Raw genomic sequence first — 72,089 nt, forward strand, 5'->3', positions numbered from 1 at the left:
TTCTCAGTTGTCCATGTTTGTGGCAGGTTTCCTTTGAGTCGGATTGACATGAGGATCTTCTCCTTGCATTCAACTCTGGAATTTTAATTCTCCTATTCAGAGACTGGATCTATGAGGCCAGTCAAGGCAGGTAAAGATAAAAGCAATCTTGGCCTAAGTGTAAGGAGCTTTGCGCATTGCACGGAAACAACAGATGAGAATGGAGTGATTGAACAGCTGTTTTCAATTCAGTGCGGCGTAGAATATTGGAATTGATAGGCTCTTCTAACCTGGCAGCAAAAAAAAAAAGTGCAAAATTTTTTAAGCAATGAAATCTGTACTTAATCATGCCATATAGTTACCCCGTGTTAATGTATGTTACAGCACATGTTTTTCTAGCCATGGTTGCCAAGCTTTACAAAGAACATGAAGGGGCAGATGGTTTGCACATCAGTGGTAATGAGCAGAGGCCACAATCCCTTGCTGACTTCAAGTGCCTTATACTCTTCAACTAACGACACGTTATATAGCGGTACATATCCTCCATTGTTTTACAGGGCCAACATCATAATGACTTCTGATACTTTCAGTAAAGACGTAAAGCTTACATGTGGACTTATGTGAAGAAGCCATTTTTTTTCTTCTTTGAATAATTTTTCTAGCAGGCATCTGGTATGTTTTATTATGGAACACCTGTTACTAGGGCTAGGTTAGGCAATGGAGGCAGCTGCTTGGAGGACAGCAATCTCTCAAACAATTAAATTCAGCCTGCGAGAAAACTTGAAATTCAATTGCTGGAAAATTCTTCACTGCCAATCCTAAATGCACAGGTCAGCAGTGAGAGGTCGTCATCATTCTGCACTGGGCTGGCAATCTCTGCATCACCCCTGGTGGAAAGTACTCTATTCATGTCAAACATACAGTAGTGCTTGAGACAAGAGCCTCCTGGCTGACTGCACTGTAGACATGACATCACCATCAGGAAGAGCTGCCATGTGACAATGTTGGAATGATTTTGTGGTCAACTGCAATTGATCACAAAATGATCATCAGCAGAGAATGCTATTCCAACAACATTTAGAATCCTCTTGACATATATATTTCTATTGTTTCACAACAATCGTATTCGTTACCAGAATATTGCAATAACTGATAAGGGAACAGCAAAAAATTCTGATGCAGCAGAGTGGAGGGTGAAACACATTCTGTCCTGGGGATATTACCAGCCCATTCAGTGCATAGTGAATGCCAAGGTGCCAATCTGGCGAGAATTCATTTTCTAATAAAGATAAACCCTAAGTAAGATAAGATAAAATAAGACAACTGTCATTGCAACTAGTCAGAATGAAATTTCTTCATATAAAACACTCATATTATATAAAAATAAATAAAAACATGCAACAGTAACAACGCACACAAACCTAATCCTTCAGTCTCTCTCTCTCTCTCTGCACAACCAGCCCCCCTTCCTCCCCCTTTCCCTCCACAGCTCTCTCACGTGCATTGGTATTACAGCCATGCAGCAGACTTCCGTTCTGTCAGATCAGGCTTTTTTTCCCTCAGCATACTGTGCAGTCTCTCGGACCCTCTGATTGACTAACTCTGAATCCCATGAGCTCCTCCAGGCTTTTGCGGTGGTATCGCCCTAAAGCATCACCCACGCTTCCCTGCTGGGTCCCTAGCTTGGCAATTCAGATACCTTCAAGCTTCACCCCTGCTGACCGGCTCGGTCCCTAGCTGGGCACACAAGGCTGCTCTGCTGGTTGAGTCCCTGACTTGATCACTGCCTGAAGTTTCCCAATTCTCCACTGTGCCATTCAGTGAGAATACTGCTCTGGTACTTGCTTCAGTTACTGTGGTCCCTGGTAAGGTTGGTTGGTCCCTTAATGGCAATAGCTTCCATTCTACCTCCGACCACAACAGGTTCTCTGGCTGGCAGAACCGTCACTTTTGGTTGGACTGCAAGCTGCAAGCCCAACCCTGCGCTGCCCTCTTACTTCTGGATAGGCCGTCAGCCTGGCAGCCAGATGCCACCGGTATAAGCCCAATCTCCGGCTTATCAGCCCAGGGTAGACGACACATGTCCACCTAGTGCCATCTGGGTGGCACAGAACACAGATCACCTGACCTCTCCCGAATATATAGGTTCTCCAAGCAGGCCAAGGGATTCAAGAAAACCCCTGCCCATTGGCTGAGATACCCCATATACCCATAACCTGACCTTGGGTTGCCCTCCTCGTATCTAGTACCACCAAGTTTCCAGCCACTTAGTTGTAGAAGAGAAAAGTCCAACAAGGCCAAACTTAGGGAGAAATCAATAGACCTCTATCAATCGACCACGATGACTACTCTTGGCAAGTACATTTGTAAGGCGCTCCCTGACTAAACTCCAGGGTGCTACATCTGCGTTTATTAAAAAGTCAGCAGCTACAAAAAAGTGTAGATGCTGACTTTTAATAAAAACACACTCACCTGTACCAGGATCCAGCGATGCAGCCGCCCAAACCCTTGATTCTCTCCCTCTCCTCTCCTCTCCTCTCCCCGGCATTACAACTGTGGGCAGCTGGCTAAGATAGGTTGCGGCTTCACAGCCAGGTGCACACTGAGCATACGCAAGTTATGCTGTGCCACCTGAATGGCCGGGCAATCTTCTGGGACCTGTGACATGTCCCAGAAGATTGCAGATAGGGAGAGGTAGAGGAGAACTTCCGCTCGAGCCGCCTAGTGGGAGCTGGGTACCTGTCAAAATGATGTATCTGCTCCCCCCCCCCCCCCAAAAAAAATAATGACATGCCAAATGTGGCATAGGAAGAGGGGAGGAGTGCTTAAAGCAGAAGGAATATCCCCTTTTGGGTGGAACTGCACTTTAATTGTTATACCTTCTGGGTACTTTGACACTGAAAGCGTCCGGCGGTAGCTGTAAAGCGCCACTAGTTTTAGCGGTGCTTTACAGTAGTTTTAACTGCGCTTTATGAACACTAGTGGGGAGCTTTTTTCAGGTGCTTCAGCATCGCTGCCCATTTATTTCAATGGGCAAGGCATTCTGGGAGCTGTGTATATACCGCTCCTGCACTGCCCCAAAGATGCTGCTTGCAGGACTTTTCAGACCGTCCTGCAAGCGCACCGCCCCAGTGTGAGAGCACTCGGGCTTTCACACTGGGGAGAAATGAGAGGGGCTTTACAAGTGCTATTTTTAGCACTAAAACGCATGAAATGCACCTCAGTGTGAGAGGGGTCTAATTGCTAAAGGAAAAAAGGATTGGCTCCGATCTGATTGGAGCTCTCCCCTCTGTATCACTCTATTTGAGTTTGCTGACCATGCATCTGGCCATACACTTATAGATTTGTTTTGTTCAGCCTGTGAGCTGAATGACGTAAATCTAGCAGAAGCCTTCATCCATGCTAAACAGTGGAATGGACGCACCTCCAATTATTGTAGTCTCACAGCCACTGCTCCCGCAGCTGTCTGGATACCCAAACAGTGTCTGCACCGACTTGGCTGTAATCACTGTTCAGTCAACCATTTTCCACCCAGCAACTCTGACAAAAGTTGATTGACCACACAACTTTTATTGGGCTGGGATGTACAGACATCCATGGATTGAGTTTCATCCGAGTTTCAGAACTGGCCAAAATTAGAGCTATGTATGGTAACCTTAACGTGGTTGTAAACCCTTACATATAACCAGTGAAGTGACTGGCCTCAGGTGATACACAGAACTGAAACAAATCAACCTACATAAGTTGTACCTCTTTATCTGCGGTCTCATCTTCTCTATGTCCAGTCAAAGTCCAGAATTTATAAAGCTTGTCTGAGCTGACACTTAACGGCTAGCCACCGTTGTTATATGTCAGTACTTTGACGTGGAATACCATTGTTATGGCAGAAGATAGCTGCCCTAACCCTGCTAACCTCTTAAACGGCGGGTGGCCGTCTTTCGGCTAAAAGAGGTTTCTGCAGCGGATCCACTGCAAGATCACTTTTATGGGCGGCAGGACACGTGCCCCTCCCCCACTCCGGTTGTCTCCGCCGCTTACCGGTGCTGTTGGTAGCGGCGGAGACAATCGGGTCCTCTTCCCTGTGAGACTGGATGCCGAGTGAGGAAAAGATGGCCCCCACTCAGCTCCATAACATTGGATGATGGAAGCTACATCAAAAATCACTTCCGCCCAATGCTCTTAAAGGGAAAAAAAAATCTGTTTATTTTGGTTTATTTGTATATTTTTATTTGCTTATTTATTTGCTTATTGCATTTAAGCCTAAATGTGAGATCTGAGGTCTTTTTGACCCCAGATTTCACATTAATGAGGTCCTGTCATGCTTTTTTTTTATTACAAGGGATGTTTACATTCCTTGCAATAGGAATAAAAGTGACTCCATTTTTTTTTTTAAAGGACAGTGCAAAAATAGAAAGTTAAATAAATAAGAATTTTTTTTTTTAAAGCGCCCCATCCCGCCGAGCTCACGAGCAGAAGCAAACGCATACATATGTTGTGCCCGCATATGAAAACGGTGTTCAAACCACACAGGTATTGTCACAATCATTAAAGCGAGAGCAATAATTCTAGCACTAGACCTCCTCTGTAACTCAAAACTGGTACCCTGTAGACATTTTTAAACTTCACCAATAGGGATGTTTAGGTGCCAAAGATTGTCGCTATTCCACGAGCAGGCGCAATTTTGAAGCATGACATGCTGGGTATCAATTTACTCGGCGTAACATTATCTTTCACAATATATAAATAAATTGGGCTAACTTTACTGTTGTGCCACTTAGCAAATACGGTGTGACATCAAGTATTGCAATGACCGCCATTTCTTTCTCTAGGTAGGATGTCTTAAAAAAAAAAAATAGTGTTTGTGGGTTCTAAGTAATTTTCTAGCAATAAAAAAGATTTTAACTTGTAAACAACAAACCTCAAAAAGAGGCTTGGTCCAAAAGAGGTTAAAAAAAGGTGTGCAGAGCTGAAATCACATTCTGCAGAGCTGATTGAGGATGGGACACACCCCCTTCTCACAGCACGCAGGAACTGAACTGAAGCTGTCAATCACCTGGCGATCCCTCCCCATCACCTTTTTTTTCTCTTATTGTAAGCAAAGCTTGTCAGAATGGACTAGTAGAGGATCGAATCAGCAAACAGAAAGAACATTTAGTGATCTTGTTTGAGACAAGTACACACTATAGAAGCATATGCTTTGTTCATATTTAATGTCTGAGGGTTAGAACCACTTAAAGGGGTTGTAAACCCTTGTATTTTTTCACCTTAATGCATCCTATGCATTAAGGTGAAAAAGCACCAGGCAGGAACCAGTTGCCCAGCCCCCCAGTTTAACTTACCTGAGCCCTGGGACTTCACCTGGCGGGGACGCGCCGTCCCTCTGCCCGGGGTTCTCGGCTCTTGATTAGATAGATTGATAGCAGCACAGCCATTGGCTCTCACTGCTGTCAATCAAATCCAATGACGTGGGTGCCAGGGGGGGGTGGGGATGAGTCACACATTAGCTGCTATAGCCGCCGAATGATGGACTCGGGGTCACGCCCGCAAGGTAACCCCCCCGGGAGAGCGCTTCTCCTAGGAGGTAATCTGATGCGGGGAGGAGCCTAGAGAGCCTCAGAAGACGGTGCTTGGGGCCACTCTGTACAAAACGAGCTGCATTATGGAGGTAAGTATGACATGTTTGTTATTTTTTTTAATTTATTTTTTAATAATCAAAGCTTTACAATCACTTTAAAGTGATCTTTTTATATATTTCTATAAAAATTCCACTAGTAGGCTCAGAACACTTTGTTTAGTTAGGTATCTTCTAGAGATGGCAGTGACTGGGTTAAAGGAAGGTAGTGCTGATTAAAGTGTATGTAAACCTTAACAATCAACTTCCCTTTTCTGCTCAATTTTGTTCTATATACTATTCATAATATACCATTAAAGGCATTTTGAAAGTGTTCTGTTACATCGGTTTTGATAAGTGAAAGTAATACCTGTTGATCCTACCAGAAATTCAGTAAACGTATAACTTCCAGTAGTGAGTGGTCCACGTTGCATTACCATCTCAAACACAGTTATCAGCCCTGCCTGAATTTTTATCTATACGCTACATAACATGTTCCACTATATTATATAGATGAGGAAAGAGGAGGTTTTCAATATAGTTCTGAATTACCTCCTGTCCTAGAGTGACAACACTGCTCCTCCATTGAGTAAGTACAGTAAGTGAGCGTTCTCAGCCTAGGACAAGAACTGTCACTGGCAGGATCACCAAGTTAAAGAGGTTGTAAACCTCCATTTTCGAGTTTTACCTATAGGTAAGTCTATTATAAGGCTTACCTATAGGTACAGTAAATATCTCCTAAACGTGCGCCGTTCAGGAGATATTTATTTTGTAGTGCGCCAATGATGTAATCGGCGCATGAGCTGTGAAGAAACAGCCCTGCCTGCCATTTCTTCACTAACAAGTGCTGCTACTGGCGGCTTCCACGCACATGCATGGGAGTGACGTCACGCGACTTCGGACAGTCACAGAAGGAAGAAGGGAGAACATGGATACGGCCTCCATCGGGGACGTAGAGTATGTGCTAGTATACGATGCATACTAGCACATTATGTTTTTACTTTGCAGGGAATATCAGGGTTTACTTCCTCTTTAAAGTGGTTGTAAAGGCTCAAGGTTTTTTACCTTCATGCATTGTATGCATGAAGGTAAAAAACCTTCTGTGTGCAGCAGCTGTCCCTAATACTTATCTTGATCCAGCGATGTGCATGAGAGCTTCGGTTGCCTAGGGACTCTCCTTCCTCACTGGCTGTCAATCACAGCCAGAGAGCCAATGAGTAGAGAGAAGGGGTGGGACCAAGCCACGGCTGTGTGTGAATGGACATGCAAAGCAGTGGCGTGGGAGCGAGCCTGCTTTGGTGCCCTATAGCAAGCTGCTTGCTTTGGGAGCACTCGGCAGGAGGAGGGAGCCAGGAGTGCCAGTGGGGGAATCGAGAAGAAGAGGACCGGGGATGCTCTTTGCAAAACCATTGCACGAAGCAAGTAGGTATAACGTATGTTATGTAAAAAAATATATATATATATTACCTTTCATATCACTTTAAAATATGAATAGAAAAGGAATGCAGCTACCACATCTAAAGAAATGTAAGCTGCAATATATGACATTTCTGTTCCTAGGCCTGAAAAGGTTAATAGATGCTAGGCTCCAAGTCGTCATCACTTTTATTCGTCTGCTTCCATCCAGCATCTTATTGTCAGACTTGCACATTTTTGTGGTTTGGATAGAAGCTCGGAGAATATTCTAGCAGCGCTGAGTCTCTTGTTGGCATTAATGTTCAGCGCAGACCCAGCCCTGCTATTTTCCTACTTCTGCCCTCACATGTGGGTGAAGAAATGAGGTTTAAAGAGACTTGGGAAAAAAAAAAGTTATTTCCAAAAAGTCTTGCAGTATATGTCGGCCACAACACATCGATTATATCCTCGATAAGATGCCATTACTGGAAAGGGCAGCTGCAGCCGAAACAACTAATTACACAATTAAAACACACATAGGAAACTGTTTTGGCTGCTATAAGATGTATACATCCTAGGCCAGCCTCTGCTCTGCTATATGGATTTCAAGTCTAGGTAAGGTGACAACACTCTATAGAGTCTGCATGCTATAACAATCAATGTCACTACCCTGCCTTCTGCCTGCCTTTTGGATGACTTGTCTGTTGGTGGTCACATTAACCTCTTTGCCATTAACCTACTCAAGTACCACCCTTTCCTACATCAGCTTACATCATAGCTCACTAAAGCCCAGCTACAGAGTCTTCCTGAGTCTATAACACAACTTAGACGGGCCAAGACAGAGAAACATCTGACCACAGCCTGAGTGGGGACAAGCCTGTCACTCTATATTTGTGGACAAGCCCATCTCTACCACAAATGTTATATTTTGTTCAGGATAAAGCAGGGAAGGTTAGTTAGTATTGCAAAAATAAATAATAATAAGTAAATAAAATCAAACATAATAATTAGAAAAACAGAAGGGCCTTTGCCAAGTTTTAGGCCCCTTTCAAACTGTTGGACCGGTCAGGTCCACCTGTCAGTTTTGACAGCGGACCTGAACAGGCGCTCCATGCTGGTCTATGGAGCGACAGATGTCAGCGGTGGCATGTCCGCTGACATCCGACCCGGTCGTCCGATCTCTCCATTGAGACCAGCGGCGCTCGACGGGCCCCTCCCCATTCAGTGAGCAGAGAGGGACCTGTCATCCACCGGCTCAGCGGAGATCAATGGAGAGATCTCCCGCTGAGCTGGCGAACAGAGGCGGACTCCAAGGCAGCGGATCCGCTATGTGGGAATGAAGCTTAATATATATACAAGATTTACAACATACGATCCGTCTTGTATGGACAGCATAGGAAATCTCTTCAATCAGGACACAGACAAAAACTAAAACACATTTTTAATGAGGAGGTGGTGGTAGATCTTATAACAATGTTTATCTTGCTGTCTGCACCCCACCTTTTAGATATTACAGGGACAGAAAGTGAAGGAACACCCTTCCATTGGTGTCACAGACAGAAATATAAGGCCCAATGTACATGGGATGCTGAGGCAACCTCTTCTGAATGATTTGACAGCTTGAAGCCGGTGTTTAAAAACCGCATGTCACGTTTAGTCGCATTTAGCGGCATTTTGCCTTGTTCGTGTCTAGGAGCGTTTATTTAAGATAACATCATAAGACCCTCCCAAAGCACAAAAAGGTCTAGCTAGGCATTGGTTTGATTGGGATGCTATATACCCTAATATATATATATATATATATATATATATATATATATATATATATATATATATATATATATATATACACACACACACACATAAATACATACATACATATATATATATATATATACACACACACACACACACACACACACACACACACACACACACACACACACACTCTAATACATTTTAGATATGTTTATGCACACACACAGTTCAACATCCACGAAACCACTCAGGCGACACTGGCATGGCCTGCTTTGACATGGAATGTTGTTTGTCTCCGCCATTTGCTGCTCGGGTGTCAGTATCAAAATACATGGGTAAGCAATGAATACTATTACGATACATGTAATAAATGAAAATATATACTTTTTGGAATTAATGTTAAATGTCTTTTTCTTGCAACTCTATATAGATGCTTAGGATATAGCCCTGAGGAAGCAGTGACTACAACTGTGATTATCCCCTAGCATCATTTGTTCTGTTTTTATCAGTTTGGGTCATTTGATGTATGACAAATGTTGTTTTTAATCTATGAAGTTTTTTGTAATAAAACAAATGTCTTTCTAAACTACATATGTTGATATGCTTACCTCTTGACAGACTAACGCATCTTACAAAGTCCCAATCAGCCTTTAGGGACAGGTCTCTGATCTGTCCTTTCTTTGTTTTTTTTCCTAAAGCATTGCAAACAATTACAAGTTTTTTTAAAAAAAATGTAGTGGTTTTTCATCATTTGCTATAATTTTTAAGTTTTTCTAAAAAAAAAAATAGGGCACCTTTAAAAACGCTTCTAAATGAAAACGCGGCTAAATGCCGATACCGCATTTAGTCGGGTTTAGATGCATTTGGCATCTGAAATGTCAAGCTTCGGCGTCTGAACTCATTTTTTTGCCTTCAAAGAAAAGCCTCTAAACGCAACTGCCTAAAAAAGACATTAAACGACCCTGTGTATATGTACACATAAGATAACATTGGATAAGTTCAGGGGCAGCTGGAAAAAGGATCCAACTGTCTCTGAACATCCGTTTACCAGCAGCAGTGTACATGAGGCCTAAACCTGACAGAATTGTTAATTTGGTCATCGAAAGCATTTTTGTCGACTAAATTAATACTATTTTAGTCTGCTAAAATATGACTACTGCCGCGTACACACGATCAGAATTTTGGTTGGAAAAAGCTCTAATGGTTTTCCCAACAGAATTCCGAAGGGATTTCGCTCAAGCCGTCTTGTATACACACGGTCACACCAAATTCCGACCATCAAGAACACGGTGACGTACAACACGTACGACGGGACTAGAAAAAGGAAGTTCAATAGCCAGTAGCCAATAGCTTCCATCTCGTAGTTGAATCTGAGCATACGTGAGTTTTTGCGCGTCGGAATTGCATACACACAAACGCATTTTCAGACAGCAACTTTCTCCAACCAAAAAATTGAGAACATGCTCTCGATCTTTTGCTGGCTGAAATACGGCCAACAAAAGTCCGATAGAGCATAAACGCGGTCGCATTTTCCGACCAAAAGCTCTCATTGTTTTTTTTTGATCATGTGTACAGGGCTTAAAACTAGTACAGTTGAGATGACAAAAATATGACTAAAACTATAATGGCATTTTAGTCAAAAGAGTATGACTAAAACTAAATTGAAATTTTACGTCAAAATTGACACTGGTCTGTAGTGCATGTTCAAACCTAAATACCATAAATAACTTTTGAGATTGTTCACTCCAGCAGTATATAATGAGTTTGGAAATTGTAGAGAAATTCTTAAACAATGCATTACAATTTAACTACCCCATTTAGATTTTAGACGACTAAAGTTATTTTAGTTGACTAAAATGTAGTGGAGATTTAGTTAAATAAAGTGACTGTATAGCCCACTTGGACATTTTTACCTACAGGTAAGCCTATAATAAGGCTTACCTGCAGGTAAAATTAATATCTTCTAAACCTACACAGCTTAGGAGATATTCACGCTGCATGCAGCCGCTGACGCCAGTGGCGCATGCGTAGTGAAGGTTTAGTTAACTAAATACGGCTAAAACTAAAACAACTGCAGAAGACTAAAAGGGGTCTAAAACTAAAATGTCATTTTAGTCGAAAGACTAAAATGAAATCGAAATTTGCTTCCAAAATTAACACTGATTGTAACCCTTTCACACGCTCTAAAAAAGCAAATAAAAAAAAATGGAATTAGGATTTAGACAGAAGCTAAGGCTTAGTTCGCACCTATGCGTTTTTAACGCTTTTTGTAGAAACGCACTACAGTCCATTTACCTTTGGTTTCCTATGGGACACGTACACATCTATGCTTTTTACAGCCGCTGTGTTTTTGAAAAGGGCCAGGGACTTTTTTTAAACACAAAACTGTGCTTTTTTTTTGCTTTATTGGTTCAATAGACTTCAATGGAGAACCATAAAAGCATGTAGTGCGTTTTTGCTGCAATTTTACAGTGACTTCGACAGGATTTGCGTTTTTTAATGTGCCCAACAAAAAACAGCATAAAAAATGGAAACGGCAAAGCGCAACGCACACACACATTATTTTAAAAATTTCTGTGCTTGTTCCGCCTACCCCACAAAAAATGAAAAGTCAGCAGCTACAAATACTGCAGCTGCTGACTTTTAATATATGGACAATTACCTGTCCAGAGAGCCCACAATGTCAGCACACCAGCCGATCTTCGGATTGGTTGTTGGGTGCTGCCGTCACCATTGCTGGTAAAGGAACCCGGCAGTGAAGCCTTTCAGCTTCACAGCCGGTTCCCTACTGTGCGCTGCGCTAATTGGCCCAGCATCGGAGGAAGGGGGGGGGGCGATCTTCGACGTGGCTCCGTCTCCGGAAGTGGGAAAGGTGACCTGTCAAAAACAGGTCCCTGTTCCCTCCTCCACCCTGAAAGGTGCCAAATGTGAAAGTAGATGAATAAACAGAAGTTCCACTTTTGGGTGGAACTCCGCTTTAAGATGTTTTTGTTTGTAACAGTGTGGTAGTAGGTGGCTTGTGTCATTATAATAATAGGAAACTTATTTTAATCACATTTCATTTTTCTTATTTGTTTTTCTCTCTCTATACATATTATATATACACATACACATATACTGTATAAACATACACACAACCTTTACAAATAAACATTTAATAAATCTTATAAATCAAAGTGAAATGCTAAATATTGATGTACATACAAATCCTAACATAACTTGGTGTGCAAGTGGGAGGGGACAGGGCAGTGCAGGCAGAAGCAGCATTGTTAGGATAACCTGCTGTAATTAACTACTTAAAGCGGCTGTATACCCCGCTTAGACATTTTTACTTACAGGTAAGCCTATAAGGCTTACCTGTAGGTAAAATTAATATCTTCTAAACCTACACAGTTTAGGAGATATTCACGCTGCATGCAGCCGCTGACGTCAGTGGCGCATGTGTAGTGAAGGTTCGGCGTATCGTGCCGGAACGTAGGACTCCCGTGCGCATGCGCAGGAGTGACGTCAACGCGGCTCCAGCCACTCACAGAGCTGGAGCCATGACCTAGGAAGAAACAGAGAGGCAACATGTCAGACCCCTCAGCGTTGACCGGTAACTTCGTTCTAAGGTAAGCATTTCATAATGTGTTAGTATGTGATGCATACTAGCACATTATGCCATTTTCTTGCAGTTTTTTTTTTCTTCAGCAGTTTACTACTGCTTTAAGGAACAAGCCTATTTTTCAAACTTGATATCTAAAACTGACAGTCATCAAGTTCAACCCACCCACATTTGAAGTTCCACCACTGCGCATCAGAACAAAATGTCTCAAATTGGTAGAGCTGCCACTTTAAACAATATGAAATGTGAACCGTATTTTAACCCTCATCAAATGTGAAAAGTTAGACAAAATAGTGGCGCTTAAATCACAATGTTAAAATTATACATAAATACTCAGTACAACAAAAATAAATGTGAAAAAAAAAAAAAATGTGAAAAGAAGTCAAATTTTTTTTTCACATTTGTTTCACTTTTTTCACATTAATTTTTGTTGTACTTAGTGAAAAATAAATAGTGAAAAAATAATAGAGCGCATACAATTGCAATACGAGTCATATTGTAATTGAATGTTATTAAAAATTACCTTTCCTTTTCAATCTGCAGCCACTGTATTTTCTATAAATGCAATGCAATAGGGCTACATGGAGTTGTTCTGTATGCAGAGTGTGTACTGACCACTCCCTAGAAACATAATTTCCTGCTTTTGGGATTGGCTCACCAATTTTCCCAGAAGTCTGCACTAAGATACAAATCAGATTCCTGCCATCCCCTGCAAAAAAATTTAATTTTTGGTGAGATATATCTAATAGGGACATGTCTAAAGGGATGCAGGCCCAGCAGATTTCCTCATTAGTGCCCTGCAGGTGCCACAACTGACTGATAATTATGAAACTCCCATTAGACCCACTTGGCACAGAGGCACAGACAAACACACATGTATTTCTTCAGAATAACAAAAAGGTAGGAATCTGCAGCAAAGGGGGATGTTGTTTCTAAACAAAAGTGGAGTTACGCTTTAATAAATGACAAAAGATTCCCAGAGCACGATGGATACAGTATTTGGAAAACAACACGTTCCCCTTTCAGGCAGACAAGCTCTTACTGAAACTTCAGATGGAAGCATTCAGAGGCATTGAGGAGAGAGGGATGTATCACTGCTTTGACTTTTTCACATTTATTTAACCACTTCAATACTGGACACTTTTACCCCCTTCCTGCCCAGGCCAAGTTTCAGATTTCAGCACTTGAATGACAATTGCATGGTCATGCAATACTGTACCCAAACTAAAATGTTTTAATTTTGTTCACACAACTACAGCTTTCTTTTGGTCATATTTAATCACCACTGGGTTTTTTTTATTTTTTGCTAAATAAATGAAAAAAGACCAAAAATTTTGAAAACATAACAAAACACATTTTTTTTGCAAATAAAAAATTGTTCTTCGTACATTTTGGCCAAAATGTATTCTACTACATTTTTTGGTGAAAATAGCTCAAATTAGTGTATATTATTTAGTCTGTAAGAAAGTTTAAGAGTCCACAAACTATGGTATATATAGTATCTCATAAAAAACTGAGTACACCCCTTACAATTTTGTAAATATTTTATTATATCTTTTCATGTGACAACACTGAAGAAATAACACTTTGCTACAATGTAAAGTAGTGAGTGTACAGCTTCTATAACAGTGTGAATTTGCTGTCCCCTCAAAATAACTCAACACACAGCCAATAATGTCTAAACCGCTGGCACCAGAAGTGAGTACACTTCTAAGTGAAAATTTCCAAATTGTGCCAGATTAGCCATTTTCCCTCCCCGGTGTCATGTGACTCATTAGTGTTACAAGGTCTCAGGTGTGAATGGTAAGCAGGTGTGTTAAATTTGGTGTTATCGCTCTCACTCTCTCATACTGGTCACTGGAAGTACAACATGGCACCTCATGACAAAGAACTTTCTGAGGATCTAAAAATAAAGAATTGTTGATCTACATAAAAGATGTCCTAGGCTATAAGAAAATTGCCAAGACCCTGAAACTGAGCTGCAGCACGGTATCCAAGTCCATACAGTGGTTTACCAGGACAGGTTCACTTGGAACAGGCCTCACCATGTTCGACCAAAGAAGCTGAGTGCTTGTGCTCAGTGTCATATCCAGAGGTTGTCTTTGGGAAATAGAGGTATGAGTGCTGCCAACACTGGGGAGCTACAGTTCACTGAGGGAACAACGAATGCCAACATGTACTGTGAAGTAGAGCATGATCCCCATCCTTCAGAGACTGGGCCGCAGGGCAGTATTCCAACATGATAACGACCCCAAACACACCTGCAAGATGACTACTGCCTTGCTAAAGAAGCTGAGGATAAAGGTGATGGACTGGTCAAGCGTGTCTCCAGACCTAAACCCTATTGAGCATCTGTGGGGCATGCTCAAACAGAAGGTGGAGGAGTGCAAGGTCTCTAACATCCACCAGCTCCGTGATGTCGTCATGGAGGAGTGGTAGAGAACTCCAGTGGCAACCTGTGAAGGTCTGGTGAACTCCATGCACAAAAGGGTTACAGTGGATGTAAACCCACTCTCATCAATTATAAAGTACTACCATAGTGCTGAACTATAAGAATATACATGCCTCCTGAATGTATCCTTACCTTTAAATATGTCCCCTTTCTCTATTTGGAGCCCCCAAAAACTGCGGATTCAGTGGGCAGTTCTGTTATCTGGCACTCGGTGGGCGGAGTCGTGATGCCAGCAGACTCCCTGCCCACCTCTACACTCCCCTTGGCAAGAGAGCGCACAGGAGAGGCAGAGCGGGTTCATGCTAAAAGCAGAGCACGCTCACGGCCCCCCGTTACTCTTGCACACATGGACGTCCAGTGACAGTTGGGAATGATTTGTGTGCTGAGGACAGCTGTGAGCACCGATTCCCCTGCATGTTTTTTCAGCTGAAAGCCGCAGGAGGGAGGGAAGGAGAAGCGGCTGATGAAAAACCATGCAGGGAGATCAATGCTCACAGCTGTCTCCCGCTGCACCTATCATCCCGGACTGTCCTCTGTGTCTTCCTCATCCAGCGCCCATATTCTCCTCTTCTTCCTTTGTCCCCATCCTCATCCGCCCGCTGTGTCTTCCTCCTTTGCCCCCCCCTCATCCCCCGCAGCCCGCAGGAGAGGAGGGGAGTCGGCTGCACAGGGAGATCTGTCAAGATGGAGAGGGGAGAAAGGGGCCAGCCCCTTTATTTTCTAAATGGGACATAGTGAGTGAAAAGTAACAATCTCTCCTGTGTCCTGTGATAACTGAGCAGAGTAACCTGTCTCCTCTCCATTCATCTTCAGTGCAGAGAAAGGGACTGGAGAATCTGTGACCTCAATCCCTTTCTCTGTCTCAAAGGGCAGATGTCAGGGGTCTGATATCTCACCAAAGCCCCCAACAGGGCCGATAAAAAAAAACAAAAAAAAAAACATTAATATTACAAAAATTTGTGGAAAAAAAAAATTGATTGTGAAAAAAAATAACAAAAAATTAAAAATTGTAAAAAAAAAAATACATAAAAAAATAAAAATAAAACTATTGACACCATCCACTGCCCCAATGACACCATCCATTGTAAAAAAATAAATAAAAATAAAAATAAAAAAGGTCTGACACCATCCACTGGTCTCAAAAAAGCATTTTGAAAAAAAATTAGATTGTAAAATAAAAAAATAAAGAACTACAGACACTGTCCTACTGACACCATCCTGCAAATACTACCCACCACAGTACACTCCGCATTCCTCACCTATACATTCCACCCACCACAGTACACTCCGCATTCCTCACCTACACATACCACCCACCTCCATATACTCTGCACTGCTCTCCTGCACATACTACCCACCTACATACACGCCGCACTCCCCTCCTGCACATACTACTCGCCTCCATACACTTCACACTCCTCTCCCGCACATACTACTCATTACCATACACTCTATACTCCTCTCCTGCATATACTACCCACTGCCACCCACTCTGCACTGTACATTCCCTATTTAACATTACCACATTCTGCACTATGCAAGTCATCTCATATTGTATTGTATTAAACCACACCCCTTTAAGTCAGCGCTAACTATTTTAGGAAAATTGTAGCACCCTCTAGTAATGTAGTTGCTAGAGTGAGAGTTGTTAGTGTAGGTAAATTTAGGCCTGCCTGGCTGACAGCCAGGCCTGTTTGTTTTTGTTTGATCTGGGCTGGGAGTGGCTCAGGGTAGAAGCTGTGTGACTCACAGGCAGCATCAAAGACCTCCCTCTTTCTAGAGCTCTCTAGAAGGTTCTGGAAAGAGAGGAGGAGAGGGGATGTGGAGCTGCCTGGGGTATTCTGAGGAGCCCTCACCAATCCCAAACTTGAAATTGGCAGGCCTCCTCAAATACCCATGGTCAGGCCAGTTTGGGAGAAGTTGGTGGGTGGAGGAGTTGGAGATGGAGTACTGAGGCTGTCGGGGCCTTGTAGGGAGCTCTCCAGTCTGGGGGAGGGTGACCTTGGGCCTGGGCTCGGGTGCGGACAGGGCTCTCCAAGAAAACATGGAGGTATCCTGGACAGGAGGCACAGGGGGAGCAAGAGTACTGCCGGGCAAGTCTCCAGGGAGACTAACCATCGGTTGAAGCCAAGAAGGCTGGTGGGTGGCATGCACAGTTAGGAGGACTGGGGAGGCACACCTGAAAGGACTGGGAGAGTGCAGTCGGAGATGGGTGTAGAACCAGAGGAGAGGACTGTGGTGTTGTGGGCAGGTGCAGCCCGAAGGGCTGACTGAGATCAGTAGCCGGATGTTGGACCACTAATACCAGAACTTACTATTTTTTGCTACATCATAGGGGCCTGTGTTTCCTGCCTGTGAAGGTCATTTTTTCAGCCTGGCTGAGTCAGTGTCAGGCCTACAGTGCTAGCTAGTCTGGAGAATGAAAGAGAGGAAGCAATGTACAGGCGTATGGAGCGATACTCAGAAGAAAGGAAGTGATGTGCAAGAGGAGAAATGGAGTGATGTTGATACAGGATGTACAGTACCTTGCAAAAGTATTCACCCCCCACCCCTTGGCATGTTTTGTTGCGTCTCAACCTGGAATTAACATGGTTGTTTGAGTATTTGCATCATTTATTTACAGAACTTGCTCACAACTTTGAAGATGTTTTTTTTTTTTTTTTATTGTGAAGCAAACAACAAATAGGACAAAATAACAGAAAAAGTCAATGTGCATAACTATTGACCCCCCTAAAGTCAATACTTTGTAGAGCCAGCTTTTGCGGCTATCACAGCTCCAAGTCGCTTTGCATAAGTCTCTATGAGCTTGCCACATCTTACCACTGGGATTTCTGCCCATTCGTCCTTGCAAAACTGCTCCAGCTCCTTCAAGTTGGATGGTTTGCGCTTGTGAACAGCAATCTTTAAGTCTGACCACAGATTTTCTATTGTATTGAGGTCTGGGCTTTGACTAGGCCATTCCAACGCATTTACATGTTTCCCCTTAAACCACTCAAATGTTGCTTTAGCAGTGTGTTTGGGGTCATTTTCCTGCTGGAAGGTGAACCTCCGTCCTAGCCTCAAATCACACACAGAGTGGTACAAGTTTTGCTCAAGAATATCCCTGTATTTAGCACCATCTATCTTTCCCTCAACTCTGACCGGTTTCCCAGTCCCGACTGCTGAAAAACATCCCCACAGCATGATGTTGCCACTACCATGTTTCACTGTGGAGATGGTGTTCTTTGGATGATGCGTTGGGTTTGCACCAGACGGCGTTTTCTTTGATGGCCAAAAAGTGGCTGCTTAGGTGTTGCAGCTTCTGGGGCCTTTCAATAAGGTGTGTATATGTAATGACAGATCATGTGACACTTAGATTGCACACAGGTTGACATAGTTTCACTAATTATGTGACTTCTGAAGGTAATTGGTTGCACCAGAGCTTGTTATGGGCTTCAAAACAAAGGGCGTGAATACATACGCACATGCCAATTATCATTTTTTTTATTTCTGAAAAATTGTTTTATGTATATATTTTTCAAATTTTACTTCACCAACTTAGACTGTTGTGTTTTGATCCATCACATATAATTCAGATTAAACGAACACAAAATGCAAGGACTGCTTTATTGTCTCTGATTAATGAAAAAGTGTGTGCCGGGCTGGGCAGGGTGACAGATGGACCATTAGCCTCAGCAGCCTCCAGGGGGGTACTGCTACACAATTTAAGCCATGCCAACATTTAGCAGTGGCTGTATCATGTCCGAACACTCTCTGACCAACTCCTGCATCACATCCGAACACTCTCTGACCAACTCCTGCACCATGTCCAAACACTCTCTGACCAACTCCTGCACCATGTCCAAACACTCTCTGACCAACTCCTGCACCATGTCCAAACACTCTCTGACCAACTCCTGCACCATGTCCAAACACTCTCTGACCAACTCCTGCACCATGTCCAAACACTCTCTGACCAACTCCTGCACCATGTCCAAACACTCTCTGACCAACTCCTGCACCATGTCCAAACACTCTCTGACCAACTCCTGCACCATGTCCGAACACTCTCTGACCAACTCCTATATCATGTGGCTGTATATGGGATATGACAGGATGGAGAGGTTTTGGTCATGAATAGACAGCTATGATTTGAGTAAAAGGTGGGGATGGGAAAAGACATTGTGGTGCAAGCTGGAGAGGATGGACTTCTTTATTCAGTGTGATGTTTGTACAAGAAAATATAGACTTGGTGGGAGCAGTCGGGTGATATGAGTAGGGACTCGGTGGGAGCAGTGGGGTGACCCTGCTAGAGACTTGGTGGGAGCAGTCGGGTGACTCGGGTAGGGACTTGGTGGGAGCAGTCGGGTGACTCGGGTAGGGACTTGGTGGGAGCAGTCGGGTGACTCGGGTAGGGACTTGGTGGGAGCAGTCGGGTGACTCGGGTAGGGACTTGGTGGGAGCAGTCGGGTGACTCGGGTAGGGACTTGGTGGGAGCAGTCGGGTGACTCGGGTAGGGACTTGGTGGGAGCAGTAAGTCGGGTGACTCGGGTATGGACTTCGTGGGAGCAGTCGGGTGACACGGGTATGGACTTCGTGGGAGCAGTCGGGTGACACGGGTATGGACTTGGTGGGAGGAGTCGGGTGACACGGGTAGGGACATGGTGGGTGCAGTCAGGTGACACGAGTAGGGGCTTGGTAGGGGTAGTCAGGTGACACGAGTAGGGGCTTGGTAGGAGCAGTCAGGTGATATGAGTAGGGACTTGGTGGAAGCAGTCAAGTGACAGGAGTAGGGGTTTGGTGGAAGCAGTTAGGTGACACGACTAGCCTTACTGGGTGTAAGCTATGAAAAGTAAGACATCCAACCCTCCCCACCATAATACATCCTGGTGATCAAAAGGAATGTTGCAACTGTGATAAGGGGACCTCAGACACACACTGCACCATAACAATAATCAGATCACTGGAGCTTCTCCTCTGCCCAGCTCCATGTAGATACATCTCCCCTAAATCAAATCATTTGTCTGTGTATCTTCTGCTGGCTATCCCACAAGTTCACTGCACTATACATGTATTTCCTCCTCTCACACTGATCTGTGGATCATACCCCATGATGAGAAACATCCAGTCAAAACCTAGGAAAGGCAGCCAATACTGGGAGGGGAGGATGTGAATTGTGAAGTACACAGAATGCCTGTCTCACACTTGTGCATGAGATATGCAAGTCACCTGTCATTCACAGCAGAGGAAGAATTTACTGGTATTTCTCTGTCTGTCCTTTTTTTCCTCACTGAAAAAAGAGAAGAGGATTGCTCAGAGCTGGATTAACTCTTTGTGGCAAGACTGGACACAGATGACATGAAATCCTATACTGTACAAAGGTGCAAGCCTTAATTTAAAAAAAAAAAACTTCTCGGGTTTACATCCACTTTAAGACAGTGCTGGAAAATAATGGTGGCCACACAAAATATTGACACTTTGGGCCCAATTTGGACATTTTCACTTTGGGGTGTACTCACTTTTGTTGCCAGCGGTTTAGACATTAATGGCTGTGTGTTGAGTTATTTTGAGGGGACAGTAAATTTGCACTGTTATACATGCTGTTCACTCACTACTTTAAATTGTAGCGAAGTGTAATTTCTTCAGTGTTTTCACATGAAAAGGTATAATAATATATTTACAAAAATGTGAGGGGTGTACTCACTTTTGTAAGAGACTGTATATTGGAAAATGTATCAATCCTGATGATCTCATTTCTTCAGCCGATTACCCACTGTGCAAAACTTTCTGAACGGCCCGGCAGCAGGGAAGGAGGAAGGGGGCCGAACTTCTGACGTACCTCGTTGCAGTGAGGTCCGACACAATTCTGAATGGGTACCTATCAAAAAAAGGTACCCACCCCGAAAGGTGCTAAATTTGGCACCGGAGGGGGGAGAAGAAACAGATAAGCAGAACTTCCACTTTTGGGGGGGGGGAAAACTCTGCTTTAATGCATATAATCCATTAAGATTTAAAAAAAAAAAAAAAAAAAAAAAAACTGCCTTTAGAACAGAAAGTGAATTTGATTTTGAATCGCCACCATATGCGCACAGTAGTGATGCACCGAAATTTCGGCCGCCGAAACATATCGGCCGAAAATGCTCTTTTCGGCAATTTGCCGAAAGAGAAAAACGGCCGATAATGGAGCCGAAAATGGGGCGTGGCCTGGGTGGGGGCGGTGCTCCGCCCCCCACCCCTGGTGACGCCCATCATGGGGGGTGTATAGCGCAGGAGAGCCGCCTCCGCCGCTTGTTTGATCACAGCGCCGGGAACATCACAGCTTTCATTTCAATAGCTGTGTGTTCCCGACTGTGCGGCGTCACACGCAGCCCCTCCCCCTTGTCCGGGCACTTAGATAGACAGATTATCCGCAGGATTGGACGGTTTCGGCACCAAAAAACCCATTCGGTGCATCCCTAGCGCACAGTGCGACAACACTGCTGTGATTTCGCTGTAAAATAAATGGTGGCGTTACCTTGTTAAATTAAGGTAGGGGGTAGGAACAGATCTACTGGCAGAACAGTTACCGGGATAATTAATGGTAGGGACAGTGCATCAAACTTGTAATTTCTGATATTGCCCAAAGTTACGCTTTTAAAAGAAAAAAGTTTTTGGCTGCAGTCGTCCTACGGTCTAAAATGTTTCTGTAACAGATCTTCAGCTCAGCAATATGGTTCCTGTATCAGTCCTTATTGTTTATAAACATTTCTGAGATGATAAAGGATCTAGAATCTGTAAATTATTAGCTTTACATGAGAAGTTTAACTTAGCAGTGACCCACGAATGTTTGCTCGCGAAGGGGTTAATGGGCCCCGAGCTCAGAAAAAGACCCCTCCGGTAGCTCTGGCTGAGACATCAATGCAGTGAGGGTAAACGCTCCACAAGGAGTAAATAGAAAGTTGAGTAATGCCATCATGTGATTTCAATTAAGTAAAATACCCATCTAGAAAGTCAGCTTCCTGCCCAGTTGTTGTTGCTGGCTCCTAACAGATGCTTCAACAAGCAGAGTTAGGAGGGGGGATTTACCAAGCCTTACTGCGCTCGCCACGTTCAGCGACCAGAAGCAGAAAGAACTGTGATAACTGAACTCCTCTGCAGTGCTGTAATAGTCCCATACACATCGGTGGAAGTGCAATACGGCCATCTTAAATGAGACCAGCAAAGATGGGAATAGTGATTTTTATTGGTGGGCCTCTCTGTTCACTTAAATGTCCTGACCCCAAACCCTTCATGAACATGCTAGTTGTCTGGCTGTCACAGTGATCCTCTGTCTTCCCTGCTGCAGCTCATAATCACAAATGGAAAAACAAAATGAATGTTTCTGGTGACTGTAGATCCCCATTAAAAAAAGTGAATACCAAATCATAAGATGTATCTATATAATGTATTTATTTTTTTGTTTGGGATGGAGTTGCGAAGAATTAGAACCCCCGGTCAGGCCTTTCTGCTATCTGGGACTCAGTTTAAAGAGATTTCTTTGCATTTTCTATGCTGTCAGACAGGAAGTGAGGGAAACTCTCCAACAGCAACACAGACAGAAGTAAAAATGTTTTTTAGTAGGGGAATGCTAGATCCTCTGTCAGGTTTTTTTTCTTAATGTCTGCTTCCCTACTGAAGATTTTTCTTACTTGTCTGATAAAAATATGTCTCCATCTAATGGAGCGCTGGTTAGCAGTAAAACCTGACAGGCGTTCTAACCTTACCCCATTCTATCCAAAATGATAAAATACAGTTTTTGCTACAGATACATTTTTAAAATGCTGTTCCCGTAGTTCAGCTTTAATCCCTTCATGCTGACGTAACACAAATATGCGGCCCCACTAGATGGGAAAAAAAACAAAACAACATCTAGTGGGGCCGCATATTTGCATATCTCCCTTTGTGCTGGGAGCACATCACACTCCCAGCACAGAGCCCGGGGGCTCACCGTGAGTACTAACAATCCAGACCCAGAAGGAGAGATTCCGGGACACCTGATCACCGTGATAGCCTCCAATTGACTATCACAATGATCAGTCACTGTGAAGCCTGCCCCCATGTTTTCTCTCTCTGTAAATGGAGAATACATTGCATCTCTTCCTCTCTCCTTGCAGAGAAAAAAAAAAAATACAAAAAAAAGTCAGTGCCAGGGTTAGTGTTTGGATCAAGGTCAGCGTATATATATATATATATATATATATATATATAAATAAATAACATTTTATTAAAATTTTAGTAGGGGTACAAACAACAACATACACATATGTGGTATCACTGCAATTGTCAGAAGCAGAATTTAATGCGATTGCAAAGGTAGAAGGTTTTTATCTTAATGCGTTCTGTGTAGCAGCCATCCTCATTCTTACCCGAGTCACATCTCTATACAGCTATGTGCACAATCCAGGACTGTCCCTCCTCATTGGCTGAGATACAGCAGCCGCGTCATTGGCCCCCGCTGAGTCAGTTAGTCAATTAGGAGGGGGGGGGGGGGTCGAAATGCGGCTCTGTCTAAATGGACACACAGAGCAGCGGCTTGGCTTGAGTGCCCCATAGCAAGCTGCTTGCTGTGGGGGCACACAAGAGGGAAGGGCCAGCAGGAACATGTTTATTATGTTTCAAGAATAAAAAGGAGACTTTATTATCACTTTAATTTGGGTTGTTCTGTGGTAGAAGGTTGTGGTAGCAGCAGGAAAAATACAGCTAAAATTAAAATAAATTATTATAATTTTTTTATTATTTTGGGCCCGTTTCCTTGGATATCTCCTGACTTTTTTTAATTTTTATTATAATCAGTTACCATTTACCACCAAATGAAAGCCCAATTTGTCCTGAAAAAAAAATACATGGTATAATCCACCTAGATGTAGAAAGTAATTGCAATGCTATGTATGGTTTTACTAACACGTCAAAGAAAAAAATTATTGTACATGTCTCTTGTGCTTAGCCAATCAGAGGAAGCTTTGTATCCATTAACCACTTCCCGACCAGCGCACGACGATGTACGTCGACAGAATGGCACGGGCAGGCATATTGGTGTACAGGTACGTCCAATATTAGATGCCGCCCTGCCATCGGGAGCGCGGCGCGCTCCCGCGCTGGTCGGGACCCCCGTGAGTCCGGTCGCGGGACCCGCGGACTCGATCGCCGCGGGCATCCCCGCGATCGTCTCACGGAGCGGCCGAATAGAGCAAATGCTGTGTAAACACCATTTGTCTATTCTGCCTAGCAACTAGTGACGCTGATCTCTGCTCCATGTGATTGGAGCAGAGATCAGTGTACACTAAATGAAAGCCCAACCCCCCCACAATTAGTAACACTCCCCTAGGAACACTTAACCCCTACACTGCCACCCACTGGTTAACCCTTTCACTGCCAGTGTCATTTACACAGGAATCACTGCATTTATATAGCAGTGATTACTGTATAAATGACAATGGTCCCAAAAATGTGTCAAAAATGTCCGATGGGTCCCCCACAATGTCGCATTCACAATAAAAATCGCAGATCGCCGCCATTACTAGTAAAAAAATAAAATAAAAAATTATTAATAAAAATGCTATAAAACTATCCCTATTTTGTAAACGCTATAACTTTTGCGCAAACCAATCAATAAAATCGCTTATTGCAATTTTTTTTACCAAAAATATGTAGAAGAATACGTATCGGCCTAAACTGAGGGAAAAAAATGTTTTTATATATTTTTGGGGGATATTTATTATAACAAAAAGTAAAAAATAATGCGTTTTTTTCAAAATTGTCGCTCTATTTTTGTTTATAGCGCAAAAAATAAAAACCGCAGGGGTGATCAAATACCACCAAAAGAAAGCTCTATTTGTGGGAAAAAAAGGACGTCAATTTTGTTTGGGAGCCACGTCGCACGACCGCGCAATTGTCAGTTAAAGCGACGCAGTGCCGAATCGCAAAAAGTGGTCTGGTCTTTGACCAGCAAATTGGTCCGGTCTGAAAGTGGTTAATAGAATGCAAAGCTACCTCTACATGACTGAGCAGAACTCAATCCGACTCAATTTTGGGAAAGGGAGGGAAGTTCTCACCCGTTGCCCAAACACAACGCTATATACTGTATGTGGCCGAGACATACAGTTTATACAGTCGCTGTAACTGTTAGTGAAGTAAATAGTTCATCTGTACCAGCTAGGACCAAAAGAACCATTTAAAATTAAATGAAACCTGGGAGAACAGCTTTAGGCTCTGAAAGCATATTATAGAATTTGGGTCTTCCTAAAAGCTGTATTTAGAGGAATGTATAAACTGCTAATAGCTGCTTCTGTAAATACTACATACGGCCGCATCTTTCAAAGCCAGATCAAAGTCAGCATTCTAAACAGGTGAAAGTTTGATCTGCAATTGTTTTCTGATGAACTTATTTAAAAAAAAAAAAAATCCTCCACAAACATTCCGTCATGTTGCAGAAAGGGGAGGTCATCTGTGGTACAGCATTTTTCTATATGTTGTACTGACAAACCAACCAGATTGTACTTCAGAAAATTACTCATCTATCCACAACTGCACTAATGTGCACACTTTCTGGAGAGTTAAAGCATATCTAAACTGAAGAACATACAGTCATGGTCGAAATTGTTGGCACCCCAAAGATTTTTCCAGAAAATCAAGTATTTCTCACAGAAAAGTATTTCAGCAACATATGTTTTGCTATACACATGTGTATTAGCTGTGTGTGTATTGGAACACAACAAAAGGGAGGAAAAATAAAAAAAAAAGTAAATTGGACACAAAATTCCAAAAATGGGCTTCTCAAAATTCTTGGCACCCTTTCACAATTGTGGATAAATAAGATTGTTTCAAGCATGTGATGCTCCTTTAAACTCATCTGGGGCAAGTAGCAGGTGTGGGCAATATAAAAATCACACCTGAAAGCAGAGATAAAAAAAAAAAAAAAAAAAAAAAAAGGAAGGAGAGAAGTTCACTTATGCCACGTACACACGATCGGAATTTGCCAGAAAAAGACCGATGAGAGCTTTTCATCGGAAAATGCGACCGTGTGTATACTCCATCGGAATTTAGCTGTCCGAATTCCTGCCAGCCAAAAATTGATAGCATGTTCTCAATTTTCCCGACAGATAAACTTTCTATTGGAAATTCCGATCGTGTGTATGCAATTCTGACACGCCAAAAATCACGCATGCTCAGATTCAACTACAAGATGGAAGGTATTGGTTACTGGCTATTGAACTTCCTTTTTCTAGTCCCGTCATACGTGTTTTACGTCACCGCATTCTAAACATTCGGAATTTGGTGTGACCGTCTGTAGGCAAGACAGCTTGAGCGGAATTCCGTCGGAAAAACCATCATAGCTTTTTCCGATGAGAATTCCGATTGTGTGTACGCGGCATTAGACTTTGCATTGTGTCTGCCACACTAAGCATGGACAACAGAAAGAGGAGAAGAGAACTCTGAGGACTTGAGAACCAAAAATTGTGGAAAAATATCAACAATCTCAAGGTTACAAGTCCATCTCCAGAGATCTAGATTTGCCTTTCTCCACAGTGCACAACATTATCAAGAAGTTTGCAACCCATGGCACTGTAGCTAATCTTGCTGGGCATGGGCGGAAAAGAAAAATTGATGAAGGGTTGCAGCGCAGGATAGTCCAAATGGTGGATAAGCAGCCCCAAACAAAGTTCCAAAGAAATTCAAGCTGTCCTGCAGGCTCAGGGACAGTGTCATCGCAAACTATCCATCGACAGTTAAATGAAATGAAACGCTATGGCAGGAGACCCAGGAGGACCCCACTGCTAACAAAGTCACCTAAAAAAAAACAAGACTACAGTTTGCCAAAATGTACTTGAGTAAGCCAACATCCTTCTGGGAAAGCATCTTGTGGACAGATGAGACCAAGATAGAGCTTTTTGGTAAAGCACATCATTCTACTGTTTACCGAAAATGGAATGAGGCCTACATAGAAAAGAACACAGTACCTACAGTGAAATATGGTGGAGGTTCAATGATGTTTTGGGGTTGTTTTGCTGCCTCTGGCACTGTGTGCCTTGAATGTGTGCAAGGCATTATGAAATCTGAGGATTACCAAAGGATCTTGGGTCTTCCAGCAGGACAATGACCCCAAACATACGTCAAAAAGCACCCAAAAATGGATGGCAACAAAGCGCTGGAGAGTTCTAAAGTGGCCAGCAATGAGTCCAGATCTAAATCCCATTGAACACCTGTGGAGAGATGTTAAAATTGCTGTTGGGAAAAGGCACCCTTCTAATAAGAGAGACCTGGAGCAGTTTGCAAAGGAAGAGCGGTCCAAAATTCCAGGTGAGAGGTATAAGAAGCTTATTGATGGTTCAAGGAAGCGACTGATTTCAGTTATTTTTGCCAAAGGGTGTGCAACCAAATATTAAGTTAAGGGTGCCAAGAATTTTGACCAGCCCATTTTGGAGTTTTGTGTGACATCATGTCCAATTAGCTTTTTTTCCCTCCCTTTTTTTGTTTTGTTCGAATAGATGCAAAGGGAACAAACATGCGTATAGCAAAACATGTGTTACTACAATACTTTTCTGGCTATAACTGTATATGTAATATATTGCAGCTTACCAGTCCTTAGTTGCTTTAGTTTTCATTTTTCAGACTAAGCCAGCCATTTTCAGCAAGTTTAGAAAATACCTGTAGCACTGACCCCCGAAGGAGCGGCTGGTTTAATACTTCTCGACTTCGTGTAAGTCTAGGGGTTTCCCGAGGTAGATGGCCCAAAGAACTGCAGAAACTGACACTGGATACACTTTTGGGATATTTATTTGACAAGTAGACAGAACAATCTCTCAAGGAAGGATAGAGGGTTGGGTAGGAAGTTCAGGTACTCTTGGAACTGCAAAAGATAGGAAGTCTCTCACCATAGAAATCCAGAGAATTACCACTCACAAATGGATTCCCACAGCTATCGGATAGACCTCCTCTCACTAGGCCTAGCAGCCAATAGAATGTTTAAGTAAAGCAAAGTCTCTGCCACAGACTTGAACATTTGTGAATAAAATCTCTGCCACAGACTTGGATGTAACTGAAGGATATAGATAAATTTAGAGAGCTATCTTACAGTACCAGTATCTCGCAGCCGGTCCGGCGATACCGTATGAATGTAGATTCACTTGGTGTCCTTCAACTGAGCCTCCAGGCTTATTCCAATCAGCCAACCTTGTGCGTGGACTTCTCCCGAAGAGTCCTCCCCTGGTTGCTTCTCCAGTTGCTGGGCCTCTCCTCAGATGAGACGGCACCGGACCACCTTTGAATCCTCCTTCCAGTTACTTTGCCTCGGGCTAGCCAGCCCCAAGACTTGGAATTTGATGGATCCGCACCCCAGGCCATGAGGGCTGGTTAGGAGGACCGGGATCAGACAGACAGAAAGGTCTTCTGGACCGGAACCCAGAAGCACGTGATCTCAGTACCTTAAGTACCCTCTCCCAGAATGCACAGCAAGATGACACTCCCACTGGGCTGGTTCTGAGAAAGAATGGCACTCAATACACCTAGGTAAACTGCATTCTCACACTTACCAGTGGTGACAGCGATACCTGTGGCCAAGCAGAACCCAGTGCATTCCAGCTAGACTGGTACTGAAACCATAATTTGGTATAATTGACCCTAAAACCCAACTGTGGCTTTAGGAATTTTAAATAGAAAAAAAAAAAAAAAAAAAAAAAAAAACAACACATAGCGCATGCTCTTCAGGAGCCTTTTGAACTTACCAGAACTGTAGTATCCATGCCACTTCATGCGAGAAAAAAAATACAGGAAAAATAATGTTATACGTTCTTGTGTCAACTACTAGCCCCATCAATCCACTATGTAATAGATTTGAACAAAGGCAGTCATGTTTAATGTCAAACCTGTATGATAGCTATAGCTACCTCCATAGATACAGTGGAGAAGTGAGCAAAGCCACCCATAGACAGGAAGTGTATTACTGTCAGTATAACTATGTAAAAATAAAGAGGGGGAAAAAAAAAAGGTTATGTTACCTACTCTTAAAAGCGGAGTAAACCTGCTGATATACCGTATATACTCGAGTATAGGCCGACCCGAATATAAGCCGAGGCCCCCAATTTACCCCCAAAAAACTGGAAAACTTATTGACTCGTGTATAAGCCGAGGGTGAGACATGGCTGTCCATCCCTGTGTGTCCGTCCATCCCTGTGTGTGTGTGTCCATCCATCCATCCCTGTGTGTGTGTGTCCGTCCATCCCTGTGTGTGTGTCCGTCCATCCATCCCTGTGTGTGTGTGTGTGTGTGTATTCATCCATCCCTGTGTGTGTGTGTGTATCCATCCATCCGTGTGTGTGTGTGTGTGTGTGTGTGTGTGTGTGTGTGTGTGTGTGTGTGTGTGTGTGTGTGTGTGTGTGTGTGTGTGTGTGTGTGTGTGTGTCCAGCCTACCTGTGTCCCAAGCCTCCGTCCCGAGCCGCCGTCGTCCCGAGCCTCCTCCGTCCCGTGCCGTGCCTCCTCCGTGCCGTGCCTCCTCCGTGCCGTGCCGTGCCGATGGATCGCCGCTCCAGGATCGCCGCTCTTCTCGGCGGCCATTCTACAATTCAAAAGCCGCGCCTCCGCCTGTGATAGGCGGAACACTCAATTTCCCAGCAGCCTGTGTTCCGCCTATCACGGACATCCTCTCATACTCGTCCGTAGTATGAGAATGAGCGGATGTCCGTGATAGGCGGAACACTGACTGCTGGGAAATTCAGTGTTCCGCCTATCACAGGCGGAGGCGGAGAAGGAGGCGCGGCTTTTGAATTTTAATGTCCGCCGTCTGTCTGCTCGATACGCTGATCGAGCAGTCAGACAGCGGTGAGGGGGCACTTTCAGCCTCAAAAAAGAGGCTGAAAATCTCGGCTTATACTCGAGTATATACGGTATATATTTTTTTTAGACCTGCAAAGGAAAAGGCATAATGAGCTAGTATGAAATACTTATGAAATACTTGCCTTAGAACGAGACCCCGACATCTCGCCCGATCCACGCCGAGGGAGCTGACATGTTCCCTCGGCGTGTCTTCCGGGTATCGCGGCTCCAGTGCCCAGAGCCGCGATATCGTCACTCCTGCACATGCGTCTGCTGGGCTTTCAGCCGAAAATCCCCTGTGGGCATGCGCCGCTGCAGTCAGCGGCTCATTGCGAGGGGAATATCTCCTGAACCATACAAGTTTAGGAGATTTTTTTTTTACCTACAGGTAAGCCTTATTGTAGGCGTATTGTAGGCGTACCTGTAGGTAAAAAAAAAAAACAAAAAAAAAACAAACACACACCATACAACCGCTTTAACTTTACTGAAGTTAAGAGTCGTGTACAGGGTACATTTATCAATGAGAAACAGCTATTTTGGATGCTGCACACTAAAGCTCCTCAAAATTTAGAAGCCATAGCTTGACTTCTACTCATGCACTCAATCAACCGCAAGCCTATTGGACCTACAGAGTGGCCCTACAGCAAATGCCTAGCTCATTATGACAGCCTCTGGGGTTTCTCTCATTCCTTTCCCCTCTTCTCTGGACTCTCAGTACTGATCTCCTCTTCCTCCTCTCCCTCTTTTTCTGTCAACTCATGCTTTATATACCTTTTTTTCTATGCTACATGAAATGGATTTTGGATATTTTATTTTTATTTTTTGCCTATTCCCCCTCCATTTAAACAGTTTAACAGGCTCTATTGCAAGAGGAGTTGATCACTTCATCTGCTTACATGGGCAGCTCTGGACCAGCTGCGAAACTGCCTTGTGTATATGCATTTGGCTATTACCTTCACCACTATTAGAGTTGGCAATTGTATAACTAATGCTTTCCAACCTGCTTGTCAAAATCTGATTTTTTGTTTGCATTTTTTGCCTGTCCATCCTACATGTGAATCCCTCAGATTGGTGCGACTTAATGACCACAAGGTCATGACTATTCTTTTACGTCTTTCAATAAAATTAGAGTGACAGAGAAAAGGAATGCCGCCACCACAGTGAAGGATGCAATATATTACATTTTTGTTTTGGGTTTGGATTCACTTTAAGTCATATTCCTGCTGTAGCAGCTCACCATAAAAATTAAGCAGTAATTAAACAGAACACATTGTGGATGGTTGATTAGAGCTTTTACCCAAACAGGGGGTTCTATTTAAGCCAAAACATTGTAGGGGGAAAAAAAAAAATGGAAGGAGGATGAGTGGGATGAACACACAGTACCAGAACCCAGACAGCCTAGAGACCGTGTCTACTAACATTACTGTAAGCACCAGTCATTTCCTCTTGGCAGTCACTCCTCTTAGACACAGGCAGCTCTAATGTTAGAGAAACGCTTTCGCACACTCTCGTGAAAACTCCATCTGCCTACAAATTTATCAGACCATTCCTCAACTATCCCTTGTTGGTATATAAATGATGTGTTATGCCATACAACACAGGCACAGGTTGAATTTTATATGCGTGGCATGCAGTTACTGGAAAAATGAGAAGACCACGCCATCTAGTGACTGCATCAGTGAGCTGCATGACACAATAAATGTAGGCAATGCCTTTATATATATATATATATATATATAAAAAAAAAAAAAAAATAAGTCAGCAATTTGAAATTTTAAAAATCTTAATAGAATAAATACAGAACATTTCTAGGAAGACTTCTACAGTTAAAGTGTAGATCAGAAAAAAAAAAAAAAAAAAAAAAAAAAAAGCACATCTCTGAAAATCATGCACCTTTGCGTTTTCCCTTTAAAGATTCTGAGAGTACAGAAAAACTGTTGATGTGATGTACCAGGATGTGCACTTAGCTTTTCATTTCCTTTTTGTGGGCTGACAAAAGGCAGCATTTTTAAGGTTTGAGTGGAGTCAGCCCTGCCCAGTTTTCTAAACTACTCTATCCATCCCTCTGTCTTAATCACTAAAGCATAGGCACTAACAGAGTTGTAGTCCCAAGATAAGAACTAGGAGGGCTAACTAGACTCTTAAAAGCAGAACTAAACCCTCTCCTTCATAGCCAAGGAAGTTGCAATCTTAGCCTTGGTTTGAGCCACAGCACATGTGATCAGTTAAGACACCAGCCATTTGATGGCTTGACAGATCAAGTTGGGAGCGCAAGCACTTGTTATCATTCATGGCATATTTTCTGGTGTGGTGGGAGTTAATACAGCCAAGGTGCGGTTTCGTGGATCTGGCAGGAAAGGGTGGGCATAATAGAGCTCTTATGATGCAAACTCCTTTCATAGAAGCCATATTACAGCTTCTATGAATGACACAGGATCTCTCGAGGGGGGAGGAGCCATCAATCATCCCCACATCCTCCATTCATAGATCCCTATGCAATCATTGAAGCTGTAGTATGGCTATGAATGGCAGATGTGGCAGGATATGGCAGGCATAATAGAGCTCTCTTGATGAGAACCCCTGACAACCGCCCCCCCCCCCCCCCCCCCCATCACCATTAACATCTGCTGCATCGGAAGATTAAAGGTGGTGGGGAGGTAGGACCAAGGAAGATTTCTACTGAAGTCAGAAGAATCAACAAAAGGGACCAATTACACTAGCATTAAGTTAGGTCCCTTGTGCTGATTTTTCTTTTTAGCCAAACTTAGGTTTTAAATTGATAGGTTTAGTTCCGCCGATAGTGTGTATAGGACACAGAACAGCTCTGAATTTCTGACAAGATCAACTGTACTTTTTTTGCACTTACTAAACAAATATAACAAAAGATTTTCCATGTAGGGTAACATCATATAAACCATTTTAAGAATTGCTTCTACAAAAGGTTACCTGAAGACAGACCAGCTGCACACATCTTTTGCATTTCTTGGGCAGTTCAGTAGCAGTTCGTCCTCAAACACTAAGCGACTATGAGCCCCTTTGATGAACATGGACTGATGGTAACGGTCCTGTGTACTTTGTAAAGCACTGTCATCTGAATATAAATATAGGATATAATAAAGTGGATGAAATTCCTGATGGACATAGGAATATTGTTTAGTGGTCAGATTCCCTTCACATGTGATTTTAATGCAGCATCATATCTTTATAAAGCCTCTGAAGAAACTTGTTCTAGCAGAAACATGGACGCTGCCACTGACTCCACCTTCTGAAAATGCTAGTTATCTGGCTGTCATGCTGATCCAATGGTTTCATCAATGCTTTCAGTCACTAATCCGCCACAGGCATTCAAATCAGGACTTCTCACTTCACCTCTGGCATGCTAATTGTTCAGATGAGCAACTTAAAAAACGTACTGAAGTCAGAGAATCAACATTACTGTAAGTCATCTGGCATTTTGAGGAGAAGGTCAACAAGAGCAGCCCCCAGGTTTATCTACACACTGGCATGGAACACAAAGCAAAAACTGAAATTCATGCATTGCTTTTTTGCTTGGCATAGAAATTTTATTTACCAGTACGGTTTTTTCGTCAGCTTTTTTCTCAGTGAACAGAGGCGATGATTCATGGTCCATTGAGGAGGCAAGACAGGTGACACGGGAAGCTAAATTCCTTAACCAAAAATATACATTCTTTTTAAAACAGGAGTTGTGTGTGTCCCCCGTCTGGCTATGCTTTATGGGAAATGTGGTGTAAATCAAAAAAAGACTTGCTCCACACAGTAACACATTTTTGTCAGGCAAGTTCCCATCCATGTCTTTCATCTTAGTATTTAGTTGCTTGCTTGGAGTTTCACGTTAAAATGGTAATTCTATGCAAACTCAAGTGTTTTCATATTTTAGCTAGACAACCTCTTTAATAGAGAGACAAAACAAAAGCTGAATTGGAAGTACCAGTGATACCACATTTTCGTGTGCCAGTAAAAGGCCTCCCTCTCTTCTAATGTGATTAATAGCCTGAAGCTGCTGTTATACCAAACTGCATATGACCACCCAGAACCAAAACAGGTCTGAGGTTTGTGGTGTATGTTGGAAATGTCCTGCAGAGCTTAATAGTACAATGAGCATGCTCTGTGCCAGTAAACAGACTGACACACCCATGACCACCCAACCATATTTAAGCCTACACCTACATCTTACAGACATGTAGAAAGGTGAATATTGAAGGATTTCTACAAATGAAATAGATAGCCATTGTAACTGTGGTTTAGTTATGTTCTGGCTCTGTTAAGACGGTATTTTATGAACTGTAGGTGTAGGTGCAAAAGCGCATAAAACAATTGAGAATTTAGTAAATGTTGAATTTATTATAATACAATAAACATTAAAATGAAACATCCACATTCTCTGATCATAAATTCTTTATAAAAATATTCGGCGTTACCCAGCCTTCAGGTGCTTTTCTCAAGCCTGCCTTCCTCCAGATACGCACCAAATCTTTTTCAAAATTTTTCTGTAAGAAAAAAAAAATAAAAAAAAAAAAAATTAACAAAATCTTATATAAAAATTACAGAATGACAGCTGTCAATTACATCTTTATAACCCAGTGATATGTCTAGTCATGGAAAACCATTATACAGTGCTGTGAAAAAGTATTTGCTCCCTTCCTGATTTTTTTTTTTTTGCATATTTGTCACACTTAAATGATTCAGAAAAATTTTAAGAATACAAATCTGAGGAAATAAAAAAAGGTTTTTGTTAATGATTTCACTTAAGGGAAAAAAGCTGACCAAACCTGCCTGGTCCCATGTGAAAAAGTAATTGCGCATGTGGACTAAGGAGACAAACGTTGAACTTTCTGGAAGGTGTGCATCCCGTTACATCTGGCATAAAATGAACACAGCATTTCATAAAAAGAACATCATACCAACAGTCAAACATGGTGGTGGTAGTGTGATGGTCTGGGGCTGCTGTGCAGTTTTGGGACCTGGGTGACTTGACATAATTGATGGAACCATGAATTCTGGGCTCTACCAGAAAATCCTGAAAGAGAATGTCTGGCCATCAGCTCCTGACCTCAAGTCCAAGCGCACTTGGGTTATGCAGCAGGACAATGATCTAAAACACACCAGCAAGTCCACCACTGAACGGCTCAAAAAAAAACTAATGAAAAGTGGCCTAGTCAAAGTCTGGACTTAAATTCGATTGAGATGCTGTATCATGATCTTAAACAGGATGTTCATACTCAAAAACCCTCCAATGTGGCTGAATTAAAACAATTCTGCAAAGAGTGGGCCAAAATTCCTCCACAGCAATGTGAGGGACTAATTGCCAGCTATCGCAAAAGCTCAATGGCAGTTGTTGCTGCCAAGGGTGGCACAACCAGTTATTAGGTTTAGGAGGCAACTACTTTTTCACATAGGGCCAGACAGGTTTGGGCAGCTTTTTTCTCTAAATAAAACAATTTAGGGAGGAACTGAAAAAAAAATGGATTTTCTGCATTGTAGGCATTATTTAGAAATTGTGGGATTGGGAATCCCAATTTACACCGATTACACCCCACTGTGGAATAATAATCATATGAGGGAATTTGCTACCATACAAGGGCAGGAACTATGGAGCAAGTGTGGGGTGTTTTACTTACACCACTTAATTTCTGGCAGCACTCCCAAACCCTTTACTCAATTGCAGGAAGAGTTTGCAATACCATGCAATATGCATTTTCAATACCTACAGGTTAGACATGTGACTAATGCACAATTCCCTTGAGGAACATACCCACATCCCACCCCCAACCCCATTCTCTCTGTGGCCAAGAGCGAGGATCCCAATGGCCTCATTTCGTCATATTATGATATGCTATCGGCTCCAATTGCCTCCAAGGTCGCATATGCCCTGAAGGTGAGCTGGGAGAGGGACCTAGACCACATGACAGATGAAGAATGGGAAGAAGCACTTGAGACATGCAAGTAGGTGTCCCCTAAATTATCAGATAGAATGACCCAAATTTTTATACTGCATAGAGCTTACCTCACCCAGATTAGAATAGCAAAATATAAACCTGAGGTCCCCCCTAGCTGTCCAATGTGTAAAGTGGCCGCAGGCACCTTTTTCCATCTTGTATGGGCATGCCCTTTGCTACAAGGGTTCTGGATTCAGGTGGTGAATTTTCTGCATGACAATATGGGCACACCTGTTGGTCTGGACCCCAAACAATGCTTGTTGGGTGTATACCCGGGAGTACTCGACAGTAGTACTAAATTATTCCTGCAGGAAACGTTGTTGCAAGAAAGCTTAATCGCCAGGCAGTGGATGAGATCTCCACCACCAACATTAGCGGAGTGGAAAGCTGACATTAACCTGACTCTGCCGAAAAAAAAAATTTATTTACATTAATAGGGGGTGCCCATTCAAATATAATAAAGTGTGGGACCGCTGGCTGAATGACTCTGACACCTGCATATAACCATTGTTAGACCCCGCCATTTTTAAGTGCATAAATCTGCTGCTTGTTTGATACTCATGGTGCTAAATGCTACAGGGGATATAATGTTTGGATACAAACACGTACTCTTTACTGAATGTACTATAGAATGCAAACTGTAGGTACGCTGCTGTAAACTACTTTCCTACGTGTTCATTACTGTACACAATGTTTTTTGATATCTGTGCTTTACTTCAATAAAACTTTGTTAATTGAAAAAAAGAAATTGTAATTGTGCTTAAGGTAGACCCTGAACAAAATATTTTTGTCTTGAATTCCTCCTGAAAACTAGCAGTGAACTTCTTGAGATGTGAGTGATGCCGCTGTACCTACAGCCTCATAGCTGTAAATTTACAATGTGAGTTCCAATATACTTTGCAAGCAGCCTTTGGCTGCTAGTCTCAATGGATTTGGCCAAAGATTTGGTGATACAACTAGTGTGCTGTTCACCGTTTGCCTTGCTAAAGGCTCTGAAATGAGGGCGTAAAGCCCTGCCTCTACCAAGATGGTTGCCTCCACACAGAGACGGTGCAGAACATGCCATGGTTATTTAGTAATGTGGAAAGATCAGCTGCTAGGGGACCACAGGCAATACTGGTGACTAGTCCTTTGCCCTTTACCTGCTAGGTTTTGGCACACTTTCAGTCCCTCTTTAGTATTAGTATCCACAGGCCTTTAGGTTTCACTTCTGAACAGAATCTGTAAAACTTCTTTTTTTTTTTTAAGGATCTGTAAGGCAGTAGTTGAATTGGATAGCATGCAGCATGGTAGAGCTGCACAATCAATTATCAAGAATCGTTATCGTAATCTTGACTAAAGTGTTTCACAATTCTTTCTATTCAAATAACTTTCTCTGCCCTTCTGAAGCCACAGCCCTCAAAAGAAAGGAAGAGGAAAAACTGGGTAGTCAAAACATTCTTTATCAGTTGAACTGAAGTATAAACATTGTAACAATTTGTCAATGGAATAGACGTGTGCAAGTGAAAAAGTTTAACCACTTAAACACTAAACCTTTTTCTGACATTTGTTGGTTTCAAGTTAAAAATCTTTTTTTTTTTTGCAGTAGCAGCAGTCTTTCAAATGCAATTTTTTTGAAAAAAGTTTAATGGATTAAAAAAAATAAAAATAAATAAAAATAAATAACACAAGTAAAGTTAGCCCATTTTTTTGTATGATATGAAAGATTTTACGTTGCGAGAATCATGATCTTTTTATTCTAAGCAAAAAAATTGTGATTCTCACTTTGGCCAGAATTGTGCAGCTCTACAGTGTGGAGTGTTCACTTATGTTACGTGTTTTTCCCATGCATCCTGTTTTTAACGATCAACGATTTATATATCTAGCCTCTGATCTTATGTTATGTCTTGGAAATTTCTCTTGGACAGCTGTCACTGCAGCAAGTGTTCCTGCTATTTATGTTTCAGTGACAACTTAAAATGTTAGATTTTCCCTCACTTTCCATCCCGGTGACTATGGTCATCTCAACAATGGGGACAGAGCCAAAAAACCTTACAAAGGTTCTAACTCTTCCCTTTACTTTAACTAAAACAAAAAATTGCTTTAGATACACTTTAGGGTGATCCTAAAGTTTAAAGCCCACTTCCATTACAGGGATATCGCCAGTATCTTTATAATAAAGAACTTCTCTTAACTGGTAATCCAGCTACACTCACCTTATAATCAAGTATGATATTCTGGTTCTGCACTTTTTAAAATGTTTTCCTAGACTAAAGCGGACAACTATGAATGGTTTTTTCATGTTCACAATGTGGCTGTCAATTTTTTTTTCTACACTACATGGCCAAAAGTGTGTGGACACCCCTCTAAATTATTCAGGTTTTTACAGCAAAATATACGGTTAATGTTACAGCATATAAAGAGATTTTAGACAACCGTGCCCTGTGCACAAAGCCAGTTCCATAAAAACATGGTTTGATGAGTTTAGTGTGGAGGAAGTGGAGTGGCTTACATAGACACCTGAAACCGATTAAACACCTTTGGAATAAATAGGAACACCGGGTATGGTCAGAGCTTCTAATCTGACTTCAGTATCTGACACAAATGTTCTTTTGGCTGAATTAATTCAAACTCCCAGACACACTCCAAAATCCAATTGGAACAACTTCCCAGTAGAGGGAAGGATGGTATAGCCACGAAGGGAGGTCAATGACACAGACGCCCATGGTTTTGTAACAACAAGCTCCAAGTGTGATTGTCAGGTGTCCATAGACTTTTATCCATATGCTACATATCTGCAGTGCTTTAGAAGTGGGCATCCTGTAAAGATGACTGCAAGAGCACAGAGCAGACTGCTCATTGAGGTGAAGAAGAATCCTAGAGTGTCAGCTAAAGACTTACAAAAGTCTCTGGCATATGCCAACATCCCTGTTAGTGAATCTACGATATGTAAAACACTAAACAAGAATGGATTTCATGGGAGGATACCACAGAGGAAGCCACTGCTGTCCAAAAAAAAAAAAAAACATTTCTGCACATTTTACAGTTTGCACAAGAGCACCTGGATGTTCCACAGCAGTACTGGAAAAATATTCTGTGGACAGATGAAACCAAAGTTGAGTTGTTTGGAAGAAACACACACCACTATGTGTGGAGAAAAAGAGGCACAGCACAACATCAAAACCTCATCCCAACTGTGAAGTATGTTGGTGGGGGCATCATGGTTTGGGGCTGTTTTGTTACGTCAGTGCCTGGACAGATTGCCATCATCTAAGGAAAAATGAATTCCTAAGTTTATAAAGACATTTTGCAGGAGAACTTAAGGCCATCTGTCCACAAGCTGAAGCTCAACAGAAGATGGGTGTTGCAACAGGACAACGACCCAAAGCATAGAAGTAAATCAGCAGAATGGCTTAAACAAAAGAAAAAAATAGGCCTTCTGGAGTGGCCCAGTCAGAGTCCTGACCTCAACCCGATTGAGATGCTGTGGCATGACCTCAAGAAAGTGATTCACACCAGACATTCCAAGAATACTGCTGAACTGAAACAGTTCTGTAAAGGAGGAATGGCCAAGAATTACTCCTGACCATTGTGCACGTTGATCTGCAACTACAGGAAACATTTGGTTGAAGTTATTGCTGCCAAAAGGAGGTTCAACCAGTTATTAAATCCAAGGGTTCACATACTTTTTCCATCGGCACGTTCAATAAAAACATGGTAACATTTAATTCTGTGTGTGTTATTTAAAGTGGTTGTAAGTCCTTACAACACACTTTGACCTACAGGTAAGCCTAGATTAAGGCTTACCTGTAGGTCCAATAAATATTTGCCAAAAGACAGGCACCGCCGTCTAGGGCGAATGCGCCGTAGACAGCGGCGCGCAGCCGCACTGAGTTCGGCACCGTCAACATGCCGTGCGTGGCGGCTCCCATGCACATGCGGGGGAGTGACGTCATCACATCTTCGCCAAATGACAGCGGCGGAGCAGCGAGATCCACCAAGAAGATGGATGTGCCGGACTACAGGGGACAGCGGTGACATCGCTGGCTCCTGTGTCAGGTAAGTGACACATAATGGACTACTATGCGATGCATAGTAGTCCATTATGCTTTACCTTTGCAGGGAATGAAAGAGGAAGTAAACTCATCAGGGTTTACTTCCTCTTTAAGCAGACTGCGATTGTCTATTGTTGTGACTTAGATGAAGATCAGATCACATTTTATGACCAATTTGTGCAGAAATTCATATCATTCTAAAAAGGGTTCACATACTTTTTATTGCAACTGTAAGTAATATATATTATTACTTTCACTGTTTCACAGTATAAACGAACCCCTTATAGTAGCGATTATCTGCTCTTTTGTACTATAAAAGGGGCTTATTTTCATTTTTTTTAAACCCCATGATGACAGGTGATACAAAGAAAAGCATGCTGCTGCTACTTAACGTCTTAGGCCTGGTTCACACCGATGCAGTGCTTTTTTCAGAAACGCACTACAGTTCATTTAACATGTTTTCCTATGGGACACGTTCACGTCTATGCTTTTTTTAAGCGTATTTGGAAATGGTCAGGAACATTTTTCAATGCAAAACAGTGCTTTTTTTGGCTTGGCTGGTTCAATAAACTTCAATGGAGAAGCTTTGCATTTTTTAATCTGCCCAACAACAAATTGGACAAAGAAAAAAAGCATTTAAAAAAAATGCAAATAGCAGCAGAATCGCATTTGCAAAAACGCATACACTGTCTGAAAATCCCTTTCACCAAGAAGTTTGCTATTCTGCTCCTTCAAATTTTCCTTTCACTGTGGTCGAAAACGAATGTCGATTTAACCCCACTATTAGAAAATCAAGCAAACATTGTAAAAATGAATTCATTTTTTTTTGAAGGACGTTGTTTTTTTATGGCCAGCATAAGTGACAGCAGGAGCATGTAGCTTTTATCAAGCCACCTGCCTATGACAAGGGACTCTGTCATACATAATATGTTCTGTCTGAAAATCCACAAAACAGTCTAATTTTTTTCTTTCAATAACGAATTTGATCTCGGAGTCCGATGATATTTACCAGACGCCACCTATAATAGTATATACAGTATATCTCTTCTTCAGTTATTCTCAGAGTGGATTAGAGATTTTGCTCCCTAACCATATAGTTGGTTATTTAAATTAACCATTGTATAGTAGAGCTGCACGATTCTGGCTAAAATGAGAATCACGATTTTTTTTGCTTAGAAGATAGATCACGATTCTCGCTGCATATCATCTTTCACATTAAAACACAAAAAATTGTACTAACTTTACTGTTTCGTTTTTTTTTTTCCATTTATTGAAGTGTATTTTTTCCCAAAAAATTGCATTTGAAAGACTGCTGGGCAAATGCAGTGTGACATAAAATATTGCAGCAATTGCCATTTTATTACCTAGGGTCTCTGAGAGATAGATAGATATCTATCTATCTCTTAAGAAAGAAGTGTCAGAAAAAGATTTAGACTTTAAGTGGTTAAACTTCCTGCATTTAGGCCCCTTTCACACATGCCGACATTATGTCCGTATTTCATCCATCCGTTTGCAGATGAAATGCAGACATTATATCCGTATTTCATCCATCCGTTTGCAGATGAAATACGGACATACATGCATTCCTATGGGATATGGGGTGTCTGCGGATGAACATCCGCAGACACCCGATATCATCCGCCTCCGCAATTGTCTGATCCTGCAGACGGAGGAAAATCCTATTTTTCTATCCGTCTGCAGAGCAGATCGGATAAACACGGACAGACGGTCCGTGCTCATCCGATCCCCATAGAGGAGAGTGGAGAGCTGACAGGGCGGTCCCGACACAGTGTGCCAGGACCGCCCTGTTATCCGCCGGCTCAGCGGGGACAACAACGGAGTGATCCCCGCTGAGCAAGCGGATCATCACGGGGCAGATCATTACTGATCCCTCCCGTGAGAAAGGGGCCTCACAAGTGGTTGAACGCTTGGCAGACTGCCCAGATTATTTGTTTACACAAGAAGTTCTTTCCCTTTGATCTAAGAAGTAAGGGTTAGTTACAATGTTTCAAGTTCTACACTTGGCAGATTGTCCAGGATGCTTTCTTTTGACAGAGTGAGCAGATAATCTCTCCACTTGTTTATATGAAAGAATCAGAGATCGTAAGGGGGGGGTGTGTGAATCGAGATTGTGTTTTTTTTTAACGATTAATCGTGCAGTTCTAATGCATAGAGATATTTAAGAATAAATTGCCTTTTTTTTTAAACTTTATATATTAACTATATTACACCACATTTTTTTTTAAGCTTATTATCCAATTAATCGAAAAAAAAATAATGGGCCAACAAATCAATTATGTAATTAATAGTTTCAGCCCTAGAGATTTCCCTCGACTTTTTACTTCCTGTCCCACAGTCATAACAGGAAGCGAGAGGAAATCCCTTCAAAATTAGGAAATCCCCGGTTGTCACTAGAGGTGCACCAAAATTTCAGCACGCCAAAACATATCGCCCCCGAAAATTGTGTTTTATTTCATTCAGCCAAAAGAAAAAAAAGGTGCCGACAATGGCACTGAAAGGGGGGTGCCCCAGGTGCCGCACATTGCGTGGATGTCATCCTGACACGCCGCAGTCCTCCCCTCCCTGTCATACAGAGTGGTGATCTCCCTCGGGCCACTGTAACAAAGTCCTGCCCCCTGTGATAGGCGGCACATAGATCCAATGCCAGGAATTTTAATCAGTGTGATGTCTATCATAGATGGGAATTTAGTACTGCGGCCATTCAAATCCAGCTTTGTGACACAGCGGAAGATCGCTGCACTGTGTGATTCGGGCACTTGCAAGGCTGCATCAGATGGGCACTGACAAGGCTGCATTAATCTCCTGTACCGTGTCTGCAGTCTCTGACTATCTCCTGTACCATGTCTGCTAGAGGCTCATTGAATGGAAATTTTGCTAATACTATTAGCAATGTGTTTAAGTAAGATTGCAGACATGATAGAAGAGATGGTTAGAGACTACTGCATTTTTCTTGCACTAAAGGTGCCAATAATGGCCGAGAATAAATTCATATTAATTTTAATAGATGATATTAATTAAAAAGTCGGATACAATTACATATGAAAATAAAAATATTTTAAAAAAAACTGTCATTTTCAGATTTCGGTTAAGTGCATCCTGCATTTTCGGTTTTGGTTCTGGCACCAAAAAAATTTCACCAAAACGAGCGCCCCCATTGGAAGATTTCCATGCCATTCCTGTTCTGGTAAGAACCCAACAGGACAGAGAGGGTGAATCTCTCCAAATGGGGCACAGACAGCAATAAAAAATTGACAGGTATTCTAATCCCTCTCCACTCTCCTAAAACTTTAAAAAGTTTTGCCTTTAGTTATATTTTAAAAGGTTACAGAACAAGATTAAAGTGTGTTTTTGGAATTTCTCAGCTATCAAAGATCATTCTATTCTACAAATATGCACGTGTAAAGTCGTATTTTTTTTTTTAAGAAAGGATGTTCTTTTTCTAATCTATCATGGCTTCTAACCCTTCTTTTCATTTGCATCTCTGCTTTAGTTCCAAGGTATTTCGATTGCAATACTCCTCCACCCTCAATGCATGATTCAACATTTTGCAAAAAAAAGTGTTGACAAAAAATAGCATTCCAGAAAAAAATAAAAAAATAAAAATAACATTCCAGAAGTTTAACCATCCCACATTCTGAATTCCACTTCAGAGAAACCTACTTACATTTGTAGCAGCCGTCTAAGACTAATAAAAGAAATCCAAATCAATTAATATAGCCCATCTTTTGCTGCAAGAATTTTATACATTATCAAACCAAGTATAGTATACCCACCTGGTGTCCATAACTACACTAGGCAGTAGTGACACCACAGAGACTGTGTGACTATATCACCTATCTAAAACTACAACTACCTTTCTTCATTTTCACTTGAATTTTTGTTCTGTGCCCTATCATGAAGACTCATGTTCCTCACCTGCTTCTTTACACTGCGCTTATGAAGGACCTTCTGTCGCACAAACTTCACATGCTTCTGCAGCTTCTCGTATTTATGTTTGTTCATCTTTCTCCTTCGGATCTTAAGGATGTTTTTGCATTGAACTACATCCCTGTGCCCACTTTCCTCCCCTGTGTAAACAGCGTCCTGTGAAGTAGGACAATCATAGACCTTTAAATGGTCTTCAGGCTCCTCCTGAGTATTTGGGGCCTCGGGTTTAGGCAACATGTAGCGGGAGGAAATTAGGCTCTCCAATGGAGTGATAGACAGCATTCGAGGAACCAGAACGTCATCCAGCTCAGGTTCCAGGTTGTACCAGACAGGAGGGGATGTGTGCTGTTTCTGTGGCTGCCGTGTGCTGTAAGAAGCGAAAAAGCTCTTCTGACTTGTACTGAGGCACCGTGGAGTTATATATCCTAGAATACAGAGAAGGGTTACCAAAGTCTGCAATGTACAAGGCTTGGTCAAACCATCTAAAAATCGCTCATATGAAAATTTTGACCGAAGTAAAAAAAAAAAAAAAAAAAAAAATTCCATTCATTTTATTGCTATTGATCTGCTGGTACTGAGTATAATCCACCCCTAATACCCTGTACCACCACTGCACCAATACAAAAAAAAAAAAAAAAAAAAAAAAAAAAGATGAAACTGTAATAAAGCGGCCACTTAAATTAAATAATGTGAATTAACCGAAAATTATACCTACAATCCTACAGCAACACAGATAGGTGATAATTTAGTAGCGCTAATATAATACAATTGCAATCCCAGGAAGAAGTCAGAGTGACGAAACATGAAACATGTCAGGGGCGTGGCTACAAGGAAATCCACTCTATTGATGTGAGACTCAGTTTTGCTGTGTAAGACACACGGACAGCGAGAGCAGGGTTTTTGGAGTGGCCGAGAGCCAGACACTGAGAGCAGGAGCTTTGGAGTGGGTGAGAGCCCTGTACAAGTCTATGGGAGAAATCTAAAGTGCTAATTTTAAAGGCCTATATGCAAGTTATTGTCATAAAAAGTGTTTGAGGACATCTATCAATGCAAAAAAAGTTTTAAAAACTACAGTTTTTGCGGGGGCAGCAATTTTAACAATGCTTAAAGTGAAACAATAAAAGTGTAATATTCCTTTAAATTTCGGACCTGGGGGTGTGTATAGTATGCCTGTAAAGGGGTGCATGTTTCCCGTGCTTAGAACTATCCCTGCGGAAAATGTAATTTCTGCAGGAAAAAAAGTCATTTAAAAGCACTCATGGCTATAATGAATTGTCTGCTCCCGTAATACAGAGAACAGTCTTTGAAAGTCATTGATTAAAAAAAAAAAAAAAAAAAAGAAAAAAGAAAAAAAAAAAAGATAAGCATGGGATTCATCCAAATTCAATTACCAGGCCCTTCAGGTCTGTTATGGATATTAAGGGGAACCCAGTGTCAAATAAAAAAATGAAGTGGGATTCCCCCCAAATATCCATACCAGACCTGGGTCTGGTATGGATTTTAAGCTGAACTCCACGCCTAATTAAAAAAAAAAAAAAAAAAAAAAAAATGGCACGGAGTTCTCCCCAAAAATCCATACCAGACCTTTTATCCGAGCACGCAACCTGACAGGCAGCAGGAAAAGGGTGGGGGCGCCCCCCCTTGACTTGAACCAGGCCACATGCCCTCAACATTGGGAGGATGCTTTGGGGTCCCCCAAAGCACCTTGTCCCCATGTTGAGGACAAGGGCCTCATCCCCACAACCCTGGCCGGTGTTTGTGAGGGTCTGCGGGCGGGGGTCTTATCAGAATCTGGAAGCCCCCTTTAAACAAGGGGACCCCCAGATCCCGCCCCCCCCCCCCCCCCCCGTTTGAAATGGTAAGGGGGTACAAAAGTACCACTACCATTTCACAAAGAAAGTTCATAAAAAGGTTAAAAAACACACACACACAGACACACACAATTGGGAAAAGTCCTTTTATTAAAAAAAAAGTAAAAACAGATTCCAGCAGTGGTAATCCACTCTTGCTATCCAGCGATGGATGATCATCTCTCCGGGGTCCAGCGGGGTCATCACTGGGGAAGCCTGGCTTTCCCCTTGCGTCAGAGGGGGCGGGTCAGGTGATGGGTGGCCCAGCCCTACTCAGATAAGAAGTGTCAGGCTGCCGGGATTCCCGCAGTGTCTCCGGTGGAGACAGGATGGATGCGCTGCGCTGGAGGGAGAGATCAGCCATCGCTGGACCCCGGAGAGATGATCAGCCATCGCTGGACCCCGGAGAGATGATCATCCATCGCTGGATAGCAAGAGTGGATTACCACCACTGGAATCTTTTTTTTATTTTTAATAAAAGGACTTTTCCCAAAGGTGTGTGTGTGCTTTTGAACTTTTTTTTACACTTTCTTTGTGAAATGGTAGGGGCACTTTTGTACCCCCTTACCATTTCAAACAGGGGGGGGGGGCAGGATCTGGGGGTCCCCTTGTTAAAGGGGGCTTCCAGATTCTGATAAGCCCCCCGCCCGCAGACCCCCACAACCACCGGCCAGGGTCATGGGGATGAGGTCATTGTCCCCATCAACCATGGGAACATGGTGCTTTGAGGGGTCACAGACCCCCAAAGCATCCTCTCAATGTTGAGGGCATGTGGCCTGGTACAGTTCAGGAGGGGGGGGCGCACGCTGTCCCCCCCCCCTTTTCCTGCAGCCTGCCAGGTTGCGTGCTCGGATAAAGGGTCTGGTATGGATATTTGGGGGGAACCCCACATTTTTTTTTTGACACGGGGTTCCCCTTAATATCCATACCAGACCTGAAGGGCCTGGTAATTGAATTTGGGGGAACCCCACGCTTTTTTTTTAAATTTTATTTTTTTAATCAATGACTTTCAATGACTGTTCTCTGAATTATGGGGAGCCGACAATTCATTATAGCCGTGAGTGCTTTTAAATGACTTTTTCCTGCAGAAATGACATTTTGTGCAGGGACAGTTCTAAGCACGGGAAACATGCGCCTCTTTACAGGCATACTATACACACCCCCCAGGTCCGAAATTTTAAGGAATATTACACTTTTATTGTTTCACTTTAAGCATTATTAAAATCACTGCTCCCGAAAAAACTGCAGTTTTTAAAACTTTTTTTGCATTGATAGATGTCCCCTGGGGCAGGACCCAGGTCCCCAAACACTTTTTAGGACAATAACTTGCATATTAGCCTTTAAAATTAGCACTTTTGATTTTGAACGTTCGAGTCCCATAGACTTTAATAGGTTTCCAAAGTTCACATGAAGTTTAGGTCTGTTCGCAGGTTCTGGTGCGAACCGAACCGGGGGGTGTACGGCTCATCCTTACTGGTGAGTGTGTTCTTCATAGGGAGAGGGGTCACAAGCATGTTGGTGTGGTGGAAGATTTATTTTGAGAAGATTGGATATTCACTTTATTACTGATTTGTGGACTTTGTATCAATATATTTTATGTCACTACATCACTGGGCGATTTAATCACATTTAATATTGTATGAGTTATTGTTATTCTATTATATTATGATCACCTATTTGTGTTGCTATAGGATTGTAGGTATAATTTTTGGTTAATTCATTTTATTGATATTACAAAGAAAACAAAAGCATACCACAATAATTAAAGTGTATCTAAACCCAAATGTAATATATTGCACTGCAGCTTACCAGACATTGATGTGGTGGCTGCATTTGTTTTCTTCCTTCAGGCATTTTCCCTTTATACTCACCTGGTTATCCTGGAAATAAGACACTTCCCGTCCCTTTGTGGATACGCTTACTCCTTCACTGTACCTATGGAAGCAGTCGTGGTTTTCTTTTGTCACCCAGGCTGGACTTCAAACAATTCCAGTTAAATTTTACCAAGTACTGCTAGCTATATCAATTTTGTTTAATGTGTTAGTCAAGTTATCTATGCCAATGTCACAAGTTTAATCTTGCTGCTGGAGAGTTCACGCCTGTGGCAGGATTACTATGAAGACCATGGCAGAGAGAAGAAACACTCACCTGCTTGCAAGTGTCAATCTCTTACTGTCTCTATCAATGTCTTTTACTGGCAACTTACGCTACGCATCGTTTTCAGCCGTGAGGGAATGGCGCTACTCTGATCAAACTGGCGAGGGAGTAACACAAACAGGAAAGTGATAGATCTTTCTGTATGTTTCAGTGATTCTGTTGCTGACAACTTATCAGTGACAACAACACAAGTGTGATGTTAGTCTTACAGTTCCAAAACTGCAAACAAAAATATGACATTTACTACAAGACAAAACTTCTGTACTGCCAAGAAAGAAAGAAAAAAAAAAAAAATACAAATAACTAGGGATGCACCGATACCAGTATTCGCCGATACCAATTACCGATACCTATTTTTAGTGTCATGTGACACATTTTTGAATGAGCTAATATACTAATCCAATACCAAATCTATTTTCTGTGGTTTATTAAATTGTATAATACGCTTTGAACCACATCTGAATCACATGACATGTGAACCAAATTGGCTTTCTATTACATATGTGCGGGCCAGCCGCAGTACGATTTTAAAAAGAGTCAGGTATGATTTTCAGTCTGGTTGAGGTAGGACTTCCAAAAAAATTCACACCTGAACCGCATGTGAACCACTAAACGAAATCGCACCAGACTATTTTTACGAATCGCACCAAAACCAGCCTCGCTCATATATGAACCTATTTTAAAGTACTCGTGCAAATGCTTAGTATCGGCGCCGATACTGGTATCGATAAAAATGCTATAAATAACAAAACGTATTTGCAAAGCAGATTATATCAGTGTCCTGTTTTTCAACACCAAACTTGTCAGAATGTTACAGATGGCAAAAGGCTTGATCCAATCACCTGCTAGTCTTGTGGCTCTACTCAAGTGGGGCATCAGTCTTGTGAGCCACATCTTCACATAGAAGGTCAAGGTACTCCAACTGGAAAACAAATGATCCAAAATACATTATAATAAAAACCACACCAAGGATTACCAGTAAACCCTTTCAAAATTAGGAACTCTACTCTGGTCATAAAAAAAACACACAATGCAAGGAAAAAAACTGTGCAATATATCTTTGTAAATTGCACCATTTCAGATGCATAGGCTAGATTGACATTGCCACATCACAATAAAGCATGAATTTACACTGGAATTGCACCCCATTATGGTAATAAGATACCACAATGGGGTGCATATGACGCCAGGTGGGCATCATATGACATCCTCTGCTTCCCGGCATTGTGGAGATTGCCAGGTAACAGAGCCGGGACACGTCCTGTCAGGGTAGAGAAGAATTGATCAGATGTTCCTTGTACAAAGGAACACCGATTGGTCTCCTCTCCTCATCAGTCCCCTCCCCCCACAGTTAGATTCACTCCCCAGGACACACATTTACAACCTGCAGCAGCCCCTAGTGTTAACCCCTTCCTTGCCAGTCACATTTATACAGTAATCTGTGCATCTTTTATAGCACCGATCGCTTTATAAATGTCAATGGTCCCAAAATAGTGTCAAAAGTGTCCAAGCGGTCCGCTGCAATGTCCCAGTCATGATAAAAAAAAATCGCAGATCACCGCCATTAGTAGTAAAAAAATAAAAAATAAAAATTATGATAAAAATGACAAATCTATTTCCCCATTTTGTAGACGCTATAACTTTTGCGCAAACCAATCAATATATGCTTATTGGGATTTTTTTTACCAAAAATGTGTAGAAGAATACATATTGGCCTAAACTGAGAAAAAAAAAAAAGCATTTTTCCTTCTTTTAAATGGCATATTTATTATAGAAAATAATAATTATTGTGCTTTTTTTCAAAATTGACACTTTTTTTTGTTCATAATGCAAAAAAATAAAAAAGGCAGAGGTGATCAAATACCACCAAAAGAAAGCTCTTTGTGGGGGAAAAAAAAAAAGATCAGTGTTGTATGACCACACAATTGTCATTCAAAATGTGACAGAGCTGAAAGCTGAAAATTGGCCTGGACAGGAAGGGGGTGAAAATGCCCTGTATGGAAGTGGTTAAATAAGTTGCTGTAAAGCAGTAGTAAAGTCTTCTTGTTAAAAGAAGAAAACTAACTCCCCTGCAGGTTTAAATCCCAATGTACATTATTAGAGACTAAACTACAGACAGAGCCCTCCAGCGCTGTGCTGTCACGGCTCTCCATGGTACTTCCATCTCTGCTCGGTCTTCCTTCAGGTTTTCGTATCTTTGACAACTTGAATGGTCGGGCCGAGGTTACGTCAGTCCCGTGCATGTGCACAGAAGTCACACTGCCACAGCACACACAGTGTGCCGTAAATGCGGCCTGAGCTGCGCATCTGTAGCTCAGATCACATTACCTGCTGACTGCAGTTTTTGTAAGCCTTTAATTTAATACCACTTTAACATAAAGCACATTAAAAGCAGAACTAAAGGCCAAACACCCCCCCCGGATAAAGTAAAGCCCCTTTCGTACTTACGCGACTTGAAGCAATGCCTGTGTAATCTTGAGGTCTATGGACCTCAAGTCGCCTCAAGTCAGACCAAAGTATTGCAGGGACTGACTTGAAGTCGCACAGATATGAATAGTACTCATTGGAAATCATGAGGTACCACTTGTCATGCGACTTTGCAGTCCCAAGTCACACAAGTATGAAAGGGATCTTAGGGAGGGTTTTTATTATTTTATTTTTCACCTGGGTCCCATACGGAAGATTTCCTTTCACTTCCTCTGCCACAGACAAAACAGAAGGGGAGGACATCATTGGTTCTCACTGGAAATAGTATCCCCATTGAAAGATTTCCCCTCTATTACTGTTCTGGTGATAACCCAAGAATTGGGATTTTGTTTAATTTTCACTCTCGGTAATAATGGTATGTAGATCCCTAAGGGGGACTAGAGATGGGCTCGGGCATGTTTGAAATCCCACATGCCCGATCCTGCCAGGAAGCCGACACTGCACACGGCTAATCGCAGGCAGCGAGACATTTCCTGGTTTGCAGCTGCACAGATCGGAAAATGGCTCACTGCCTGCGATTAGCCTTGTGCAGTGTCGGCTTCCTGGCAGGATCGGGGTTGTGGCATTTCAAACACTCCCATCTCTAATACGGACGGACAGCAATTACAAACCTGACAGAGGTTCCAATCCCTCTCCACTCCATTTAAAAACAAAAAAGAACATTTTTCCTTTAGTTATACTTTACCATACCACATGGGTGAAAATTTGTCCCTTATCTTTCCAAATGACAGATGTACTTAAAGTCCAAATACTGCCATGTCATATAAACATTCAAATGTGAATGAGCCCATAACAGCATGCAGTGTCACAGCAATGGAGGAAAGGTGATAGGAGAAGCATACTGTGCTTCCATGGGGTGACAGGCCTACATGACAGCTCTCCCTCACTCACAGCTCTCCGGCCGGGCTTCTATCAGTCCTCCTCCACATACACAATACATACCTGACCTCAGTACCAGAACCACCTTCTAACACACTCAGCTTCCTGCTATATGCTGCACACAGTATCCGGTCCTTCCACTAATTCTTCCCCTAGTCACCGCGGGACAAAGGTTCCGTGCTGACAGAGCTCCCTCTGGTGTCCAAAAGGGGAATCGCAGCCAGAGGTCTATACAATGCATAGATCCCAACTGTCCCTGATTTTGAGGGACTGTCCCTGATTTGGAAATAAAAGTCCCTCTTTCCCTCATTCCTCTTCATGTGTCCTTAATTTTGGTCTGATCTATATAGATGTATATAACTCTTTCATGACTAAGCCTATTTCTGATATTTAGTGTTTACCAGTTAAAATCCGTATTTATGGCTAGAAAATTACTTAGAGCCCCCCAAACATTATATATATATATATATATATATATATATATATATATATATATATATATATATATATATATATATTTAGCAGAGAATCTAGAGAATAAAATGGTGATTGTTGCAATATTTTATGCCACGCGGTATTTGTGCAACAGTGTTTTAAACGCAACTTTTTGGGAAAAGGGAAACTTTCATGAATTTTAAAAAGACAAAACAGTATAGTTAGCCCAATTTTTTTGCATCATGTGAAAGATGATGTTACGCCAAGTAAATAGATACCAAACATGTCACAGTTACAGAGGAGGTCTAGTGCTAGAATTATTGCTTTCACTCTGACGATCTCGGCGTTACCTCACATGTGTGATTTGAACATTTACATTTACATTTGCGACCGCAAATTCTGTATGCGTTTTCTTTGCCCCCCAAGCTCGTGGGGACGGGGGCGCTTTAAAAAAAAATTCTTCTTTATTTAATTTATTTTTATATTATTAGGTTGTGTTTTAAAAAATAAATAATTTTGATCACTTTTGTAAACATCCCTTGTGACAGTCAAAGTATTCAAATTGCCGGTTTTGGTGATTCTGAATACTGTATATTTTTTTTAAACCAGCGTCATTGTCAGCCGAGTAAACAGGAAGTGACGTTGGAAGTGACGTTGTGACGCCAAGAGACTGTAACCAAGCCGTTTCTGGCTTTGTTCCAATCTGTCCCTAGCCGCCAGAAGCAGCGGAATCGTCACCGGGAGGCCTGTTCAGAGTGACGGGGGGATGGCGGGAGAGGGGGACATCTAGGGTTGCCACCTGTCCGGGATTCACCCGGACAGTATGGGTTTTGAAACATGTGTCCAGGTCTCTGTCCGCCTGAAACCCGGGCACATTATTCAGACCCGCTGTTGGCTCCCTGTGCAGCGTGCCTTGTCTACACAGTGACAGGCAGCCCTCTAATTAACTTCCCCGGCGAATCATAGTAATGGAATGCCTGCTGCAGCTTGTACAGGTGATCTTAGTTCCCGCACGCCGCCAGTGAGCTCCACTGCCTCCACTTTTCATGACAGGATAGAGCCGACATGTCTCCCCGCTGTCCCCAGCTGCACGGACTAGTGCAGAGAGAGTGCTGTGGAGAGAACTGAACCCGCCCCTCCTCCTCCTGCTGTGTTGTTTTCCTGTGTACACAGAGGAGGAGGGGGAGAAGGCTCACCACGCTGCCGACAACGCTGCTGGACTGAGTTCATCTGTCAACTAATCCACACAGAGGTGGGGGGCATGAACAAGAGGGTGAGGGGGGAACTAGCCTGCAGTTCACTTTGTGTGATGGGGTGGGGGGTATCTTCTAGGGGGCACTTAAGTAACTGTGCTACAAGTAGGGTTGCCACCTTTTCTTCAAGCCAAACCCGAACACTTCAGCGGGGCTTAGCATTTTTTGTGTAGCATAGACTATGAGATTGTAAAATACCTGGGACACCTCTGTGTGCCCTAGGGAAGTAGTAACGCAGCAAGCGCAGCGTTGAATTGTGGGTGTAGCCAATTGCAAATAGTGCAGGTGTGTGTAATGTACAATATAGTGTATATGTAGTGTGTAATGTTTGGTGGGGAGCCTCCCAGTGTAATTTTCCTGTAAGGCTACTGATATAAGGGGTAACATCTATATGAGTGCCCCTTTACCTTACTATATTCACTGCCCCTACATCAGTGATCCCCCTCAGACAGGCCTTGCTACGCTGTCACTGACCACCACTCAGGTCCACCATGCAGGGCTCAGTCAGATGGTCCTCTCTGAGCTCCAGCTTGGTGGCTCTCGTTTCATCCTATATTAGACTAGGAGACTGCGCTGCCATAATACAAGAGATGATCAGAGGCTACAGACATAATACAAGAGATTGTCAGAGACTGCAAACATGCTACAGGAGATGGTAAGAAACTGCATACATGATACAAGAGATGGAGAGTGTGCGGATATGGTACAAAAGATGGTCAGAGAGTGTGTGGACATGGTACGGGAGATGGTAAGAAACTGCAGACATACTGCAGGAGATGTTAAGAAACTGCATACAATAATACAGGAGATGGTCAGAGAGTGTGCGGACATGGTACAAAAGATGGTCAGAGACTGCATACATGATACAGGAGATGGTCAGAGACTGCAGACATAGTATAGGAGATGGTCAGAGACTGCATACATAATACAGAGGATGGTCAGAGTGTCTGAGCACATGGTACAGGGAATGGTCAGAGACTGCAGATATAGTACAGTATATGTTAAGAAACTGCATACATGATGCAGTAGATGGTCAGACAGTGTGCGGACCTGGTACAGGAGATGGTCAGAGACTGCAGACATAGTACAGGAGATGATCAGAGACTGCAGACATAGTACAGGAGATGGTCAGAGACTGCAGACATAGTACAGGAGATGGTCAGAGACTGCAGACATAGTACAGGAGATGGTCAGAGACTGCAGACATAGTACAGGAGATGGTCAGAGACTGCAGACATAGTACAGGAGATGGTCAGAGACTGCAGACATAGTACAGGAGATGGTCAGGGACTGCAGACATAGTACAGGAGATGGTCAGAGACTGCAGACATAATACAGGAGATGGTCAGAGTGTCTGAGCACATGGTACAGGGGATGGTCAGAGACTGCAGATATAGTACAGTAGATGTTAAGAAACTACATACATGATACAGTAGATGGTCAGAGAGTGTGCGGACATGGTACAAAAGATGGTCAGAGACTGCAGACATAGTATAGGAGATGGTCAGAGACTGCATACATAATACAGGAGATGGTCAGAGTGTCTGAGCACATGGTACAGGGGATGGTCAGAGACTGCAGATATAGTACAGTAGATGTTAAGAAACTACCTACATGATACAGTAGATGGTCAGAGAGTGTGCGGACATGGTACAAAAGATGGTCAGAGACTGCAGACATAGTACAGGAGATGGTCAGAGACTGCAGACATAGTACAGGAGATGGTCAGAGACTGCAGACATAGTACAGGAGATGGTCAGAGACTGCAGACATAGTACAGGAGATGGTCAGAGACTGCAGACATAGTACAGGAGATGGTCAGAGACTGCAGACATAGTACAGGAGATGGTCAGAGACTGCAGACATAGTACAGGAGATGGTCAGAGACTGCAGACATAGTACAGGAGATGGTCAGAGGCTGCAGACATAGTACAGGAGATGGTCAGAGGCTGCAGACATAGTACAGTAGATGGTCAGAGGCTGCAGACATAGTACAGGAGATGGTCAGAGGCTGCAGACATAGTACAGGAGATGGTCAGAGACTGCAGACATAGTACAGGAGATGGTCAGGGACTGCAGACATAGTACAGGAGATGGTCAGAGACTGCAGACATAATACAGGAGATGGTCAGAGTGTCTGAGCACATGGTACAGGGGATGGTCAGAGACTGCAGATATAGTACAGTAGATGTTAAGAAACTACATACATGATACAGTAGATGGTCAGAGAGTGTGCGGACATGGTACAAAAGATGGTCAGAGACTGCAGACATAGTATAGGAGATGGTCAGAGACTGCATACATAATACAGGAGATGGTCAGAGTGTCTGAGCACATGGTACAGGGGATGGTCAGAGACTGCAGATATAGTACAGTAGATGTTAAGAAACTACCTACATGATACAGTAGATGGTCAGAGAGTGTGCGGACATGGTACAAAAGATGGTCAGAGACTGCAGACATAGTACAGGAGATGGTCAGAGACTGCAGACATAGTACAGGAGATGGTCAGAGACTGCAGACATAGTACAGGAGATGGTCAGAGACTGCAGACATAGTACAGGAGATGGTCAGAGACTGCAGACATAGTACAGGAGATGGTCAGAGACTGCAGACATAGTACAGGAGATGGTCAGAGACTGCAGACATAGTACAGGAGATGGTCAGAGGCTGCAGACATAGTACAGGAGATGGTCAGAGACTGCAGACATAGTACAGGAGATGGTCAGAGACTGCAGACATAGTACAGGAGATGGTCAGAGGCTGCAGACATAGTACAGGAGATGGTCAGAGACTGCAGACATAGTACAGGAGATGGTCAGAGACTGCAGACATAGTACAGGAGATGGTCAGAGACTGCAGACATAGTACAGGAGATGGTCAGAGACTGCAGACATAGTACAGGAGATGGTCAGAGACTGCAGACATAGTACAGGAGATGGTCAGAGACTGCAGACATAGTACAGGAGATGGTCAGAGACTGCAGACATAGTACAGGAGATGGTCAGAGACTGCAGACATAGTACAGGAGATGGTCAGAGACTGCAGACATAGTACAGGAGATGGTCAGAGACTGCAGACATAGTACAGGAGATGGTCAGAGACTGCAGACATAGTACAGGAGATGGTCAGAGACTGCATACATAATACAGGAGATAGTCAGAGTGTCTCAGCACATGGTACAGGAGATGGTCAGAGACTGCAGATATAGTACAGTAGATGTTAAGGAACTGCATACATGATACAGTAGATGGTCAGAGAGTGTGCAGACGTGGTACAGTAGATGGTCAGAGACTGCAGACATAGTACAGGGAATGGTCAGAGACTACAGGCATAGTACAGGGAATGGTCAGAGACTGCAGACATAGTACAGGGAATGGTCAGAGACTGCAGACATGATACAGGAGATGGTCAGAGACTGCAGACATAGTACAGGAGATGGTCAGAGACTGCAGACATAGTACAGGAGATGGTCAGAGTGTCTGAGCACATGGTACAGGGGATGGTCAGAGACTGCAGATATAGTACAGTAGATGTTAAGAAACTGCATACATGATACAGTAGATGGTCAGAGAGTGTGCGGACATGGTACAGGAGATGGTCAGAGACTGCAGACACGATACAGGAGATGATCAGAGACTGCAGACATAGTATAGGGAATGGTCAGAGACTGCAGACATAGTGTAGGAGATGGTCAGAGACTGCATACATAATACAGGAAATGGTCAGAGTGTCTGAGCACATGGTACAGTAGATGTTAAGAAACTGCATACATGATACAGGAGATGGTCAGAGAGTGTGCGGACATGGTACAGGAGATGGTCAGAGACTGCAGACATAATACTAGGGATGAGCTCAGGCGTGTTCGCATGGAACATGTGCAGAGCCTGCCAGGAAGTTGGTGCAGCACTGCGCTAATCACAGGCAGTGAGACATTGCCTGATCTCTGCAGCCGCACTTCGGGACAATGTCTCACTGTCTGTGATTAGCGCAGTGCTGCACCGACTTCCTGGCGGGCTCTGCACATGTTCCATGCAAACACACCTGAGCTCATCCCTACATACTACAGGAGAGTCAGAGACTGCATATATAATTGGGCTGAAATTGCACCCGGGTATCACGTGCATCGCAAATCGCGTTCCTGTGTTATCAAAGTGTGAACCTGCCCTGGTGCTGGAACCCACACTTTGCTCCACTAACTTGCCTGGAGGGGGGGGGGGACTAGTATGGGCACCTGGAGCAATTTTCCACATCTCTTGTGGTGTGCCAAGGGTCATCCCCTCTGTGGCAGACATCATCTCTTTAATATTGGAAGGGGGATATGTGCTAAGGGGGGGGGGGGGAATTCATATCCCCTTGTAGCACAGTTACTTAAGTGCCCCCTAGAAGATATCCCCCCCTCCCAATCACACAAAGTGAACTGCAGGCTAGTTCCCTCCTCACCCTCTTGTTCATGCCCCCCACCTCTGGAAGACTCACTGTGTGGATTAGTTGATAGATGAACTCAGTCCAGCAGCGTTGTCGGCAGCGTGGTGAGCCTTCTCCCCCCTCCCCCTCCTCCTCTGTGTACACAGGAAAACAACACAGCAGGAGGAGGAGGGGCGGGTTCAGTTCTCTCCACAGCGCTCTCTCTGCACTAGTCCGTGGAGCGGGGGACAGCGGGGAGACATGTCGGCAGACATGTCGGCTCTGCCCTGTCATGAAATGTGGAGGCAATGGACCTCATTGGCGGCATGCGGGAATGAAGATCACCCGCACAAGCTGCAGCAGGCATTCCGTTTCTATGATTTACCGGGGAAGTTAATTAGCAGGCCGCCTGTCACTGTGTAGACAAGGCACGCTGCACAGGGAGCCACCAGCGGGTCTGAATAATGTGCCCGGGTCATAGGCGGGCAGAAACCCAGACAAATGTTTCAAAACCCGTACTGTCCGGGTGAATCCCGGACAGGTGGCAACCCTAGCTACAAGGGGGCTTGGATATGAAATCCACCCCCCTTAGCACATATCCCCCTCTCAATATTAAAGAGATGGTGTCTGCCACAGAGGGGATGGCCCTTGGCACCCCACAAGAGATGTGGAAAATTGCTCCAGGTGCCCATATTAGTGCCCCCCCCCCCCAGGCAAGTTAGTGGAGCAAAGTGTGGGTTCCAGCTCACAGGGCAGGTTCACACTATGAAAACACAGGAATGCTATGTGCGATTCACATGATACCCGGGTGCAATTTGAGCCCAATTATATATGCAGTCTCTGACCATCTACTGTAGTATGTAGGGATGAGCGCAGGCGCGTTCGCATTGAGCACGTGCAGAGCCCACCAGGAAGTCGGCGCAGGGCTGCGCTAATCACAGGGAGTGAGACATTGCCCCAATGTGCAGCTAAAGAGATCAGGCAATGTCTCACTGCCTGTGATTAGCTCAGCGCTGCGCCGACTTCCTGGCGGACTCTGCACGTGTTCCATGCGAACGCGCCTGAGCTCATCCCTAGTAGTATGTCTGCAGTCTCTGACCATCTCCTGTACTATGTCTGCAGTCTCTGACCATCTCCTGTACCATGTCCGCACACTCTCTGACCATCTACTGTATCATGTATCCCTTTTCTTAACATCTCCTGTATTATATCTGCAGTTTCTTACCATCTCTTGTACTTTGTCTGCAGTCTCTGACCATCCCCTGTACCATGTCCACACACTCTCTGACCATCTCCTGTATCATGTCTGCAGTCTCTGACCATCTCCTGTATCATGTCTGCAGTCTCTGACCATCTCCTGTATCATGTCTGCAGTCTCTGACCATCTCCTGTATCATGTCTGCAGTCTCTGACCATCTCCTGTATCATGTCTGCAGTCTCTGACCATCTCCTATATCATGTCTGCAGTCTCTGACCATCTCCTGTATCATGTATGCAGTCTCTGACCATCTCCTGTATCATGTATGCAGTCTCTGACCATCTCCTGTATCATGTATGCAGTCTCTAACCATCTCCTGTACTATGTCTGCAGTCTCTGACCATCTCCTGTACTATGTCTGCAGTCTCTGACCATCTTTTGTACCATGTCCGCACACTCTCTGACCATCTCCTGTATTATTGTATGCAGTTTCTTAACATCTCCTGCAGTATGTCTGCAGTTTCTTACTATCGCCTGTACCATGTCCACACACTCTCTGACCATCTTTTGTACCATATTCACACACCATCTGACCATCTCTTGTATCATGTATGCAGTTTCTTAACATCTCCTGTACTATGTCTGCAGTCTCTGACTATCTCCTGTAGTATGTCTGCAGTCTCTGACCATCTTTTGTACCATGTCTGCACACTCTCTCACCATCTCCTGTATTATTGTCTGCAGTTTCTTACCATCTCCTGTAGCATGTATGGCAGCGCAGTCTGCTAGTCTAATATAGGATGAAACGAGAGCCAGCAAGCCAGAGCTCAGAGAGGACCATCTGACTGAGCCCTGCATGGTGGACCTGAGTCGTGGTCAGTGACAGCGTAGCAAGTATTGTCTGAGGGGGGTCACTGATGTAGGGGGCAGTGAATACAGTAAGGTAAAGGGGCACTGATGTAGAGGTCACCCCTCATATCAGTAACCCCCCTCCCCCCTTACCTTATTGCATTCACTCTGCAGAAGGCGCTCTATGGTGACCAGACCCCCCCCCCCCCCCCCGCATACATACTTAGGCTATCATGCACAGCCAATGCCTTACAGGAAAATTACACTCGGAGGCTCCCCACCAAACATTACACACTACATATACAATATATTTTACATTACACACACCTGCACTATATACACTATATTGTACATTACACACACCTGCACTATTTGAAATTGGCTACACCCACTGTTCACCGCTGCGCTTGCTGCATTACTACTTCCCTAGGGCACACAGAGGTGTCCCAGGTATTTTACAATCTCATAGTCTATGCTACAAAAAAAGCAGCTATTTTAATAAATGGTCTTGTTTAATGGTAATACACTATTGGAGGCTCTTTTGTCTACTTAGTCCTTACATGGGAGTTGTGATCCATATCTATGGATAAGCTGAGGAGTCCCTGGAAGGATCGACCATCTTACCCATATTGGATGCTAATACAAGGCTTATGTATCTACCCTTGAGGTGAGAGATCTGTGAGCACTGAGGTGTTGGTGGAAACAGAAAGAATCCTTGTGAAAACTGTCACATCAAGGGACTATTGTACCAATCATTTGAACACTTGAATTACCACATTGATTGTGCACATTTTTCACAGTCACAATTATTATATTAATAGTAACATGATGGGAAAAGGGGAGGGGGAAATTTTGGGACTTTAAATGAGGTCATAGCCTCCATCCCTATCAGATATAAGATATAAAATTAAAAACAAGAGCTAAGCGGGACTTTAAATGAAGTACGGGGTCTTTTATTGAAAAAAAAGGAGAAATATTGTTATGCGATTATATGATGCGACAAAATTACATGTATATTAAAGAGGTGCACAGACAGACACATTATTAACATTGACATTTTGTTTTATATAATCTTACTGACCAATACAGAGTAGGTTATAAAAGCGCACCTCCATTATATACATAAGACAACCAAATATGGAAATAAATTAAACAAATAATACAATGTAGGCAACAACTTTGAATCTATGACTTCTTGGTTGTTGCAGTGGATTAGTAAAGAAAAAAACAACATAGTTGATGCAATTTTTCAAGAATTGATGCTAGTTGAAATTGGGGTACCAAAATACACGGCGATTATTGGCTCTACGCGTTTCGCGGCTTACTACCGCTCGTCAGGAGCAAGCTCGTGATTGGTCTGAAAATACAGAGTAGTGGTAAATTAAGGTTTGCAATGATGGAACATGGGGAGATTGAAATACCCCTACCTAGTGGTCACTTACACATAGCCATGCAGTCAAAAGTGCAGCGCCGAAAGCCTAGGCACCCAAAGCGATGATACGGGAGTTGAGGAGGCCCATCCAAGGGCGAGGAGGCCCACAGAATGCACACACAGGCAACCACCGGGACAACAAGGGCGTTTAGTAAGTGAAAACGAATATGGAAATATAAAACTGAGCCTAATGGGTGAGAAAATGCATGGTAAGAACTACAGATAATCTGAGAATTGTGAAAGAAAAATGCGTTGAAAAAAGAAAATGTTGGGGTGGATGTGTGATGAGTGTAGGAGAGGGTTAGCATGGGAAAGGGGGGGAGGGGGAAGAGGGCGGAAGAAAAAGGGGAAGGAGGGGGAAAGTGGCTGTGTATGACATGACCCAGTCTGAATGCCAGGTGACAGAGTGAGTAGTGACAGAAAAAAGTAAAGAAAGAGGGACATATGGATTGATTGTGGAAAAAACGCGAAAACAAGGGGTGACAGTGTATGGTAGGTGAATAGCCCCAGTTGTTCCGGTCCCGCCTGCCGCCGCCAACCATGGATACAGCCAAACCGCCGTCTGGGGGCCCCCAGCGTCACACACTCAAGGACACCAAATGGAAGAGTGAGCAATGCCAGACCCGGGATATATACACACTCCGAGTCAGCGTCCACACCCACACTCCAGGTGAAATGAGGATGTAAATCAACCTAGCCTGAAAGGCGGCACCCATAACAGTGATGCCGTACAAACGGTGGTGAAAGTGTGACGCCGATACGCAGTGGGTGAACGCGCCCCGCCTCCCAGCCAAGAGAAAAAAAAAAAAAAATCTTGGATGAGGAGGGCGGAGGGCGTCCCCCAGTGCGCATCGCAACTCCCGATCATGACAAAAAGGAATGCAGCGATGCAGACGACACCAACACCACCCGACTGCATAGGTGCGTCAAGGACCGAATAGTGCAAAAAAAAAATTTTTTTTAAAAAAGATTTTGGAAAAAACAATAGAAGCTGCTAAATCTAAAACAATGATGAATAATAAGATACTTTAAACAATATGGTCCAAAAAAAAACAAATAAACATTGGCTTAAGTATACAAGACACCCGTCTTCCATCCCTTATATCAATAGTAACATGATGGGAAAAGGGGAGGGGGAAATTTTGGGACTTTAAATGAGGTCATAGCCTCCATCCCTATCAGATATAAGATATAAAATTAAAAACAAGAGCTAAGCGGGACTTTAAATGAAGTACGGGGTCTTTTATTGAAAAAAAAGGAGAAATATTGTTATGCGATTATATGATGCGACAAAATTACATGTATATTAACCACTACAATACAGGGCACTTTCACCCCCTTCCTTCCCAGCCCAATTTTCAGCTTTCAGCGCTCTCGCTCTTTCAGTGACAATTGCGCGGTCATGCTACACTGTACCCAAATGAAATTGTTATCATTTTTTTCGCACAAATAGAGCTTTATTTTGGTGTTATTTATTCACGACTCCGTTTTTTTTTTTTTGCGATATAAGCGCAAAAATAGCGGAAATTTGGAAAAAAAACTATATTTTCTTTTTTCTATTTGAAAAGAAATCCAATAAAATCAAATTTTGTCATAAATTTAAGCCAAAATGTATTCTGCTACATGTTTTTGGTAAAAAAAATTCCGTTAAGTGTATAATAATTGGTTTGTGTGATCACGGACATATGTACGCAAATGATCATGTACATATGTGTGCAGGTGATCACGTACATATGTGTGCAGATAATCATTGGGACATGTGATTTTAGTGGGACATATGTGGGGGACATGTTTTTATTATTAGGGACATGTGTTTTTATTATTTGGGGACATGTATGTTTTGGGGACATGTGTGTTTTGGGGACATATGTGGGGACTGTGTTTGTACTGTGTGGTGTGTTGTGTGTGTACACTACACTGATGATCAGTGAGTAAAAAGCTGTAAAAAGCAGCCCATACTCACTGATCATCAGCCGGCTGCAGCGATCTGCTCTCTTCTCCTCAGCGGTGACTTCCGTGTGAGGAGAGGAGAGCCGATTGCCTAGCAACCGGCTGTTTGTTTACATCACATGACGGCCGTGATTGGACACGGCCGTCATGTGATCAGGAGGGCCAATCACAGAGCCCTCCTGCCGATCTGAGATGTGCCGTGTCCGGGTGACACGAGCACATCGGGATCGCGCCGCTGCGCGGGCGCGCGCGCGCGCGATCCCGCTGCTCCTGAATGACGTTCCCAAACGTCCTATCAGGAGCAGGCGGCTCCCACCCGGCCGTATATACGCATTGGCCGGGTGGGAAGTGGTTAAAGAGGTGCACAGACAGACACATTATTAACATTGACATTTTGTTTTATATAATCTTACTGACCAATACAGAGTAGGTTATAAAAGCACACCTCCATTATATACATAAGACAACCAAATATGGAAATAAATTAAACAAATAATACAATGTAGGCAACAACTTTGAATCTATGACTTCTTGGTTGTTGCAGTGGATTAGTAAAGAAAAAAACAACATAGTTGATGCAATTTTTCAAGAATTGATGCTAGTTGAAATTGGGGTACCAAAATACACGGCGATTATTGGCTCTACGCGTTTCGCGGCTTACTACCGCTCGTCAGGAGCAAGCTCGTGATTGGTCTGAAAATACAGAGTAGTGGTAAATTAAGGTTTGCAATGATGGAACATGGGGAGATTGAAATACCCCTACCTAGTGGTCACTTACACATAGCCATGCAGTCAAAAGTGCAGCGCCGAAAGCCTAGGCACCCAAAGCGATGATACGGGAGTTGAGGAGGCCCATCCAAGGGCGAGGAGGCCCACAGAATGCACACACAGGCAACCACCGGGACAACAAGGGCGTTTAGTAAGTGAAAACGAATATGGAAATATAAAACTGAGCCTAATGGGTGAGAAAATGCATGGTAAGAACTACAGATAATCTGAGAATTGTGAAAGAAAAATGCGTTGAAAAAAGAAAATGTTGGGGTGGATGTGTGATGAGTGTAGGAGAGGGTTAGCATGGGAAAGGGGGGGAGGGGGAAGAGGGCGGAAGAAAAAGGGGAAGGAGGGGGAAAGTGGCTGTGTATGACATGACCCAGTCTGAATGCCAGGTGACAGAGTGAGTAGTGACAGAAAAAAGTAAAGAAAGAGGGACATATGGATTGATTGTGCAAAAATACCTTGTGTGTGGAAAAAACGCGAAAACAAGGGGTGACAGTGTATGGTAGGTGAATAGCCCCAGTTGTTCCGGTCCCGCCTGCCGCCGCCAACCATGGATACAGCCAAATCGTCATGATCGGGAGTTGCGATGCGCACTGGGGGACGCCCTCCGCCCTCCTCATCCAAGATTTTTTTTTTTCTCTTGGCTGGGAGGCGGGGCGCGTTCACCCACTGCGTATCGGCGTCACACTTTCACCACCGTTTGTACGGCATCACTGTTATGGGTGCCGCCTTTCAGGCTAGGTTGATTTACATCCTCATTTCACCTGGAGTGTGGGTGTGGACGCTGACTCGGAGTGTGTATATATCCCGGGTCTGGCATTGCTCACTCTTCCATTTGGTGTCCTTGAGTGTGTGACGCTGGGGGCCCCCAGACGGCGGTTTGGCTGTATCCATGGTTGGCGGCGGCAGGCGGGACCGGAACAACTGGGGCTATTCACCTACCATACACTGTCACCCCTTGTTTTCGCGTTTTTTCCACACACAAGGTATTTTTGCACAATCAATCCATATGTCCCTCTTTCTTTACTTTTTTCTGTCACTACTCACTCTGTCACCTGGCATTCAGACTGGGTCATGTCATACACAGCCACTTTCCCCCTCCTTCCCCTTTTTCTTCCGCCCTCTTCCCCCTCCCCCCCTTTCCCATGCTAACCCTCTCCTACACTCATCACACATCCACCCCAACATTTTCTTTTTTCAACGCATTTTTCTTTCACAATTCTCAGATTATCTGTAGTTCTTACCATGCATTTTCTCACCCATTAGGCTCAGTTTTATATTTCCATATTCGTTTTCACTTACTAAACGCCCTTGTTGTCCCGGTGGTTGCCTGTGTGTGCATTCTGTGGGCCTCCTCGCCCTTGGATGGGCCTCCTCAACTCCCGTATCATCGCTTTGGGTGCCTAGGCTTTCGGCGCTGCACTTTTGACTGCATGGCTATGTGTAAGTGACCACTAGGTAGGGGTATTTCAATCTCCCCATGTTCCATCATTGCAAACCTTAATTTACCACTACTCTGTATTTTCAGACCAATCACGAGCTTGCTCCTGACGAGCGGTAGTAAGCCGCGAAACGCGTAGAGCCAATAATCGCCGTGTATTTTGGTACCCCAATTTCAACTAGCATCAATTCTTGAAAAATTGCATCAACTATGTTGTTTTTTTCTTTACTAATCCACTGCAACAACCAAGAAGTCATAGATTCAAAGTTGTTGCCTACATTGTATTATTTGTTTAATTTATTTCCATATTTGGTTGTCTTATGTATATAATGGAGGTGCGCTTTTATAACCTACTCTGTATTGGTCAGTAAGATTATATAAAACAAAATGTCAATGTTAATAATGTGTCTGTCTGTGCACCTCTTTAATATACATGTAATTTTGTCGCATCATATAATCGCATAACAATATTTCTCCTTTTTTTTCAATAAAAGACCCCGTACTTCATTTAAAGTCCCGCTTAGCTCTTGTTTTTAATTTTATATCTTATATCTGATAGGGATGGAGGCTATGACCTCATTTAAAGTCCCAAAATTTCCCCCTCCCCTTTTCCCATCATGTTACTATTGATATAAGGGATGGAAGACGGGTGTCTTGTATACTTAAGCCAATGTTTATTTGTTTTTTTTTGGACCATATTGTTTAAAGTATCTTATTATTCATCATTGTTTTAGATTTAGCAGCTTCTATTGTTTTTTCCAAAATCTTTTTTAAAAAAAATTTTTTTTTGCACTATTCGGTCCTTGACGCACCTATGCAGTCGGGTGGTGTTGGTGTCGTCTGCATCGCTGCATTCCTTTTTGTCATGATCGGGAGTTGCGATGCGCACTGGGGGACGCCCTCCGCCCTCCTCATCCAAGATTTTTTTTTTATTATTTTTTTTTTTTTTCTCTTGGCTGGGAGGCGGGGCGCGTTCACCCACTGCGTATCGGCGTCACACTTTCACCACCGTTTGTACGGCATCACTGTTATGGGTGCCGCCTTTCAGGCTAGGTTGATTTACATCCTCATTTCACCTGGAGTGTGGGTGTGGACGCTGACTCGGAGTGTGTATATATCCCGGGTCTGGCATTGCTCACTCTTCCATTTGGTGTCCTTGAGTGTGTGACGCTGGGGGCCCCCAGACGGCGGTTTGGCTGTATCCATGGTTGGCGGCGGCAGGCGGGACCGGAACAACTGGGGCTATTCACCTACCATACACTGTCACCCCTTGTTTTCGCGTTTTTTCCACAATCAATCCATATGTCCCTCTTTCTTTACTTTTTTCTGTCACTACTCACTCTGTCACCTGGCATTCAGACTGGGTCATGTCATACACAGCCACTTTCCCCCTCCTTCCCCTTTTTCTTCCGCCCTCTTCCCCCTCCCCCCCTTTCCCATGCTAACCCTCTCCTACACTCATCACACATCCACCCCAACATTTTCTTTTTTCATCGCATTTTTCTTTCACAATTCTCAGATTATCTGTAGTTCTTACCATGCATTTTCTCACCCATTAGGCTCAGTTTTATATTTCCATATTCGTTTTCACTTACTAAACGCCCTTGTTGTCCCGGTGGTTGCCTGTGTGTGCATTCTGTGGGCCTCCTCGCCCTTGGATGGGCCTCCTCAACTCCCGTATCATCGCTTTGGGTGCCTAGGCTTTCGGCGCTGCACTTTTGACTGCATGGCTATGTGTAAGTGACCACTAGGTAGGGGTATTTCAATCTCCCCATGTTCCATCATTGCAAACCTTAATTTACCACTACTCTGTATTTTCAGACCAATCACGAGCTTGCTCCTGACGAGCGGTAGTAAGCCGCGAAACGCGTAGAGCCAATAATCGCCGTGTATTTTGGTACCCCAATTTCAACTAGCATCAATTCTTGAAAAATTGCATCAACTATGTTGTTTTTTTCTTTACTAATCCACTGCAACAACCAAGAAGTCATAGATTCAAAGTTGTTGCCTACATTGTATTATTTGTTTAATTTATTTCCATATTTGGTTGTCTTATGTATATAATGGAGGTGCGCTTTTATAACCTACTCTGTATTGGTCAGTAAGATTATATAAAACAAAATGTCAATGTTAATAATGTGTCTGTCTGTGCACCTCTTTAATATACATGTAATTTTGTCGCATCATATAATCGCATAACAATATTTCTCCTTTTTTTTCAATAAAAGACCCCGTACTTCATTTAAAGTCCCGCTTAGCTCTTGTTTTTAATTTTATATCTTACAATTATTATATTGTTTGTGATTTTTTTCCTTTTTATTTGGCATATTTACACTTATTGAATAGCGCAGTACCATTTTATTATTTTACATAGCCCCTATGATTTCTTGGCCATTTTTCAGAGAATATGAATGATAACACAAAAACTTTTCTTTCACTCGTGGTTAGTGTTTGGTTGTAGCCATTTATCATCAACCAACTGTGTTTATTCTTTTTAAATCACAATGGCAACAGAAACTACCGAAAGGACCATGATCAAAGGTTTACAAACCCCAGTTCTTAATACTGTGTTTTGCCCTTTTTAACATCAATGACAGTTTGAAGTCTTTTGTGGTATTTGTGGATGAGGCTCTTTATCTTCTCAGCTTTCCATTCCTCTTGGCAAAAAGACTCCAGTCTTGCATGAACTGCACGTTTGAGATCTCCCCAGAGTGGCTCAATGATATTGAGGTCAGGAGACTGAGATGGCCACTCCAGAACCTTCACTTTATTCTTCTGTAGCCAATGACAGGTCGACTTGGCCTTGTGTTTTGGATCATTGTCATGTTGTAATTTCCAAGTACGTCCCATTCGCAGCTTCCTGGCTAATGAATGCAAATGTTCCTCCAGTATTTTTTGATAACATACTGCATTCAACTTGCTATCAATTTTTACCAAATTTCCTGTGCCTTTGTAGCTCACACATCCCCAAAACATCAGCTATCCACCTCCATGTTTCACAGTAGGAATGGTTTACCTTTCATCATAGGCCTTGACTCCTTTCCAACTGTACTGTTTATGATTGTGGCCAAAAAACTCAGTTTTGGTCTCATAACTCCAAATGACTGTGTGCCAGAAGGTTTGAGGCTTGTCTTTGTGCTGTATGGCGTATTATAAGGGGGATACCTTGCGGAATTTCGGTAGTAATGGCTTTCTTCTGGTGACTTTACCATGCAGCCCATCTTTCTTCAAGTGACTCCTTATTGTGCATCTTGAAACAGCCATAAATTTTGTTTGGGTACAGCATTGCATGACCGAGCAATTGTCAGTTAAAGTGACGCAGTGCCAAATTGTAAAAAGTGCTCTGGTCAGGAAGGGGGTAAAAAGTTCCGGGGCTGAAGTGGTTAATAGCCATTCAAACCCCTTTGTGTCAACTTGTATGCATGATATCAGCCCAAAATCATCAGGGTATGTAAACTTTTGATCAGGGTTATTTGAATAGTTTCTGTTGTCATTATGATTTAAAAAGAGTAAACACAGTTGATTGATAATAAATGGCAGAATCATAAATTCATAAATATATATATTAAGCTCCTGCTGGGTCATTTTGGCTCATCCTGTAATGTAGAGAGTGTGAGATAGGTAAAGAGAGCCACTACATAGGGAGAGACAGACTCAGCAAAGGAAAGGTTTAGGAAAAGTTTATGGTGTAGTTGGTAGCACTCTCGTCTAGCAGTAAAAAGGGTCACTGGTTCAAATCCCAAACATGACACTACCTGCCTGAAGTTTGCATGTTTTCCCTGTGCCTGTGTGGGTTTCCTCCGGGTACTCCGGTTTCCTCCCACACTCCAAAGACATGCTGGTAGGTTAATTGGCTTCTGTCTAAATCAATCAACCACCCTTCAACAGGGGTTCTTTTTGTTAAAAGGGTTTCTACTTAAACCTAGCGACAGAACGGACTTTGTTATGCATTGTGCATGTTACTAAGATCAACAGTCTGATCAATAAATATTACCCACTCTAACTAATAGCCTTGTTATAGATGTGTGCATGCATGGTTGAAGCATGATGCAGCTGCTTTTAAAAAGACAATGTTGTCTATTTTTAATGGTGTTGGTGGTGGGTACCTGGTCTTGGCCCCTTTTTGTATTAAATATATTTTTCTAATAAAATGTATCCCTTATTAAGCATCACGGTCCACCTGTGTCTCTTTTCAGTGGGAATCCTTCCCCTGTAAATCTCCTCTCTCTGCCTAAATTGGCCCTAGTATATGAATGTGAGTTAGGGACCATAGATTATAAGCTCCTTGAGGGTAGGGACTGATGTGAATGTACAATGTATATGTAAAGCGTATAAGTTAAATAATAATGTGGAGGGCTGTCAGCATAGGGCTGGTCCAGTCACCCTTGAAAACTGATTGGGGAAGAACCCTTTCACCAGCCTGCATCTGGATTGGCACATCCTTGCACCTTATGAGGCCAGCACAGCACCCTATCCAGGAGGCCCAATGAAAGTTGAGGGGGACCTAGTTAAAGGAGCAATCCTTGAGCACACACAGTTCTGCATACAGAACTGCAAAATTGCCATACTGTCCATACAGATATTAACCACTGTTTTGTATTATTTACATAAACAAAAAGAAGACATTGGGCTTCCTTTAAAGATGTCTCTGAGCCTATGAGGAGGGAGAGAGGCGAGAGAGCTGCTGCTCTTGAGCACAGTCTTGGATTGAGATGGAGCTAAGCAAAGTATAAAGGGGGGATGAGAGAGGAGCTGCACTCTGAAGGTTTTTCACCTTAATGCCAATAATGCATTAATACGAAAAAAAACTTTAGCCTTTAAAACAACTTTAGGTAGGAGATGATGGCTGTTAAACTAGTAGTCACCCAGTCATGGCATGGAAGTATTTTCTATCAGGGGAATATAGTGGCACAGATCAGAGCTGTTGGCTGCCCTAGTCATTTAGTCAGGAATTGTAGACAAGAGAGATCATCGCTTTAAAAAGTGTTAAACTTTAAAACTAAAGAATTGCAGGGTAAGGGGACAATCTGGTAGGGGTACTTTGTCTAGTTCCCAACCTGGAACTAAAGTGGACACTTGTTAAATAACAATGGCAGTCATGAACCAGTCCCCTGAAATGTGCCAACTGGTACTCTCAACTGTTTGATTCGATACGATGAGGTTAGAGTGCAGAATTTTAGTTTCCGTATTCATGATATGCTACCTATCTGCTTTGGTTTGTGAGTATAATTTATATCTTTTGTCTTAAAATAAAGTGCTGTGGATAATGCCCTTTTGAGATTTTTGTTGTTTGTAAAGTGAGGAAGGGTTAGACCGATTTCAAGTCTTTATAAATATACATGTCCCCATTGGATATATATTTACTCCTCTATTTATCCTGGTGACTATTGTCACTGAAAGAGAAAACAAGAGGAAATGAAGTCACCAAAACAAATGGTGAGTGTAAAGCCTGGTACACACTGTGAGTTTTTGTCAGTTGAACAAAAAAAAATTGAAGCGCTCAAGAGGAGATCATGTACTAACAATCCAATGTTAGTACCGTGATCTTACCTGCTGAGTTATTGTGTCCTGACAGGGGGGGGGGGCAGCCCCCCTCCCCAAGACACATCAGTCAGTGTTCTCAGCCATTGGCTGAGAACGATGATCAGATGCCGGTCAGCAGACATTTTTTGGTCATGCCCCTTCAACAGAAGTCAAACTGGCAGCCTACACACAGGCTGAATGACTGTGTGTACTAGGCTTAAGTCTTCTAATGGGACATCTTTTCCAGTGACAGCAGTATAAGATGGGAATTCCTCTCACTTTTGGTTGATTTTCACTTATTTCCTGTTGCCTCTCTGGGACAGGAAGTGAAAGGTAATCTTCCTAATGCAACACAAATGGTAAAAAAAAATCCTAAATAGATTTTTTACTTTTCCCTACCCTGTCCAAAACTTAAAAAAAAGTTTTTTGCAACGCATACTAAAATCTCAACCTGCTGGTTAGGCCGCGTACACACGCGGGGACTGTTCGCCCAACTTTGTCCGTCAAACAGTTTCAGCAAACAGTCCGCTCAAAATTAGCATGGACGGACATGGCCACACACGACGAACGAACAGTTTGCTGAAACCGTGCGCGATGACGTGAACGGCACGTACGACGGGACGAAAAATACGACGTCCTATACACTGCATTATAACTTTCGGCGTGTAAATCCTTTCTGAGCATGCGCGGAACTTAGTTTGACGAACAAGCCTACACACGAGGGGACTGTTCGCTGAAACAAAGTTTCAGCGGACAGTTTTTCGGAAATTCCGAAAAACCTTGTTCAGCGGACTGTTCGCTGAAACTGTCCGCTGAAAGCCCACACACGAGCGGACTGTCCGCCGAAACACTGTTCAGCGGACAAAGTTGGGCGAACAGTCCCCGCGTGTGTACGCGGCCTTAGCCAAGTTGTTGTGTGCTTAGTAATGGAATTGTAGGAGTGTAATAATGAAAAAAAAAAGGAATACAAATTTTATGTAAAAGTTCTTGACAATATTTAATCACAAAAAGATTTTTGATGTAGTGGTGCTGCAGAGTCTAAAATAGTAAAGAACTTTGTAAAATAGTAAAAGTAAAAGCCTCCGTCATCTGTGTTTGCTTTGTTGCGTCCCTTCTTCCAGTGCCTCTTGCATCTTTTTGAGTGACTTGGCAAGTTCTTTCCCATTGTTCATCATCTGCTCCCTCTCCATTTGTAACTGTGTAATGGATGTGATCATGCGTGTTATAAGTGAAATGCCTATTCTGGTACTCTTATAGATATAAGTGCTTATCTTTCAATCTTTCATTATCAGTTATCATCCTTAATCATACTCATTTAATCATAATTAAGATGTCTGCCAGCTTCTCCCTTCATGTGAAACGAAACTGCAAGAGTTAAAAGAAAGAGAGCAACGTCAAAGAAAAGAATTGCTCTTGTTCTCGGCCACCGTGACAGTACACCCAAGAGGAAGGGGGCTGGGAACAAGACTCTATTTTAGCTTCCATAGTTTGCTTTTACCTTTTTAAGACATGAGCCAGCTAAAAAGCTTATCCTTCGTCACAATAATGAATATGTATAATTTGTGGTTTGTACACGCTGTCTTTTATCTAATTTTTGATTTGATAGTAAGATATCCGGTTTATAGTATATCAGCCGGAGTTCAGGAAATAAAAAGGAGAAGTATCTATATACCGAACTATGTGTCCGTGTCTGACTTCAAGAGTGTGCACACTTTTATATTAAGGATTACATTGGCCAGGGGGACAGAAACAAGATATCAAGCTTTTCTAGTTCGTGTCCAAAACAACTGCTTCCGCTCAGTTAGCAGCTGGTTCCTTTCATCTAATAGTTGCACGTGTTCATTCAGAAGCTGGTCCCTCTCCTTCAGTAAATGGTTCCATTCTTTGATGAACTGCTTTCGCTCATC

At 42.9% G+C, this 72,089-nt stretch overlaps 1 protein-coding gene across 3 annotated transcripts; it reads right to left on the bottom strand.

Moving 5' to 3' along the window:
• Positions 1-33,947: 33,947 nt before the first annotated feature.
• On the bottom strand, positions 33,948-51,098 carry AURKAIP1 (aurora kinase A interacting protein 1). 3 transcript variants are annotated; one of them, XM_077457622.1, is made up of 4 exons: positions 50,981-51,098; positions 48,394-48,473; positions 43,533-43,969; positions 33,948-34,113 (listed from the first exon to the last, which is right to left on the bottom strand). In XM_077457622.1, the coding sequence occupies exons 2-4, from the start codon at positions 48,443-48,445 to the stop codon at positions 34,012-34,014; spliced, it is 591 nt and encodes a 196-aa protein (XP_077313748.1). In that variant the 5' UTR covers positions 48,446-48,473; positions 50,981-51,098; the 3' UTR covers positions 33,948-34,011. The 3 variants fall into 3 exon arrangements, with proteins under 3 accessions (XP_077313748.1, XP_077313746.1, XP_077313747.1); XM_077457620.1 differs by having other exon boundaries at positions 50,930-50,982; XM_077457621.1 differs by lacking the exon at positions 50,981-51,098 and adding an exon at positions 50,881-50,906.
• Between the last annotated feature and the right edge of the window lie 20,991 nt (positions 51,099-72,089).

The sequence above is a fragment of the Lithobates pipiens genome, unplaced genomic scaffold (assembly GCF_037356315.1).
Source record: "Lithobates pipiens isolate NorthernLeopardFrog02 unplaced genomic scaffold, aLitPip1_a1.2 Scaffold_27, whole genome shotgun sequence".
Taxonomy (NCBI): domain Eukaryota; kingdom Metazoa; phylum Chordata; class Amphibia; order Anura; family Ranidae; genus Lithobates; species Lithobates pipiens.

Bases quoted from the DNA above. Each gene is read 5' to 3' on its own strand.
- AURKAIP1 (XM_077457620.1), bottom strand. From the start codon at position 50,967: ATGTGGAGGAGGACTGATAGAAGCCCGGCCGGAGAGCT. The intron at 43,970-48,393 runs GTGATTGGATCA...TCTGTATTCTAG, and splicing joins TAGAGCCACAAGACTAGCAG to GATATATAACTCCACGGTGC. The intron at 34,114-43,532 runs GTGAGGAACATG...TTTTTCTTACAG, and splicing joins AGCGCAGTGTAAAGAAGCAG to AAAAATTTTGAAAAAGATTT.